This window comes from Carica papaya, chromosome 2 (genome assembly GCF_054855325.1).
Source record: "Carica papaya isolate Zhongbai chromosome 2, ASM5485532v1, whole genome shotgun sequence".
Taxonomy (NCBI): domain Eukaryota; kingdom Viridiplantae; phylum Streptophyta; class Magnoliopsida; order Brassicales; family Caricaceae; genus Carica; species Carica papaya.
Window position 1 is genome coordinate 17,782,393 of NC_142310.1, and position 70,621 is coordinate 17,853,013.

At 36.3% G+C, this 70,621-nt stretch overlaps 7 protein-coding genes and 1 non-coding gene across 14 annotated transcripts in view; 3 read left to right on the forward strand and 5 right to left on the reverse strand.

Moving 5' to 3' along the window:
• Positions 1-19,269: 19,269 nt before the first annotated feature.
• Positions 19,270-21,128, reverse strand: LOC110817265 (C-type mannose receptor (DUF620)). Its single transcript, XM_088213483.1, has 3 exons — positions 20,640-21,128; positions 20,204-20,551; positions 19,270-19,989 (listed from the first exon to the last, which is right to left on the reverse strand). Exons 1-3 carry the CDS (start codon positions 20,964-20,966, stop codon positions 19,477-19,479), a joined length of 1,188 nt encoding a protein of 395 aa, XP_088069609.1. The 5' UTR covers positions 20,967-21,128; the 3' UTR covers positions 19,270-19,476.
• A 6,999-nt stretch (positions 21,129-28,127) lies between these two features.
• Positions 28,128-32,886, forward strand: LOC110817266 (poly ADP-ribose polymerase 3). 3 transcript variants are annotated; one of them, XM_088213484.1, is made up of 18 exons: positions 28,128-28,281; positions 28,463-28,749; positions 28,917-29,112; positions 29,194-29,307; positions 29,394-29,451; positions 29,887-29,956; positions 30,041-30,191; positions 30,282-30,415; positions 30,496-30,739; positions 30,812-30,939; positions 31,017-31,111; positions 31,190-31,350; positions 31,433-31,642; positions 31,717-31,819; positions 31,898-31,980; positions 32,050-32,193; positions 32,272-32,454; positions 32,544-32,886. In XM_088213484.1, exons 1-18 carry the CDS (start codon positions 28,276-28,278, stop codon positions 32,610-32,612), a joined length of 2,436 nt encoding a protein of 811 aa, XP_088069610.1. In that variant the 5' UTR covers positions 28,128-28,275; the 3' UTR covers positions 32,613-32,886. The 3 variants fall into 3 exon arrangements, with proteins under 3 accessions (XP_088069610.1, XP_088069611.1, XP_088069612.1); XM_088213485.1 differs by having other exon boundaries at positions 31,035-31,111; XM_088213486.1 differs by having other exon boundaries at positions 28,232-28,333.
• A 1,802-nt stretch (positions 32,887-34,688) lies between these two features.
• Positions 34,689-36,669, reverse strand: LOC110817237 (Glycosyltransferase family 29 (sialyltransferase) family protein). The gene has a single exon (XM_022045688.2). The coding sequence runs from the start codon at positions 36,214-36,216 to the stop codon at positions 34,918-34,920; it is 1,299 nt and encodes a 432-aa protein (XP_021901380.1). The 5' UTR covers positions 36,217-36,669; the 3' UTR covers positions 34,689-34,917.
• Positions 36,670-44,435: 7,766 nt separating this feature from the next.
• TRNAP-UGG (transfer RNA proline (anticodon UGG)) lies at positions 44,436-44,507 on the reverse strand. Its single transcript has one exon. It is a non-coding gene; the product is annotated as a tRNA-Pro (tRNA).
• Positions 44,508-44,513: 6 nt separating this feature from the next.
• LOC110817238 (large ribosomal subunit protein eL28z-like) lies at positions 44,514-46,808 on the forward strand. Of its 3 annotated transcripts, none has more exons than XM_022045689.2 (4): positions 44,514-44,670; positions 44,945-45,109; positions 45,479-45,642; positions 46,496-46,808. In XM_022045689.2, the coding sequence occupies exons 2-4, from the start codon at positions 44,962-44,964 to the stop codon at positions 46,634-46,636; spliced, it is 453 nt and encodes a 150-aa protein (XP_021901381.1). In that variant the 5' UTR covers positions 44,514-44,670; positions 44,945-44,961; the 3' UTR covers positions 46,637-46,808. The 3 variants fall into 3 exon arrangements, with proteins under 3 accessions (XP_021901381.1, XP_021901382.1, XP_021901383.1); XM_022045690.2 differs by having other exon boundaries at positions 44,545-44,670; positions 44,885-45,109; XM_022045691.2 differs by having other exon boundaries at positions 44,555-44,670; positions 44,855-45,109.
• A 6,428-nt stretch (positions 46,809-53,236) lies between these two features.
• Positions 53,237-57,241, forward strand: HAG2 (histone acetyltransferase of the GNAT family 2). The gene is made up of 11 exons (XM_022045771.2): positions 53,237-53,397; positions 53,535-53,576; positions 54,427-54,536; positions 54,697-54,765; positions 54,867-54,905; positions 54,987-55,063; positions 55,160-55,259; positions 55,808-55,889; positions 56,031-56,173; positions 56,270-56,890; positions 56,984-57,241. Exons 1-11 carry the CDS (start codon positions 53,319-53,321, stop codon positions 57,002-57,004), a joined length of 1,383 nt encoding a protein of 460 aa, XP_021901463.1. The 5' UTR covers positions 53,237-53,318; the 3' UTR covers positions 57,005-57,241.
• Positions 57,242-57,788: 547 nt separating this feature from the next.
• Positions 57,789-59,646, reverse strand: LOC110817310 (A20/AN1-like zinc finger family protein). Of its 3 annotated transcripts, none has more exons than XM_022045782.2 (2): positions 59,271-59,609; positions 57,789-58,618 (listed from the first exon to the last, which is right to left on the reverse strand). In XM_022045782.2, the coding sequence occupies exon 2, from the start codon at positions 58,606-58,608 to the stop codon at positions 58,075-58,077; it is 534 nt and encodes a 177-aa protein (XP_021901474.1). In that variant the 5' UTR covers positions 58,609-58,618; positions 59,271-59,609; the 3' UTR covers positions 57,789-58,074. The 3 variants fall into 3 exon arrangements, 2 of the variants coding, with proteins under 2 accessions (XP_021901474.1, XP_021901475.1); XM_022045783.2 differs by having other exon boundaries at positions 57,789-58,636; XR_002540176.2 differs by having other exon boundaries at positions 58,451-58,591; positions 59,271-59,646.
• Positions 59,647-62,056: 2,410 nt separating this feature from the next.
• The window catches only part of LOC148268829 (uncharacterized), a 9,720-nt gene continuing 1,155 nt past the window's right edge, over positions 62,057-70,621 (reverse strand). Inside the window, exons 2-4 of the mRNA XM_088212193.1 lie at positions 62,667-62,785; positions 62,373-62,567; positions 62,057-62,213 (exon numbers count right to left, since the gene is read on the reverse strand). Of these exons, the coding sequence (XP_088068319.1) occupies positions 62,057-62,213; positions 62,373-62,567; positions 62,667-62,785 (471 nt within the window). The remainder of the gene's footprint in view (positions 62,214-62,372; positions 62,568-62,666; positions 62,786-70,621) is intronic.

Consider the following 70,621-nt stretch of genomic DNA (forward strand, 5'->3'; position numbering starts at 1 on the left):
CGTCCCCATACCTTGTCCGGTATGGGCGCCAAAACTATAAACCTCAATACCCCGTCCGGTATAAGGGTAAAACGGGTCGTCCCCATACCCCGTCCGGTATGGGCGCCAAAACACATAAAGTCTCCATACCCCGTCCGATATGAGAGACCACGTTTCTGGTAGGGTTCCCTATGGACCCGGTTCGTCCACCATCTCCTAGGATATCTAGTTAGGCTGTCGACATCATCCATTTATCAATTCACATACCTTTTTTCATTTTTCTTAATCTCAATTATCCAATCAAACATAAACACGTAAACCAGTAATGGACACCAAACAAGGGACCACAACATCGGGTTCATAATAATTCAAAGCATAATAAATGAAACTGTGATTCATGCATATGAAACCATAGAATAAGCACATCAGGCACCATACTGCATTCAAAACTGTAAAATAAATCAAATAACATCTGACCGAAAAATACATCAGTTTCGGGCTCCATTAGCAATCTTAATTAATTATACATATCTATTAATTCCTAAAATACCGTTTTATCATTTATTAAGCTTTAATGTCGTGATAGGAATAGGGTGAAGGATTCTTACTTGTTTCGGAGTATGAAATCGGGTTCTCATTGCGCCTACAGGCAATCCCTAGATTCCATGAATTTTTTTCTGAAAATTGAAAGACACTTCCGGTACCTGCACATGTCCCCAAAAAACCCCAAATCAGACCCAGGGCCCTTTCCGCCAATTTTAAAATTTTGGCACGGCGGCTCCGCCATACTCGGCCGACGGCGCCGCCGCCCACGGCGGCGATCCACCTCGGGTTGGCCGTTTCCAGCCGTTTTCGGCCGAATTCGGCCAAACTTGCATTGGTTCCTGTGATACAATACTCCTAGAGCCCTCGGTGGGCTAAAAAATTCCAAAAAATCAAGACTTATCGGTGGTGAAGCTCTCGGGTACGGCAGCTCCTCCGGTGCGAGTTGTGATTTGGTATTTTTCTCTGGTCAACCTGTAGAGAAAAGGACGGTGGTTATAGTGGTATAAAAATTACATCGAACGAGAACCGAAAAGGGCCTCATCGGAGGCAAAAATTGAGGAAACCCGCAGCGGCGCCGTTGGACTTCGGCGGTGTTTTTCAGCCAATCGGCTGGTGGTTTGGCTCCGATTTGGCCACAGGGAGGTTCAGCATCGAAAAATGAGCCAAAGGGAGAAATTTTACCTCGTTTGGCGGCCGAAAAATCCTCCAGTCTGGCGGCGGTAGGCGGCGGCCAGATCCTCTAGTGGCTGGGTCGTCTTCTCCGGCGAGGGTTCTGGTGGCTAGGGTTTGGGATTGGGTGTGGATGCGATTATTTATAACTTTCTCATTTTAATCTGAGCCGTCCATCATGATTTAATCTGGACCGTCCGATCGCGATTAAATTAGAAATAAATCTTGACCGTCCATCGCGATGCGATCTGGGCCATCCGTGCGTGATCAAATCTGGACCGTCCGCACGCGTGAGATCTGGGCTGTCCATGTGCGCTTTTTATCTGGGTCGTCCGTGCGCGCGAGAACAGATCTGGACCATCTGAATGCGTGAGATCTGGGCTGTCTATGCGCGCTTTTGATCTAGACCGTTCGTGCGCACTTTTGATCTGGGCAGTCTGTGCGCGCGGGAACGGATCTGGGCCATCTGATCGCACGCACGGGGATCGCCCATGTGTTTCCATTCCGCGTAGCTTCCCGCGTCAGCGTCCCTGCCACGCAGCATGTCCTGGTTGGCCGGGGCTGTTGACGCGGCTGCTGATGTGGCACTATTTTTTTAAATTGTATTTTGACCTCCGGTTTTCGATTTTCTTTTCAAAACACCCCCAGAATCCAAATTTTCACCCCTTTTTTCCAAAATCAATTTCAATTAAATCTCAAAAATAATTTTACCCTATTTTATTATTATTATTATTTTTATTTCTATTAAATTAAATTAAATCCTTATAAATTAATTATTAAAATAAAATAAAATTAACAAAATTCCAAATTAAATTAAAATAAAATAAAAATAAAAATAAACTAATAAAATAAAAATTTTTGGGTGTTACAACTCTCCCCCCCTAAAGAAATTTGGTTCCTCAAATTTGCTTCTTACTCTTGGTCGAACAAATGGGGATACTGGGCTCTAAAGTCTGATTCTAGCTCCCTGGTAGCCTCCCTTGGCGAGTGGTTCTGCCACACTACCTTTACAAATGATATTTTTTGGTTGCGGAGTATTCTGCTCTTTCGGTTCCTGATACTGACTGGTACTTCCTCATAAGATAAGTCCTCTTGGAGTGGAAGCGGTTCATGAGCCAAGACATGGGAGGGGTCTGGGTTGTACTTATGTAGCATGGATACATGGAACACATTGTGGACCTTGGAGAGCTCTGGAGGCAGTGTTAGTCTGTAGGCGGCAGTACCAATCCTGTCTAAGACTTCATATGGTCAAATAAATCGGGGGTTCAGTTTTCTCTTCCTGCCGAACCTACTAATTCTTTTGAAAGGGGTGACCTTAAGGAACACCCGGTCGCCTTGTTCAAACGCTAAATCTCTTCTCTGGGTGTCCGCATAACTCTTCTTCCTGCTCTGAGCCGTTTGAATGTTCTTTCTGATTTTAACTATTTTAGACGTGGTCTCCTCCACCAACTCCGGGCCGAACAATTTTATGTCGCCCACTTCTTCCCAACAAATCGGTGATCTGCATGGGCGCCCATATAACGCATCGTACGAAGCCATACCAATCCTCACTTGGTAGCTGTTGTTGTAGGCAAATTCTATCAGGGGTAGATGGTCGTTCCAATGGCCCCTAGAGTCAAGAACACAAGCTTGGAGCATATCATTAAGTGTACGGATTGTCCATCCGTCTGAGGATGGAAGGCAGTACTGAGAGACAGCTTTGTTCCCATGATCTGCTGAAAGCTACTCCAAAACTGAGAAGTGAACCTGGGGTCCCTGTCGGATACCACTGTCACTGGAACTCCATGCAATCTGACTATTTCCCGAATATAAATTCTTGCCAACTTGTCCAAGGGATCGATCATCCTAATGGCTAGGAAGTGGAAAGACTTGGTAAGCCGGTCAACAATTACCCAGATGACGTCATGTCCTTAACGTGCCTTGGGTAATCCCGTTACGAAGTCCATATTGATATGTTCCCACTTCCACTCCGGGATCGGTAAGGGCTGAAGTAACCCACCTGGGCGTTGATGCTCTACCTTGACCTGCTGACATACCAAACATTTAGATACAAAGTCAGCTATGTCCCTCTTCATCCCATTCCACCAAAATTGGGGTCACATGCTTTGGTACATTTTGTGCTTCCCGGATGCATGGCAAACTTGGAGCTATGGGACTCTGTCATGATGTCTCTCTTTAACTCATTGTCGTTTGGGACACACACTCTGTCTTGGAATCGGAGTAACCCATCGACAGAGACTCGGAATTCTGAGCTCACTCTCTGTTCTGCATCATTCTTGCGAGCTACTAGGGCAGGGTCGACTGACTGGACTTCCCTTATTCTCTGTATTAACTCGGGCTAGACGGTCAGACAGCCCAAACATGCGACTCTCTTCAGGTCTTGAAGCTGAACCTGTTGTGTGGCCCCAATTTTCCTGCATTTTGAAACTATTAAATGGGTTAAGATACCTGCACTTTTCATGCTGAGGGCATCTGCCACCACGTTGCCCTTACCCGGATGATACAAGATATCACAATCATAGTCTTTAAGGAGTTCCATCCACATCTCTGACGCATGTTGAGATCTTTTTGAATGAATATGTGCTTCAGACTCTTATGATCAGTATTGATCTGGAAGGTCTCTCCGTATAAATAATAGCATCAGGTTTTCAAGGCGTGTATGATTGCGGCAAATTCCAAGTCATGGGTGGGGTAATTTTTCTCATGATTCTCTAACTGTCTGGACCCATAGGCTATGACATTCCTATGCTGCATCAGGACACAACCCAGGCCTAGATAGGAGGCATCACTATAAACTGTATATCCATCCGATCCACTCGGTAAAGCTAGTACGGGTGCAGTGGTCAACCGCTCCTTTAATTTTGAAAAACTTCTCTCACAGTCCTCATTCCACTCAAACTTGGCATTCTTCTTTGTGAGCTGGGTTAGGGGAGCCGCTAGACTAGAGAATCCTTCGACGAACCTGCGGTAATAACCTGCTATTCCTAGGAAGCTACGGATCTCCTTAACTGATGTCAACTTTTCCCAGCCAAGTATCGCTTCAACCTTTTCGGGATTCACTGATACTCATTCCTTCAATATGATGTGTCCTAGGAAGGCGGTCTGCTCAAGTCAGAATCCACACTTACTCAACTTTGCATATAACTTCTTCTTTCTGAGGACCTGCAAAACTTGGGTTAGATGGTGAGCATGCTTTTCTCTGCTTTTTGAGTATACCAAGATGTCATCAATGAATACAATAACAAATTGATCCAAGAATTCTCTAAAGACCCTGTTCATCAGATCCATAAAGGTGGCCGGGGTGTTGGTCAGCCCAAATGGCATGACCAGGAACTCATAGTGTCCGTACCTGGTTCGAAAAGTCGTTTTGGGGATATCTTCTGTTCTTATTTTTACCTGATGGTAACCTAATCGCAGGTCTATTTTGGAGAAGATCTGCGCACCCTGCAGCTGATTGAAGAGGTCATCAATTCTGGGAAGGGGATATTTGTTTTTGATTGTGATCTTGTTCAATCCTCTGTAATCAATACACAGTCTCAACGTTCCATCTCCCTTTCTGGCAAACGTGACTCCGGAACCCCAAGGAGACACACTGTGTCTAATAAAACTACTGTCTTGCAATTCAGTGATCTGTTTCCTCAGCTCTTCCATCTCAATGCGGCTCATGCAGTAAGGAGCAACCGAAATGGGCTGGGTGCCGGTTGTAGGTCTATAGTAAACTCAACTTCCCTGTCCACTGGCAGTCCGGGCAGTTCATCCGGAAACACATATGGATAGTCTCAGATTATCGGAATCTCTTAAATACAAATTTTTTTCTTGGGCTTGCCTAGTTAGAGAAAATAGCAAGGTTAAAGTACTTGAAAATTAAGGAAACTTGCCATCAAGGAATAAGTATCAAATGATTTTATTAATTTGTAAATGGTTCCTCATTAGGAGGATTAAATACAACCTTCTTGTTTAAGCAATCTATGGTGGCGTGATATATCGCTAGCCAATCCATCCCTAAAATTACATCAAAATCTCCCGTGTCTAACCTTATTAGGTCTACACTTCCCGAAGCGAATCATCCTGGGCTGCTCGGTTTAGTGGGGGTCTCCCTCTCTCATCTCTCTGCACCTGCATTTCACAAGGAAAGGTTGAGTAATAATTCTCAGTTTGGTATTCTTCTAAGTATTATTATGTAAGGGACAGGTTCGAGGAACGCGACTCTGATACCAACTATAACGGCCTCGGAACGGCCTCCGTTTAATGCAATTTTTATATCACCGTGATCACCATTCTTTTCTTGATCGGAGCCGAATCACCAAAACACGAACTTCACCGGAGAGCCGCCGCACCCGAGAGCACCATCGCCGGCAAGCTTCTGTTTTCCGTAATTTTTTGGCCCCCCGAGGGCCCTAGAGTTGTTTAATCGCAAGGATCGATGCAAGTGTGGCCGAATTCGGCCGGAAACGGCCGAAAACGGCCAAACCGAGGCGAATCGCCGCCGCAAGCGGCGGCGCCGTCGCTTGAGCACGGCGGAGCCGCCGTGCCGAAAATGCGATATTGGCCGAAAGGGGCCCCGGACCTAATTTGGGATTTTTTTGGAACACGTGCAGGTACCAGTAGTGCGTTTCAGTTCCCCGGAAAAAAAAATTCAGGGAAAATTAGGGACAGCCTGTAGGCGCACTGTGAAGCCGTGTTCGGACCCCGAAACAAGTAAGGACCCCTCACCCTATTTCCTATCACGGTATTAAAGTTCAATAAATGATAAAACGGTATTTCATGAATCAACGAATGTGTGAAATTGCTTAAGGTCGCTAATGGAGCCCGAGTTTAGTGTGTTTGTCGGTTAACTGTTATTTGGCCTGTTTTACAGTTTTAAATGCAGCATGAGGTTCGATGTTTTCATTTTATAGTTTCGTGTGCATATTTTACTGTTTTATTGATTATGGATTGAATGACTGGGACATTGATGTTGTATGTTGTCGGTTTGGCATAAATTATCGTTTTGCTTGTTTGTATGTGATTGATAATGCTGTCTGAGGGAAAAGGAGAATGAAAGATTATGTAAATAGAAATTGTATAATGTGGTCAGCCTGACTAGATATCCTGGGAGATGGTGGACGGACCGGGTCCGTAGGGAACCCTACCGGGATTGTGGTCTCCCATACTGGACGGGGTATGGAGATCTTATGTGTTTTGGCGCCCATACCGGACGGGGTATGGGGACGGCCCGTTTCACCCTCATACCGGACGGGGTAATGAGGTCTATGGTTTGGCGCCCATACCGGACGGGATATGGAGACGGCCCTGGAATATGATTTCAAGTGTTAAGGGTTAACGGGTAGCGGGACCCCTATGGATCCCCATGGATACTAGTGGGCTGGTAAATGAGGAAAATATATTGTGTAACGATTGAATTACGAAAGGCTTGATAAGTATTATGTTATACAGTTTATATATGATTTCATGATGATGATGATGTTATTGCTTTTGTACACTGTTTTATGGATTCTATCGATGTAAGTGAATGGTAAAGGTTTTATTATTAATAAAAGGATTTGTTGTAAATTATGCTCCATTGGTCTTTTTGTGTTTTCTACCCACCTTTACCTCCGTGACAGTGAGATATCGTGATGTCTTTACTGGGCTAGTGTATCTCATTCCTTATTTAATCATTTCAGATCAAGAGGACATCGTTCCCGAGTCGGTCCCGCAGGAGGACGACGAAGGGGACGCCTAAAGACTCCATAGTCATATTCGTAGCTTCTACTTTCAAGTTTCTCCTTTAGGTAGTTTGATATTTTATATTTTGTGAGCACGTTTTTAGTTTTAGTGTAAGGGATGTTATTCAAATTTTGACTTCGCTTCCGCGTTTGATATTTTTAATATACATTTCATTTTAAATTTCCGGAGCTGTTACATTACATCTCATGCTAATTCAAAAACTCAAACAGAATGATCAGGGCCAAAATAAATTTATGTTATTCATCAAAATCAATAAACTAATTTATCTTGTTTAACAATAGAAATAAAAATAAATAGTTAAAATATATTGGGCAAATTACTATTTTGGTCTATAAATTATTCTCATATTATGACAAGTAGATGAAGCAAGTCTCAACAAAAAATATATAATTTTTAATTTTAAATAACTTTAGAATCATCAACAATCTTCTTAGAAGCGAGATTTGACTTTAAGCAAAACAACAAGTCCAAAACATGTACTCAGGATGCAAGCTAATTACTTATTAATTTGTACATAGAAATTAATTTAAAATCATAATTATGATGTACAAATGTGTTAATAACATTCATTTAGATTAACTATACTAAATAAAATATTTACAATTTCTAGGAGATGGAAGAAATTTAAAGTACATGAAAAAGAAAATAAGAAACCAAGGTAACGAATGACGAAATCTAAGTTTCTTTGTCTTCACATACCCCTCGTGTAAAAGTCTTCATTGCTCCTTGTATAAACTAAATGCATCCTTTTGTGGCTTACAAATTTTGCCCATTTATAATCTTTTTGTTTTATCTGTTTCTCTTAATCTTTTTAAGTGTTAATAAACTAGAATCATAGATTTTAAAAGAGATATAACTTGTAATCCATGGCTATAATTGTAGTAAGCAGGGACTTATAAATAAAATAATATATTTATAATAAACTAATAAATTTACAAATGGATACCAGAAGTATGAACTAGACATGAAACGAAAAGAGGCAAATGCATTTAACAATGGTGGAAAACAGGCATAGCAATTTGCTAACAACAAAAATATTTCAAAATAAAAAGCCAAAGTGGAACAGATCTCTTTCTCTTTCATGCATAAAAGCTTATGGAAAGAAGCATGAGTAGCCAAATCACATCAAGCCTCAGCTCTATGTTGTCTTCGAATACCAGCAGAGGAATAAAGGCCCCTTCCTTAAACGATGTCGTTTTATGGCATTGTATGAACCAGTGCTAGACTTTGTTGGGGGTTTGGGTGTTGTATGGGTCTTAATTGCTTTCCTTTTGAAAATGGACGAAGCTAAAGGGGTTTGGGTTTAATATAATGATTTTGTGTCTCTTTTTTTCTTTTTTTCCTTTCTCTTTAATTTTATTATTATAATAAAATTTTAAATTTTCAAAAAAATTTAAAATAATGTTAATCTAGACAATGTTTAGAGTATTATACATTTCACAATTTTTAGATCTAAAAATTGTTTATTACAGTTCGGCTATTAAATTTATGAAATTGCTTCAACGCATATATTGTTTAAATAATTGTGGAAGTTTAAAAAAAAATGTAACACCCATTAATTTTATTATTATTATTATTATTAATTTTTAATTTATTTTATTTAGTTTATTTTGTAATTATTGAAATTTTAATTGATTTATTTAATTTAATTTAATAAAAATAAAAATAATAATAATGATAAAATTGGGTAAAAATATTATTTGGATTTAATTGAAATTGATTTTGGGAAAAAGGGGTGAAAATTTGGATTATGTGGGTGTTTTTGAAAAGAAAATCGGAAACCGGGGGTCAAAACGTAATTTAGAAAAGTTGTGTCATGTCAGCACCACGTCAGCAGCCACGTGAGTGGCCCGGTCAGCAGCCCCAGCCAACCAGGACGCGCCGCGTGGCAAGGACACGCTGACCAGGGGACGGGCCACGGGGGCGATCCGCGTGCGCGCGATCGGACGGCCCAGATTAAACGTGCGCACGGACGACCCAGATTCACGCGCACGGACGACCCAGATTGCATCGCGATGAACGGCCCAGATTTAATTCCAATTAAATCGTGATCTAACGGCCCAGATTCAATCTTGATGGACGGTCAAGATTAAAAGGCGAAGGGTATAAATACCCCCACCCACACCTGACCAAAGAAACCCTAGCCGCCAGTGCTCGCTGGAGAAGAAGAACCAGTCGCTGGAGGAGCCGGCCGCCGCACCGGGGAAATTTCTGACCGCCGATCGAGGTAATTTTTCTCCCCCTTGCTCGTTTTTCGACACTGAGTCCGCCTATGGCCAAACCGGGATATAAACCACCGGTCAAACGACCGGAAAACTCAGCCGAAACCCAGCGGCGCTGCCGCGCCCCTCCTTGGTTTTTGCCTCCGATGAGGCCCTTCCCGGCCTCCGTTTGATGCAAATTTTATACCACTGTGATCACCGTTCTTTTCTCTACAGGTTGATTGGAGCCAAACATCAAAACGCGACTCACGCCGGAGGAGTTGCCGCACCTGAGAGCACCACCGTCGGTAAGTTTTGATTTTTCGTGATTTTTCGACTCACTGAGGGCCCTGGGGTTTTTCTATCGCAGGGACCGATGCAAGCGTTGCCGAATTCGGCCGAAAATGGCCAACCCGAGGTGAATCGCCGCTGCAAGCGGCAGCGCCGTCGCTGGAGCACGGCGGAGCCGCCGTGCCGAAATTGCGATATTGGCTGAAAGGGGCCCTAGGTCTAATTTGGGATTTTTTGGGACACGTGCAGGTACTAGTAGTGCGTTTCAGCTCCCCGGAAAAAATTCAGAAAAAATTAAGGACAGCCTGTAGGCGCACTGTAGAGCCGTATTCAGACCCCGAAACAAGTAAAGACCCCTCACCCTATTTTCTATCACGGTATTAAAGTTCAATAAATGATAAAACGGTATTTCATGAATCAATAGATGTGTGAAATTATTTAAGGTCGCCAATGGAGCTCGAGTCTGGTGTATTTGTCGGTCAGTTGTTGTTTGTTCTATTTTACAGTTTTAAATGCAATATGATATCTGATGTTCTCATTTCATAGTTTCGTGTGCATATATCACTTTTTTATTGATTATGGGTTGAATGACTGAGAACCCGATGTTGTGTGTCGTCTTGTTTGGCATAAACTACTGGTTTGCATGTTTGTGTGTGATTTGATGATGGTGACTGAGGAAAAAAAGAATAAAAGGTTACGTGAATTAATAAATAAATAATGTGGACAGTCTGACTAGATATCCTGGGAGATGGTGGACGGATCGGATCCGTAGGGAACCCTACCGGGAACGTGGTCTCTCATACCGGACGGGGTATGGAGACTTTCGGTGTTTAGGCACCCATACCGGACGGGGTATGGGGACGACCCGTTTCACCCTCATACCGGACGGGGTATTGAGGTTCATGGTTTAGGCGCCCATACCGGACGGGGTATGGGGACGGCCCGTTTCACCCTCATACCGGACGGGGTATGGGGACGGCTCTAGAATCAGGTTATAAATGTTAAGGGTTCACGGGTAGCGGGACCCCTATGGATCCCCATGGATACTAGTAGGCTGGTAAATGAGGAAAACATGTTGTGTAATGATTGAAATGCAAAGGCGTGGTAAGTATTATGTTATACAGTTCATATGATTTCATGATGATGATAATGTTATTGCTTTCGTATGTTGTTTTATGGATCTCACCGAGGTAAGTGGACAGTAAATGATTTTATTATTGATAAAAGAATTTGTTATAAATTATGCTCCATTGGTCTTTTTGTGTTTTCTACCCACCTTTACCTCCGTGGCGGTGAGATAGTGTGATGTCTTTACTGGGCTGGTGTAACTCACTCCTTATTTAACCATTTCAGATCAGGAAGACATTGTTCCCGAGCCCGTTCTGCAGGAAGACGGCGAAGAGGACACCTAAAGACTCCGTAGTTATATTTATAGTTTTTATTTTCGAGTTTCTCTTTTAGTTAGTTTGTTCTTTTATACTTTGAGCACGTTTTTAGTTTTAATATAAGGGATGTTAATCAAAATTTTTATTACGATACCGCATTTTAAATTTTTAATACACATATTTCATTCTAAATTCCCGGGGCCGTTACAAAAAATCTGAAATAAATTCTTTCCAATTTACCTATTTGTTATTTTCTATAAAGTTTAAAAGTTATAATAATTAAATATTAACTTTATAAAAGTAATACTAATAGATAATTTATTTATTTACATTGAAGCTATAATAATTAATAAATAAAAAATTATAAAACAAAATATTTACGGATTTTTTGAATTCTTAATCCTACCATGTTTTTAAAATTATTTTTATGTAATACAAGATAAAAACAAATATTTTGTTTGTTTTTGTAAAATATTTTATTAAAACTTACATTTTAAAAATAATTTTAAGAACAAAAATGAATTTTATATTTAACTATAACACTTATCTATTGAGTGATTAACTTAATAATTATGACAAGTATATACTTAAGTAAATAACAAATCAGATGTTAAATAGAGGGGAAAAAAAAAGAAGATTAGAATTTTTCGAGTATTTTCCCTGATTTTACCAAAAATGGATCCCCAATTCTCTTCCATCCCCGACTTTCTCTTTAAAAATTTTCTTCTGTAACTATTATTGAGTAGGAGTTGTGATATTATGAAAAATTTACAATTCTCAAGATTTCATGACACAGTCACCATCAATTACCATCCCCGAAAATATTTCTTAATCTCGTTTTGCTTTCAAATGACACATCTCTCATCAATACTGTTGAATTAAAGGAGAGTAAAAATAAGAATAAACATAAAAGAGAATGAATATATATTAATTTTTATTTTTAAGTCAACTAGCCAACATTTTAATAGGTAAATTACAACACATATATAATTATAAATTCTTATATATTAAGTTAAACATTTTTTAAATAGTAGGTAAAATTCTTATACATTAGGTTAAACAATTATCACTTTTCTAGATAATAAGTAAGACTTTTAAATAATTTAACTAACAAACCTACCAAAAAAATTAAAAACATGCAAATTTATTCAATAAGCCCTCCCCTAAATTAGAAACTTTTAGGTTTTAGTTTACATGTGTAGCTCATTCAATTAAAACTTTTCAAGGTGCAAAGACCTTGTAACTTTCTCATACATTGTAAAGGAAAAGGTATAAGACGTTTTATAAATATATTAAGTAGTTGACCTCCACTCCTATAATACTTCAAATTAATAACTCAATCGTTGATGAGATCTTTAAAAAATAATATTTAACATCAAAATATTTGATTGTTCCATGCAGCACATGATTTTTGGATAATTTAATTGTTGGGCTATCGTCACAAAAAAAAAATCGTAGTAGCTCTTCCTTTTTTTGTTGAGTAAAATATTCATTCTATGAGTATTTTGTCTTTTATGAGTAGTGGTGTATTGTTTGTACAACTATGAGTTTGGTTTTGTTAATATAATATTGTTGATGTGGTTTGAATTTTAGGGATATCTTATTTATATTCTAGAGGAGAGTTTATTTTTATCTTAGTGCATATTTTATGTATATCTTGTAATTATTTTGTATTTATCATAGGGAGTATTTGATGTATATTCTAAAAAAAATTATGGGAGAAAAACCCTCATAATCTCTCTATTTAAGTGCATGTGACCTTATTAGTGATGTAATCTCCTTTGATCATAGTGAAAAAGTTTATTGTTGATCTTTCTAGTGGATGTAGGCACGCTGTCGAAGTACGTTAAATCTTATATTCTTTTCTATCTACTTTACTTTATCATGATTGTATACAGTTTGGAGATTAATTTTTCTAACAAATCGTATCAGAGCTCGAATTTTAAGAGAAAACCATATTATAGAGGGAAGAAGATGATCATCCCTGGCGTGATGGTGGTTAACAAAAGAGGGCAGCGGTTCAACTTATTAGAGAACCAAATGTGTGTGAAAACACATATCCTTATGCAGATTGAAGTAAAGACATGCGATAACAGACAAAACCAGAAGAGCATTGTGGGGAGCTATGTCTAGTCACGACCATAAACAGTCTGAAGGTATGTGCCTCATCGACGTGCAGAAGAGAAAGTGGTGCTATAAGTGGTCGAGGTCTAAATAGACGATCGAAGAAGATGCACGACCTTGTGCAATCTACAAACAGCTAGTACACAAAGGCAATAAAATGAGCCAAATCTATGCGCAAAGGGGCTTCAACAAGACCTTTGACATTTTCTTTTTGTTCTAATGAGTTCATACGGTCCTTTCGGTGATTTTCAGTTGTGACACATGGAGGACCGATGACAGCACATTCGTCGCACATGGAGGTGTGTGGCTGCGATTGCAGTGCTCCAGTGGTTATGTGTGATGGTATTTTACACAGTGGTGTTTCCCTGTAATTGGTTGTTTGTTTTTTATAATGATATTTCTCTCTATTTATTTTTTGTACATAGTCCAAGAATTTGAGATGACATTTATAAGGTAAAAAACTTAATGGTGGAACGAGTTTCAATCTATGAAAAATAAGATTGTTCTTGATTTTATAAGGTTTGTGGGAGGCAATCGAAGAAATATTTTTTGATAGTATGAGAGAGTTGGATAAGACAGATATGGAAGATAGAATCTTTTATGCGATCTTTTTGAGTGTGACTGATAATGTTATACGAGAAATTGTTGGAGAAAGTTCGGCTTTAACTACGTGGAAGAAACTGAAAGAGTTATATTATGTAAAATTCATGCATTTATTTGAAGAAAATATTATACAATCTGAGAATGAGTGAAGGTATACCTATTAAACATCATCTTGATGAGTTTAATTCCATAATTATGGACCTAAAGAATATAGATATCAAGATTAATAATGAGGATCAAGTCTTAATTGTATTGTGTTCACTGTTATCCTTTTATGAGATTGTTGTTGATACTTTGTTATGTAGGAAAAAGAGTATTTTACTAGATGATGTTAGTAACGCAATAAAATAACAAAAACTATTTTTTTAAAAAAATTCTCATAGTGTAGAAAAAATGGAAGAGTTTGGTAAACAGGGAAAGAACACAAATAAGGAAATTTGTAAAAGGCATATCGATATCTAGAGCTAAAAAAATAAATTGTTATGAGTTCGGGAAACATGATCACTTTAGAAAAAAAATGTCCTAAGTTGAAAAAGAAAATGAGAAAGAAGCATAAGAGTTTTGTCTACACAATCACCATAAATAATTTTGGTGATAATAATAGCAGTACTGCTGAGGAAGTCCTATCTGTAAATTTAGATCATATAAAAAATTCCTGAATTCTTGATTTTGGTGCTACATTCACATGTGTACATATAGGTGTTGGTTTGCTATCTATAAGTAAATGAATGGTATTGTGTATATAGGTAACGACTATTTATTATATGTAGTTGGGATTAGTAATATCATATTAAGAATGGTTGATAAAGTTTTTAAAATTATTGAATGTTAGCATGTTCATCAGATAAGGAGAAATATGATTTCTCTTTCTACATTGGATTCTCAAGGTTATAGCTACCATGCAGAGAATGGTGTCCTTAAAGTATATAAAACCTTCAAGGTACTCATGAAAGACAGTTTGGAATCTATAAAGTACAATTTTTAGAGAAGTTATTGTAGCATCAGGGAGCAGTAATCAGTTATGACATCCATATTTGGGTCATAGGAGTGATAAGAAGTTATTTGTTTTGAGCAAACAGAGTTTCTTGAACGGGTATAAAAAAAGAGTCATGGATTTCTGTTAACATTGTAATGTTTTGCAAACAGATCAGGGTGAAGTACAACAAAAAGGTAGTGCATCGAACCAAAAGTAAGTTAATTTATGTTCATTCTTACTTTTGGGGTCCATACAAAATTTTCTCCAAGGTTGGTGGTAAATATTTCATGACTCTGATTGATGATTACTCTCACAAGGTTTGGGTGTATTTTCTGAAGTATAAAGAAAAGGCATTTCTAACATTTGTCATATGGAAGACCATGATTGAGAAGTAAACATAGAGAAATGTCAAGTGACTTAGGAGTGATAGTGGGTTAGAATTTTGCAATCATTCATTTAATGACTTTTATAGTACGATAAGCACAGTGAGATACAACGCTTATGTTGGGACACCACAGTAGAATGATATTGTATAATACATGAATAAGACATTTTGTGATGGAGCATAAAAGATGTTGTCTCATTCAGGTTTGGGACATAAATTTTAGGCTGAGGTTATAAACACTATTTATTACTTGGTTAATAGATCTTCATCCACAATTATTGAGTGCAAAACTCATTTTGACATATGGTCTAATTCACCTATTAATTACTTTCAATTGAGAGTATTTGGTTATCCTGCTTATACTCATATGAAAGATGGTAACCTTGAGTCGTGAGAGAAGAAATACATATTTTTGTGTATACATCTGGAGCAAAATGCTACAGGTTGTGGTGTAGTGATCCTAAGTCTTTAAGGTTAATTATCAACAGAGATGTAACACTTAATAAATCTATTTCACTAGACAGTTAGAAGAAAAACATAGTAGCATAGTCAGATTATAGTGTTAGAGAATAAGTAAAGTTAGAAACTCCAGCAGTTCAACCCGATAAGGTGTAATATTCTAATCCAGAAGGTGATGCACTGGATTAACAACAATCATATAGTATTGCAACAGGTAAAGAGAGAAGACATATTAGATCACTATAGAGATATGACAATCTTGTTGCATATGCCTTCTAAGTTGTAGAGATAGTTGATTTGCAGGAACTTAATGTTTACAAAGAAGTCATTTCTAGTTCAGATACAAATTAGTGGATTGGTTCTATGGGTCGAGAGATTGAATCATTTCACAAGAATCGGACATAAAAGCTTGTGTCATTGGCAAAGGGACAAAAGGTAGTAGGTTATAAATGAGCATTCAAAAAGAATGAAGGCACTCCTGGGGTAGAAGCACCTCGATACAAGGCTTACTTAGTAACTAAAGACTTCACTCAAAGAGAAGGAATCAATTTCAATGAAATATTCTCTAAACTTGTGAAGCATAACTCTATCAAATATTATTTGTTATGGTAGCTCTTCATGACTTAGAGCTTGAACTAGATGGAAAAACTGCATTTTTACATGGTGAGTTGGAGGAGCATATCTATATGAGTTAATTCGAGGGATTTGTCATTCCGGATATGGAAAATCATGTTTGTCTGCTTAAGAAATCTGTGTATGGTTTAAAACTGTCACTTAAATAGGGGTATAAGAGGTTTGATGCATTCATGATATATAATGGTTTTACTCGTAGTACTTATGATAATTATGTATATCATAAGAGGGTCTTAGATGATTTTGTTATTTATTTGCTATTATATGTGGATGACATACTTATTACTACTAAATGCATGTCACAAATTGATATTCTAAAAAAGCTTTTGGGTGATCATTTTGAGATGAAAGATTTGGGTGCTACAAGAAAGATATTGGGAATGGAGATTATTCGGGATAAAAGTGTTGGAAAACTTTCCTCCCTTAGCGATTCTATATTGAAAAAGTATTGCAACATTTCAACATGAGTAATGCTAAGTTTGTGACCATTCCATTTGCTACCCATTTTAAGTTATCTGTAGACATATCACTAAAGATAGATGATGACATGAAGCACATGGCTAATGTTCCATATTCGAGTGTCGTAGGTAGCATCATTATGTCATGGTTTGCAATCATCTTGATATTTCACATACAATCAGTGTAGTGAGTAGATACATGGCGTATCCCAAAAAATAACACTAACAAATAGGTGAAATGGATTCTGAGGTTCTTAAAGGGTACTTCAAATGTGGGTCCAATATTTGGCAGAGTCAATATGGGTGACTCAATTATACGCTATGTGGATTTAGACTATGCAAGGGATTTACATAGGGGAAGATCTTTGATAAGTTATTTGTTTACTCTTTTTAGGAGTGCTATTAATTGGAAGGCAATGTTGTAAGTTGCAATTGCCTTGTCTACCATAGAGGTTAAATACATGAATATAGCAACAGCAATAAAGGAGGCTATTTGGCTATAGAGTTTAGTGAGTGATCTAGGGATGACAAGAAATAAGCCTTTAATATTTTGTGACTATCAAAGTGTTATATATCTCACTAAGAACTAGATGTACCATAAGCAGACCAAATGAATTCATGTCATATATCACTTTATTCAAGACACTGTATCATAGGGTACTGTAGTTGTACAGAAGGTGTTTACACATGATAATCCTACATATATGATTACCAAGACAATCTCAGTTACCAAGTTTAGGCATTGCCTAGACTTTGTTAGAGTATGTGATATTCAGTAGTGCCCTTGTGAGGATATGGTTGTAAGATAGTGTGACGAGACGGTCAATTATTTTGATGATAAGATAATTCAAGCCAAAAAGAAGATTTGTTGATGTGACTTTAATTTTGATGATATGTTATCTATATTCTGGGATATAGTTTATATTTATCCTAACGGATATTTTATATATATCTTAGAAATATTATATATTAGTTCTGAAAATATTTAATGTATATCCTAAATAGTTTTGTGGGAGGTTTATCCTATTGGTAATGTACTCTCTTTTGATTATAAGGAAAAAGTTTCTTGTCGGTCTTACCTATAGATATAGTCACACTATCGAAGTATGTTAAATCTTATATTTTTTTCTATATGCTTTACTTTGTTGTGATTGTGCGTTGTTTAAAGATTAGTTTTTCCAACAAATATAAATTTTACTTGTATATTCTTCGATGTATTTCTTTTATATTGAGTGTTGATAAAATTTTAAGTGTTGACTATGGGTCACATAGATTTGTGTTACCTAGATTTCTTACCTCCAATTGTGAGTTGGCTACATGTTATATGGTCAAGGACTACCACATTTTAATTTGGATGGGTCTTATGTACAATATGATGTTTATATATGTTATTTCACTTTTATTTTATTTTATTTATTTTTATTTTACATGTATGTTGAATTTTTTCCTCTTCATTCTAATGTAGAACTTCACAATTGTTGCTTGATTTTTTTCTATCATTAGAAATGTTTAATGATTTCTATACAGTAGATTTTTAAAATTTAGTGGCATTTTATATAAAGGACTACTTGGTTCAAGTAATGAAGTAATGTCAGTGAACAATTGTCAAACTAATTACAAATTTTTTTCTATTTGTTAGGATATTACCTATGCACTTTTTACTTCTAATAGGCCATAAACTAAATCAGAATTATTCTTAACAAATTCATAACCATTCTATCAAAACAAACAACTCAAAAGATAAGAGGTATGGTTAATTATGAATAACCTTGAAATAAACTAATAAAATTTATTTTCAGGGAGTAGCTTTTATATGTTTGATAAAGGGTTAATATATTTCTCATTTTGGATCATCATCTTCATTGAGTGATTTTACACTCAAGTATTTAATATCTATTACCACATGTTGTTTTCAATTGTACTCAAGACATCTACTAGTGTACAATAAACTAAAGTGGTAAAATATTCTTTAAATGAATTATACTAGAGAGCACTTTATGTCTTTTTAATATCTATGAAAGATTTATGAGGAAGATTGCATTTCTTCAGCAAGTAAAAGTTGATTTTAGTTTTGCTCCATTTCCAATTCATGATGCATAAAATTGAAAAAGGCTACTTTTGATTATGATGATCATAAATCCCTAAATGCCTAAGTTTAATGTAAACAGAATTTAGGAGTTCATGTATTCAGGTACATATGATTAAAACAGGATTTAGTGAGTTGACAGAAAATTATGACATGGGCATGAAGCTCTAACCACTTTTCTTTCTAATTTCTAAATTTTTATTTTTATTTTGGATATATTTGAATTCCTCTCCTATCTACTTAGTTATAACTCCCAACTCTTGTCCTAATAAGGTTATGCTAAAATTTTGTTTGATTAAGCTTTTCGGTGTTGTTTTATTTTCCTTAAATGCATATTTTTTTATAAAAAAAAATACGTGATTGGTAATGTATTTCTAGATTAATTTTCAATTAAAAAATAAAATAAAATTTACGACTTTGAAGCATTTTAAAAAAAGTAACACATGGTTACTTTCTCAAAAACAACAAAATTTACTTTTAAGAGAAATATATAAAAATTATTAATTAATATACTAGGTAATTTTTCCAATAAAATAAATATATTTCAAACTTCTAAAACATAACTTTTTTCCTTAAAAATACAATATATTTCAAAAATTGAATTTCTACAAATATATATATATATATATATATATATATACACACACATTGTTAAATTGCTTTTTATGAAAATAAATTTTTGAAATACAATTTATTTTCATGAATTAATAAACATACAAAGTAGTTTATCATAACATATTGGAATTGTTCCTTTTGTCATGCGATAAACTTGTTATTATCAACGAATAACAAAAGTTAATTTTGCTGCTTTTTGGTAAATAATTACCCCTAATGACAACAAACAGGTTTACTAACGAACTCAATTAACATATTTAATTCTACCGCAAACGCAGCAGCGTAAGAGTTATTAGATGAAAATGAAAAAAAAAAAATTAAGGGTAATGCAGAAGATCAGCAGCAGGCGGGAGGAATGAAATAATCCATGGAAAGTCCAGGAACGTCGAAAACAACATCATCAATTCTCCAAATCTCTTCCATTTTAGTCCGACTGTGTTGCATCGAGTCTTGTTCGAATCGAAACACTGTGGCAATTGCCCTTCCTTGGTGACCAATCATAACTCCATCAACGTCTCTATAGTCTCCAATGGTACTGCCTATGGTAGTTTCCCAATAGACAAAAGTGTCGCCGTTTTGTACTCTTATTAGATGAGAGTCCTCTACATACACCAACAATCCACTCTTCTGGCCAAAATAGCCGTACAACACGTGTCGGATCACCTCAGCCGGACCCTCGCTTCTCTCGACCACCGCTTCACGGTCGGCAATTACTTTCACCACGAAGCATTCTTCATCGCCGATTTGTTTCTCCCCTAACCATTCTCCTTTCACAAATAAACTTGCTGTTGTCTTTGGATCTAGTCCCTTGTTGGGGGGGGGGGAGTAAGTCAATATGAGTTTTTGAGACTATTTGGAAAAGAAGAACCAAAATAAAAATATAAAAATATAAAAATAAAAATAAAAAACAAAATTAGAAAAAAGTATGTGACGTAAGGTGACGTCACCCCCACCCACTTTACATATAAACAGTAAAATATCATTTTGGGGGGGTTAGAAAATAATTAACAATCAAAATTATAACCCTCCATAATTACACTCCCCGACAGTAGATGCGTAGTACCTGAATAATGCGACGAAGCGGGCGTTTAGGACCTTTAGCTACATGAGTACCAAGCCAGGCAGCATGTCGCCAAACAATCTTCCCGTCACTGCCCGCGATCACTTTATTCCCGCCCACCACTAACTCCAACGACCACATCTCCGGCGCCATTTGCCACAGCAAGAAGCAGCCGTTTTCTCCGCTTCTCGTCCCCAAACTCTTCACCGTCTTCCCCGAAGATATCTCTGTTTCACAGCAAATCATCTTCACACCTCCTGTAACATACATATTCTTTCTACTCTTCTCTTGTTTCAAACACCCTGTCGCCGCCAAGTACTGCTGTATTATGTAATGTGCCATTGAAGTTTCCTGAAAAAACCATCAACGTAAAACATTAGTTAAACTATAATCAAAAGCATTTTGCAGAAAGGTTTAACAAAAGTTCAAGTTTGGTTACAATGGGGAAGTCTTTAATGGGGAGAGGATGATGAAGAAGATGATGGGGTAAAGGAATGGGGGCTAGCGGGCAGCCTAATACACCGAGTAAAAGCCTCAAATCATGGGTCTTGGCAGGAACAATATTTGCAGAGTATGAAGAAGAGATCGAAATACTATTATTGTTCCCAGAAAATCCTCTCTGCAAACGAAACCATTCGCGAATAACTTCCCATGAACTCTCCTTCTTGTTTCCTTCGTCTTGCATGTCTGGGTCTGGTCCTTCCAGTAAGGGTGTTAGCGTTTGATGACTGCACCATCTTTGCTTCCTTTGCCTTCTTGAACCCATATGTGTATATATTTAGGACAGGATGTTATATATGATTAAGAGGGGAGGAAGGAAATTCTTCAAAATGCAGACATGGGTGTGAGAGTTAATATATACAAAAGGGAAAGAGAGATTTTACAGTGGTGTGGGAGATAGAGAAAGAGAAAGAGAAAGAGAAAGAGACAAAAGGGACATGTTATCTGCCCAACAGCAGAGGATGTGTAATATAATAATATGTGTATATCTATCAGTAGCCTCGTCTGTTGGGCTGTCTTGGCTTTATTCTTACTTTTGCTTTTAGACTCGTTCTTGTCGTTTCATTTTATAAACCAAAACAAAAAGCATACTATTTCCCCTTACAAGGACTGTCTCTTTCATGTTTTTGTGAACCCTAACACCGGTGCTTCATACATGTGCATATGACACTCATCCCTAAACATCCACCGCTTTATGTCCAAACATATGTTTAAAAAAATATTTAGATATACATATACCAGTGGTGACTTGAACAATGGAAGCTCCTTAGACATTCAGCTACTATCTCCATTGCATGTAATTTTTGTTATAACAAACTTTAGTTTAGACAAAATAAAAATTTTATAAATAACTTAAAAGTCATTGTAAAGATAAATACTTTTTTTTCTTTTTCTTTGGGATCAAATATGGTATTTACACTGCATCTTTGAGAGGAAAGTTGTTTTGCCTTACTTCATAACTCGAGTTTTCACTTGGAGGTATCCATCCAATAGGTGTTGTGAATGAAGGCTCTATATAGTTTGTGACTAATCACAAACTCTTGATTAAATTAAGGTAATAACAAACTCTTGATTTGCATGATGTTTTCATAGTTCACCTTGAGACAACAAAATTAAGGATACTTGGAAGATGTCATTTTAGATCTTATCAATTTAAGTGACTCTATCAAATTGAATCAATACATTTGTAAATGTCATAATCACTGTAAGATGATAAATATTAACATTTTAAGATAAAAATTTAAAAAATAATTTACTTTACTTTTTAATGAAATTTTTGCATTTTTTCTTTTCTTTCATCAAAAAAGAAATAAGAAGAATATTTAATTTTTCATCTTACAACCTTTTTCATAAGAGTAAAAAAAAGCTAGGAAAATAATTCAAAGTTTTATTAGTAACGTAAATCTAAAATGATGTTAATCTTAACTGATAGCTAGTGGACATTTTCATGCTTTTATGACAAAATTCTACAAGAAAGTCTACAATGAAAGTTACCATGAGAAGAGTTTGAAAACCAACTTTTTGCTAACTTCCGCAACAAACATGGAATTGATCTTAATTTTGAGAAGTCATCATGCTTAGATGGAGCTTTTTTACCTTCACCTAAAGGAGGCCCGTCGAAAAATCTATAGTGTCTAGGATAATTTGATGAGATAAGGATTATAAGATAAGAGGTTTATCTCGAATAAACCATAAGCCTCTATTAAGGATAATGTTAATACATGATGAGAAAAACTAAATAAAAATATATTATGACGTAAGCCACTATTTTGACGAGACAAAACTAAATAAAAACATATCAGGATGTAAGCCTCTAATTTCTACCACCTGATGGTCTTTTTTAGATATTATTGAAATTTTGGGGTATGATTGGGATAGAGATTATTGTGGGAGAAAAGATTTTTCCAGTAAAAAAACTTGACCATTTAGTGTGGGTAGGATCAGAGTCCATTAAAAGCTCTCGATCGATATGTGTTAATTTGTAAAGCTGACCGAGAATGAGATCCAAGGGTTCGAGGGAAGACATGAAAATCTAATTAACTAAAACTTTTACCATGTTAGAATTATTAAATAATTATTTATATTCAAATAGCTTTTAAATGCCTTTTATTAGTATTTAAATAATCAAATATCATATGGATGACAATTTAAACTTATTGCATAGAATATCCTAGCATTTAATCAAGTGATTAACTCAAGAACACATTAATTACTGGCAACAATAAGTTTTTTTTGAAAAAAAAAAAATTATGTGTTAAAAATAATATAGAATTAGTCACATACTTTGCTTTATTTAGTCTTATGGTCTTTTCTATTTTCAATTATCTGAATTGATTGTCTTTATCACATGGTTAGTGGGTAAGTTGTAGATATTTTAGGAATTCATTTATCACGAATATCGAGTTGCTCAATTAGTGGAATTGATTATAGCTCTTGTGTATAAATTTGTTGGCTGGAAATAATAAAATAGAATCAGATCTTCAGCATTTTTTATTTTTGCCCATAACCTATTTGATTAAAGTCATGAGTGAATTTTTTTATTTGTTGTTTTTCTTTTCTTTATTTTGCAGTCAAATAGAGAAATTCCTTTTTAATTTATAACCATTTTAAAGTTAACATAGGTATCATAGCAAAGTTATAAAGGAGATGACAAATAACTCTACTGGTGTAAGTTCAACTCTTCCCTCACTACCATTATTCAAAGGAAATTACTATAAAGCATAGAGCATAAAAATGAAGACTCTCTTCATTTCTCATGATTGGTTGGAGCTGGTTGAGAATGGCTATAATAAAATAGATGTTTCAACTAAAGTTCTTAAAGAATTTAAGAAGAAAGATGTTAAAGCTCTCTTTTTTATTCAGATTAATGATAACATCTTTTTATGAATTACAATTGCAGTGAAGTCACAAGACACATAGACAAAGATGCATTTCACACAAAGATGCATTTTTCTAAAATAAATCATAATGACAAATAAGGGCGAAAAAACTATGTTGGCCATGGACGAAGAGGAGGTAAAGGCGGTCCAGGTGGTGGATATGGCAGCTATAATCACAACAAAGATATTGGGAACAATGGTAAAGCTCAAAATCAAAATCACAATTTTTTATTACAAAAAATTTGGTCACATTGCAGAGTTTTGTCAACTCAAAACTGAATATGCAAAATTTACCGAAGAGAATGGTAAAAGAATATAAGACTGAAAGCTTGTTTTTGACTTTTGTTACTAGAAATGAATGCTTATCAAATATATGGTACGTGGACAATGGCTGCAATAATCATATGACATCAAATTTGAATGTTTTCATCAATTTAGATAAGACAATCAATAAGCGGGTGAAAATGGAAGATGGTATGGTTCATGATACATATGGAAAAAGGGATTGTCAGGGTAATTTTAATTGTTTCAACTGTATTAAAGATGTTTTTTATGTACCTGATCTGGATTCAATCTTATTGAGTGTGGGGTAATTACTAAGAGAATGGTATACACTTATTTTTGAGGATATATCGTGCTTTTTTTTTTAATAAAACTAATAAGCACATGATGTTCAAGATACCTATAACTGATAACAACATGTTTCCTCTCTCTTTAGAATGCAAAAATCAAGCATTGCAGTCTCCTTGAATGACAATGGCTCGTAATAACACCACATGTGTGGGCATTTAAACTTTAATAACTTAAAATATTTGTTTAATCAAGCTTTGCTCGATTGTTTACCTGTGATTCAACATGTGAATGACATATGTGAAAGTTGTATGTTTGAAAACTGTAGTATTTTTACGTAGGAAATTACTGCATGCAAAAGCTATTTACGTAGCTTTTATAGAGAGAGAAAGTAAGAGAGAGAGGGGACACCGAAACAGAGTGCAACCCTGCAAATGCCTCTGTTTCGTGCTTAAATGATTTTTGAAGAAGGCAATGGAGGAAAGGGTCTACAATTTTAATTTATATTTGCATGGTTTAAATAAGCCAGTTTACAACCATAAATCTCATTTTCCCGTGCAAGTGATAGGTTTGCAATTGAATTCAAATTCTACCCTATTCAATTACAATTAAATTCAAAAATTGAAATTTAAAATTCAAATACAATCTGATAAGAATAAATTTTAACTGATTCTTAATAATCTAACAAAAACAACATTGAGATGTATTTCTAAAAAGATTGGCAAGGAGAGCATCAAATCCCATTGAGCTAGTTCATGCTGATTTATTCGGGCATATGAGAATTCTTTCACTAAATAACAGTTTATATATAGAAAAGCCTGTCACCTTGTTTATTTTTAAAAAGTTTAAAAATTATGTTAATAAACAAAATATACTTTGAAGATTCTCATAATTGATCGCAAAGGTGAATTTATTTCAGCTAAGTTTAATGACTTTTGTGAAGATTGTGGCATTAAAAGACAATTGACAGCTAGTTACATACCAACAAAATAGTGTGGCGGAGCGAAAGAATAGAAATCTAATGGAAATAGCAAAGTGCATACTAAGTGCAAAAGCTCTTCCAAGATGTTTTTGGACTGAAGTTGTTCATATAGTTGCTTATCTTCTCAATCGGAGTCCTACATCGAGCTTGCAAAATCAAACACCTTTTGAAGCTTGGAATGGGTGGAACCAAAGATAACTCACTTCTAAATCTTTGGTTATATTTCTTGTGTTCACATTCCTTCTCAAAAATGACACAAACTTGATGAAAATAATGTCAAATACATATTTGTGGGCTACAATGGTAAAATAAAATGGTATTATTTTTATGATCCTATTATTAAAAAACTAATTATTAGTTGTGATGCTATGTTTGATGAGAAAAATAAGTGAAATTGGGATGAGAAACAGGGCTATCCAGAATTACTTGAAGTTGGTAATGATGTTTGTAATACTTCAGCAACTTCAACGAATGGTAATGGGGATGCTTCAAACTCTTCTAATCCATCTACGCTAACTAGCCCGTTAACAACTACATCTTCAAGTTTAAGCTCAAGTGATACACCTCCAAAGAAGTAGGGATCTTTAAAAGAGATTTATCAAATAACTGAATGTTGCCAAATTGCACAGATTTAAGAACCTAATTGCTTCAAAGATGCTGCAAGCTCGAAAGAACGATGTGATGCTATAGATGAAGAAATGAAGGCCTAGGAACGAAACAAAACATGGCAACTTGTTGAATTACCTAAAGGTAAAGAATTAGTTGGATTAAAATATATTTATAAATTAAAGTACAAACCTGATGGCTCAATTCAAAAGTATAAAACATAGTTGGTTGCTCGTGGTTACATGCAACGTGAAGGTATTAACTTTGAAGAGATGTTTGCACTGACGGAAAGATTTGACACCATAAGAGTTGTTCTATCTATAGTTGCACATTACAAGTGGAGTGTTTATCAATTTGATGTCAAATCAATCTTCTTAAATGGTTTCTTGGATGGGGATGTCTATGTAGAGCAATAGCCAGGTTATGAAGTGAAAGGGTAAGAGACAAAGGCGTGCAAATTGAAAAAGGCTTTGTATGGCCTTAAATAAGCTCCAAGGGCCTGATATGCGAGGATTAATGGACATTTCAATAGTAATGATTTTCAAAGAAGTACTAGTGAACCTGCCTTATATGTGAAAATAAGAGGAGTTGATGAGATACTTATTGTTTGCTTTTTTATCAATGATTTAATCTATACTACTAATAGTCCTGCATTGTTGGCTTATTTTGAAAAGTTTATGATTGAAGAATTTGATATGAATGATTTGGTTTGATGAACTACTTTTTGGGACTACAAATACATCAAAGTGAGTTAGGAATTTTTTATTTGTCAATAAAATTATGCAAATGATCTTCTTAGCAAGTTTAAGTTGCAAGATTTCAATCCGGTGAAAACTCTAATAGCAACTAATTAAAAGTTTAGCTCTAAGGATGGAGAAGAACAAGTTAATGCACATGTTTATCGAAGCTTAGTAGACAGCCTACTCTATCTCACTAACGCTCTGTCGAACATCTTGCGAGCTACTAGCCTTTTGTCCAGGTTTATGCAAAAACCAAGCAGGATATATTATGGGGCAGCAAAAAGAATATTAAGATACCTTAAAAAAACAACTTCATATGATTTATTTTATAACATCGATAATTTGAACTTACATGGATATTCAAATAGTGATTGGACATATTGTGTTGATGATCACAAAAGTACCATAGGATATATTTTTAATTTGTGATCAAGTGTCATATTTTGGAATTCAAAGAAGTAAACATCTACAACTTTATCATCATTGGAGGCTGAATACATAGTTGTAACTTCAGTAGCTTGTTAAACAGTATGGTTGCAAAGAAATTTAGAAGACATAAAGTAAAAGAAATAGGCAACTATGATTTATTGTGACAATTAGTCTACCATTGCCATGACAAAGAATCTTATTTATCATAGTGGTACAAGACATATTGAGATTGAACATCATTTTATTAGAAAATTTATGGTAAAAGGAAGCATTCAGATTGCATACTGCAGTAAAAATGACCAGTTAGTTGATATGTTTACAAATTTTTTTTTTTTTGTAAAATTTAAATATTTTAAACAAATGATTGATTTTGTAAATTTCTGCATTATATGAGAGTATTAAAAATAATGCAGAATTAGTCACATACTCTTTTTTATTTTTAATTATCTGAATTAATTGTCCGACTCTTATGGTTTGAGAATAAGTTGTAGATATTTTACAGATTGTTTATCATGGCTATCTAGTTACTCAATTAGTGGGATTATGGTTATAACTCATATATATATAATTGTTAGCTGAGAATAATAAAGTAGAATTTCTTCAGCATTTCTTTTTTCTGTCTATAACTTATTTGATAAAAGTTCTAACTAAATTTTCCGATTTGTTGATCTGCCTATTTTGATTTTGCAATCAAGTAAAAGAAGTTCTTTTTTAATTTATAACCAGTTTAAAGTTAACAATGTGTTAATGTATGCAATGTACTGTAACAAAACAAGTAAAAATAGGTTGGTTCGTTTTCAATTATTTCCAACATTATGTGCATGAAAATTAGTTATAAACAACGCATTTTCTCCTGAAGCATGCAGATAAATATTGCAGGTGCAAAATAAAAAACAAAAACCAAGTTTACCAAATAAATAAATAAATAAAAACAAGGAAGTAAAGCAAGCAAAGATTCATACATAAAAAAACAACTAACAATTTGTAAATGGGAGCAACCTCTTTGAGCAAGTAATGGTTTTACACGTAGAAAAACATTTCGTGTGTGTGTTAGCAGAGCGGAAATGGAGGAAGAAAGAGTAGTTACAGAGATATTGTCTGACAGTTGTCAAGGATATGGGGTTTGAAAAATGTACAGCTGGGTACGTGGCATTCATGTCCTAGGGTTCAAACACACGGTGGTTTATGGAGACGACACAGGAGCTTATCTTAATATTCCTGCAACAAAAAGAATTCACGTGTCATATCTGCATGCGGTCGGTGATGGTTATAGTAAAAGGAATTACACCGCATTTTCACCTAAATCTCCCTGAATAGTTTCTTTTTCTCTCACTACGAATTGCTCACTTTTCTTTTCTTTCAACCAAAATGAAGGTTGCTTCTTCTTCTTCTGTTATGATTTTCTTTGAAAACATTGTTTCACGAGGTTGCTTTTGTTGTGATATAATTACTTCTTTCTCTGTTATGGATTAATTTTGAGCGCAATTACGCGCACGCACACACACACACACAAAGAAGTTGTTTAATTCACTTTTATATTATATGTACTTTGAAGGTGCATGAAACAAGGTCTCATGCTCATGCATCTGGTGATGAGGAGAAAGCTGGCGTGACAAGAAAGCACAAGGCAGACACCAGAGGACATGAGGCAGAGCAATCGCCGAAGAAGACGAAGCCGGAACAACGCGAGAAAAGCCACGCAGATAGCAAGTTTGCAAATGCAGAGTTTAGTGAATTCGGTAAAGCTATAAAAGATCACTTATCTGTACAGCAAATGAAAGAAATTCTTGAAGCCAATGCTCAAGAAACTCCTGCTTCTGCTGATGAGGTTGTTGAGAGATGGTTAGTGATTTTTCATTTCGCCTTCTCTGTAAATTTGGGTTTTCTAAGTAGACCCATTTTGTCTACAGATGAAAACTCAATTGGGTTTAGACCAAATACTACTGGGTAAATTTCTATATAAAGTTTCATATATCTTAACAAATGGTAATATAACTCTGTGCGTATAGCCAAGACTTGCTGTTGTACGGACCCTTGGATAATTGTCCAGTTTGCAACCACAATTTGCATTTTGATGGGAACCGCTTTTTCTGCAAAGGAGCATATAGTGAATGGTCTACTTGCACTTTCAGCACAAAAGATCCTCCAAGAAAACAAGAACCAACCAAGCTACCACCTTCTGTTCTTGACTCACCTGTTTCAGATGTAAATTTTTTTTTCTTGTTTATTTTTCTTCATGTCAGTCATGTCTGGAGTAATCCAACTATAGTGTTGGTTTTTTATTAGATGATAAAGAAGTACGGGGACCCAAGTCGGCGACCTAAGAAAGAAGTAGGTTCTCCAGATAAACCTTTCACAGGGATGATGATTTCGCTCATGGGTCGTCTTACTCGGACACATGTATGTAGTCATTTCATTGATCTAGATCCTTCATTTGTGTTCTTGAGAATTGATGTTGTGTATTTATTTGATTTTATTAATGCCAGCAATATTGGAGATCCAAGATTGAAAGACATGGAGGGAAGGTTGCTAACTCCATTCTTGGTAATTTCTTTTCTTTTCAAAATGAAAAAAAATTATATACTGCCTTTTCGGTTTACTGCTTAATCATAACACCCTTGTATAATTGAATCAACGATCATGCCAAGTTATAGAAATGATCTAATCAATCAAGTGTTTATATTCTAATCCTAAACCATAATTCTAATAGGGATCACCAGCAAACCCAAAAGTCAAGTTAGCAGGCAGAAAGCTGGATTAACCAGCGAAACCTTGCTGCAAAAAGTCAGCAATTTGAATACTAGCTCTTTTTTCTCTAGTACCATTTTAAGTTAAATACTATTCGAAGTAGTTAATTGAACCGATTATAAAGATCAAGCAGAAAATAATTGAATGAATTGATTATAAAAGCTGATTGAGCTGACATAAAATGGTAGAATGAATTGGTAGACTCTTTTTCAAAATTCCTTTTATGTGCAGGAGCTACATGCTTGGTTGCATCAGCTATGGAGAGAGAGCGCGGTGGCTCTTCAAAATTAATAGAAGCAATGTGAGTTGAAATATATTTTTTCTTTGTGAAATATCTACATGCTTAATGTATTTAGAGTTTTTCTTTTTCTTTTTCTTTTTCCAGGGAAAGAGGCATACCTGTTGTGTCTGAGGCTTGGTTGGCTGATAGCATTGACAAACATGAAGCACAACCTATGGATGCTTATGATATTGTATCTGATCTCACAGTCTATGGAAAAGAAGCCCCACCGGATACAGAAGAGATCATAGAGGAGGCAATTATGCTCTTTTTCATCATAGTTTTGTTAAGAAATGACACAAATGTCAAAAGAAATAAGGGTCATTTTCTTGATTTCTGGTTTCAGCTCAAGCTGTATGGTAAGAGAGGAGTCCATAAAGATTCTAGACTTCAGGAACGAGGTGGAAAGATATTCGAAAAAGATGGAATTCTGTACAATTGTGCCTTTACACTTTGTGATCTTGGACAAGGACTCAAGGAGTAATATAGAGCTATTCCAGTGTTAATTTTTTCAGTTGAATGATCTGTGATGCTTAAAACATTCAATTTCAATCATGCAGCTATTGCATTTCGCAACTCATCTCAGTACCAGAGAGTAACTTGCATCTGTATTACAAGAAAGGGAGGATAGGGGATGATGAAAATACCGAAGAGAGGGTGGAAGAATGGGAAAATGAGGAAAATGCCATTAAGGAGTTTGTGAGAATTTTTGAGGAAACGACTGGGAATGAGAATGAGTTTGAGCCATGGGAAAGGGAGAAGAAAATTCAAAAGATACCTTTGAAATTTTTTCCAGTAGATATGGTATGAGCTCCCTGCATTCTTTAAATGAGACCATTGAATTATATAATGTTAATTAGTGAAGATACTTAATAGGATGATGGAGTTGAAGTTAGACAAGGAGGCCTTGCTCTTAGGCAACTCTCGATTGCGGTTACTCACTGCAAACTTGAACCACGTGTGGCAAGGTTTATGCAACTCTTGTGCAGTAAAGATATCTACGAGTACGCCCCACGGAATACTTTGCTTTTCTTTTGTTCCTTCTATCTCGATTGTTATGTTCTGGGTTGTGTTTTTTTAGGCCTTGTGTTTTGAACAGATCAGCTCTGCTGGAGATGGCATTAGACTCTCCTGATATACCAATAGGAATGGTTACCAGTCTCCATCTAAAGAGATGTAAGAGATGTTATATAAAATGAAATAGGATTAATGTTGCCCCCCTCAGATTTTCTACTAACAGTATGGTATATTCAGGTGAGGATGTCCTCCTCGAGTTCATAGAAAAAATGAAATCGATGAAAGAGACAGGGTTAAAGGCTGAAGCTATTTGGTCAGATTTTAGCCAAAGATGGTTCACACTTATGTACTCTAGCAGACCATTCATCTTCAGAGACTATCAAGAACTTGCTGATCACGTAAAAAAAGCTGAAGCCATCTGTCTCTTATGCATGGAGTAAATTCGTCTTAGTTTTGATCATTCTTAGCATCAATCTGCAGGCTGCAGCTGTGTTTGAAGCTGTTCGAGATGTAACTGTGGCGTCACACCTGATAGGGGACATGAGCGGTGCTACCCTGGACGATCCACTGTCTGATCGATACAAGAAGCTTGGATGTTCAGTTTCTCCATTGGAAGAAGACACAGATGACTACAAAATGATTGTCAATTACTTGCAGAAAACATATGAACCTGTTAAACTTGCAGACATTGTAAGGCCTAAATCATTTTATAATATATCCGGCTGAATTTTGGTTCTACTTACATTTCAACTGTTGTTTCTCAGGAGTACGATGTGTTGGTCGATAACATTTTTTCGGTTGAATCAAATGCCAGTCCTTCACTGGATGAGATGAAGAAATTGCCAAACAAAGTTCTGTTATGGTGTGGTAAGGTCTAATATCCCACTGTCCTCCATGGAATATATTTCATCAGTGCTCTTACTCTACCTGCCAATCTCCTTCAAGGTACTCGGAGCTCGAACCTCTTAAGGCACCTTCATAAGGGATTCTTACCCGCAGTCTGCTCCCTTCCGGTTCCTGGCTATATGGTAATGTAACAAATTTTTGTTTATAAAATTTCTCACTGCATCAAAGGCTACAACCTTGTTATTTTGCAGTTTGGAAAGGCAATTATATGCTCGGATGCTGCTGCAGAGGCTGCTAGATATGGCTTTACCGCGGTAGATAGGGTAGATGGATTCCTGGTCTTGGCTGTGGTTTCTCTTGGTGATCAAGTCACCGAGTTTAATAGTCCACCCAAGGTATGACATTTGGTTAATTACTTAGTGATACTCCTGTCAATTTTTCTTTTAACTTTATGTTTGCTGCTTATAAATTAGGATACAAAATCACTTGAGGAGAAGAAGCTTGGTGTGAAGGGATTGGGAAGGAAAAAAACGGATGAATCGGAACATTGTGCATGGAAAGACGACATCAAGGTTCCGTGTGGCCGATTGATTCCCTCCGACCACAAAAACAGTCCTCTCGAGTACAATGAGTATGCCGTTTATGATCCGAAGCAGGTATTAACAATTTTGCAAACGCCTTTTTGTTACCATTAAGTTGTTGGTTCGAATCGATGTTACAATGTTTTTTTCCTTGGGAATTACAGGTGAGCATAAGGTTTTTGGTTGGAGTGAGATTTGAAGAAAAGGAAGGGAGAATGGGAGAAGCTAAATGAAATGTTTGGTGGAGGAGTAGTGAGTGTAATGCATTGCCTTCACAGTTGGTGGCAATTTGATGAATGGGGCTTCTTGCTTTTTTTTTTCTTTGGTTGTATAGGGAAATCATCTCAGAAATTTCCATAGACAGGAAGTCTTTGTATATATGTATATAAATGTGTGACCTTCCAGCTTTTTGGTTTCCTATTTTGAGCATTTTCGTTTGCTGGAGCAGTTGATGTGTTACTAGTTTTAAACTATACCTTAAGATTTATGTATATATGGATGTAGATATATGTGGAGGCTCTCATGGGTAAATTCTCAACAAGGGAGAGAGGAAAGGGAAAAGCTGGTACAAATATGGTTTCCCTTACAAGTCCCTGCGAGAAGGAAATTTCTTTCCTGTTTTTGAATCGTTTCAAATCTTAGCTACTAACTGGTTCTAAGTTAACTTGCAATAATCAGACATTCAATTACATCTTATTTTTAGATTCTTTTATTAATTTGAATAGTTCAAAGTTGATTTGATCTGTAATTTTATTAATATAGTTTATGTAAAACTCTATTCGAAGAATTAAATACAATATAGTTATTTGAATTGTATTGCATTGATATAAATATGATTTTAAACCATCTAAGAAATTAAAACATAATACAGGCAGGTTATGTGAATTTTATTGTGTTTGAAATCTATTATAATAAGATGGTGAACTTTTTTTAAACTGACTGAAATTACAACTTATTTGTATCATTATATAAATTACGTAAGATTGTACTTTTTAACTTATTTTGCATGTTCCATGAGCATTCTATATTTTAAATTTATGTGCCAAACAAATCTCTTATCATCCTCACGATGTCTGCAGGAAAACAAGGAATCTAAATATTTATACACAGGAAGATTACAAACATAGTTTATGTAAACCTTATTTATATGTACTCGTTAAATTGATTATGTCCAGCAATGAAGAAGAAATCTAATGGGGAACAATAATGACATAGCAAATTTAACAGAACAAGAACTTGATAATTTCAATACATTTGCATAGGTGGAAAGAAAATCTATATACATTTACTGCATAGCTCGTGATTCGTTAACTCCACCTGTTGAATTAAAAAACTGTTTTAGTATTCATACGGGGGGGGGGGGGGGGATCTATTGTGTCTGTTTATGTTTAAAAGATTTGGCTGGATATGGAAACTACAGAACACGATGAACAAGTAGAAGTAGATGAAGATGAAGACGAAGACGAAGACTCCAATACAAAGATAAGAACCAGATGACTGAAGAAGTAAAGAAGACGAACTTCTGAAGAAGCCGAATTAAGAGAATATACAGAAAATAGAGAAGAGAATGAAAGAACAAAATGAAGAGTCCAATACCAGAACACCTCAAACCTGCCTGCACAATTAGTAGAAGATTTTTGATTGACCTTTCTTTTTTCTTTTGCTAATCGAAACTTCTCTTGCCCATGGTTGATGACTCTTGTTAAAATATTATGTTTTAGTTTAATAAACATCAACACTATTTAGATTATTTTTCTACAGGGTTTTTAGAATCTTCAAAATGCCTCGACATTAGAGGGTAAGAAAGGAAATAACTTTCTTAAAATTGCTACGCTCATTATTTCCTTTTCTTATTAGGTGGATAAACAATGGCCTAGAACTAGATGATAATGATGTGACAAAGGATCAGTAGCACACAAAAAATATGTATACTAAATATATAACATGAATTTAAAAAGAAGAAATGTTATTTTCAAACTCAACTCCAAATTTTTTGCTTTCATTTTCAACAACTACAATGTCTTGGTGTTAGAAAACAAATATGAATTACAAAATAAAAACTTTTAACAGTTTTCTACAACTAAACAGGGCTAAAGAAATTTAAAGCACTAAACAATAATATGATTAAGTAAAACTAAATCATTCTAATGTATAATGCATTCTGCATCAATGGACTTAAGTGAATTTTCAATCTAATAGTCAAATCAGATGCTCAACCAGACGCCCAGGATCGAGTTCAAGCAACATAAAGGTGTACTCAGTATTTTACATGTAAATCTTATAATACCATAACATACACCACACAGAACTTTTTCAAAGAAAATGAAAAAGAAGTTCAGTTCAATTCAAGTAAAGGCCCAAAGAATACTTTTAGTTCCAGCTTTACATTCTGTATTGCTTCAAACCATCTTTGATAGTACAAGGCTAGACAAGAAACAAATGCATCTAACAACTGGTGTTCCTTAAACTTTCTAGAGGAAGACTACAGGTACAACAAGCATACAGCAAGTTCAAGCAAAAATGTATAAGAAAAGATCTTCACGAATAAATTACCAGAGGAGGAATGTTGAACTTGTCAGAAATGAATGGCACAGCATGTCGGTTGCTCACCAAATCCCAGTAGAAGGCATATTCGGCCTCATAATCATGTAAAGTGAGCTCAGCCTTTTGATTGGTATGATAATGATGCTTAGCTGAAGCCAACTTCCCAAATCCAAACATGCTAACTTTGTCACAAATTCCCAAAGCTAGCATAACAGCTTGCATCCCAGAAGAGTAATGGAACATGGCGCCTTCATGACTAGATTCCCATTCGTCCAAGGACTTTCCTGTCTCCTCTGCAAACCGTTTCAAAGAGTAATACTTCACAATCCTAGCACATAACAAATCGAACCTTGGATCTGTGATAAGCAAAGGCGCATCATGGGACAAATTGCAAACCGTATAATCCAAGAAATGCACTGGCTGGCAAATGTACATGATCATAGGCACATTCTTCCCATACGGGTGGCAAAAGCAACCTTCTCTCCTACCACACATATGCAATATATTGCTATTTACAAAAGAAAGACTAGTTTTTGAGCCCACATTTCGTTCAAATCTATCAGTTCTAGCATTGTTCAATCGAATTACCATTTCATGACTATCAATTAACCCTCCATATTCACTATTCAACAAAATCCCACTATTCCCCACCACGGCACATGACGAGTATCGCTGGTCCAGACCCTTTACCAGCCCATTGTGCCTATCAATGGGATGCTTTACTTGCCTAACTAAGTTCATCATTATATCAGGTTGAAATATTTTCTTTCGAGCCCAATCATGCAAATTCCTCCTAAAATCTAACCAGTACCGATAGAACTTCGGGGACCGAAGCATTACCTGTAAACCAGAAGAGGACTTAGCTCTTGGGTCATGGTGATTGAATCTTCTCCATGATGAGAAAGTCCGGTGCCGTCCCTGACTCGCTAAGCTCCCTTCCAGTAACTGTTCTATCTCTTGCTTCAACTTGGCTTCTCCTATGTCGACTGCCGCGTATTTCAGCAAAGTAGCATTGAAGACTGGTGCCGATAGCGGGACCAATACGTCCCCTTCCAGCTCAGACACGAAGCTGAAGCTCCGGAGAATGGCAATCCTGAAAACAAGCGTGGCGACGAAGACAACGAGCAGCAAAATGCTGAAGAAGGGTCGGAGCGATCGTTTCATTGGGGCGACGAAATGACCCGACCGGTTAATGAGTATTGCGAAATGTTGTTGGCAGAAATGAACTATACGGATCTTGAATGCATCAGGGTCGGTCTCAGATCCATCTTCAGCTTCCACGAGCTTTGGCATTCAAAAGAAAATGAGGAAACCGAGCACGACCCAGATCAATAATCTGTCAGTAAGTGGATTAACAACCGAAAAAAATCTACAATCTGATTTATGTTTGATTGAAAGAAAAAATCCGATACACAAAAGTCGAAAACGAAAACAAAGTGTTAAGAAAGTGTGTTGACAAGCTGCAAATCTAATTAAAAAAAGAGAGAGAGAGAGATGAAACAGAGGAGCAATTTAGCTGGGACTGAGTGGAAAAAGGCGAAGAGATGAAGTAGTGATGAGAAAAAAGAACAGAGCAGCGGTCAATGGGAAACCATAGAAGATGATGGAAAAGGGATTGTCTGCAGCGGAGCGGTAAACATCCTCAGTCCTGGTAGGAATGGTGGGATTATGGATGAAGAGCATGTGATCCGCTGGTCTTCGAGTGGAGCAGTGATCCGGGGAAGGAGACAAGTGGGCATTGTATATTCTGTGATCACGGATTTGAAGTGGTGATAAAAGCCGGCAGGATTTAAATTAATAATTAAAATTAAAATATATCATAATTTTGTTATTATTGATAAGTAAAATCGATAATAATAAATTTCGAAAATTCAAATGATTATTTTTTCACATTGACGTTTTGATAAATATAACGAACAGCAATTATGAGCGTGTAGTGATTAACATAAATTTCATTCCAACAATTAAAAGTATAATATTTTCTTTAGTTTTTAATTTTTTTTATTATTCTGTCACTCTACCATATTTTCTTTTCTTTTTTTTTTTTTTAATAAAAAATTGTTGTTACTCCATGCTTGTAACTTTCTAAACAAATGTATATCTTGTTATCATTTGAATTTTGTACAATGCTCAAAAATCAATTATCTATATGTGACATTATATCATATTTGTAATACATTCGGTACTAAAATGAATGGACATGTAGCAAATTACAGAGAAAACATAAAAACGACTCATTTTCGTTTCTATTATTTTTCACAATCAATAGTGAGACAAAATTAAATAAAACAAAAAGAAAAAAAAAAGTTTTCCTCCTTTGTTAATCATTTCATAAAAGGTAAATTTAACATTTACTCTTTTATGCTTTGTTGTTTGTCTCTCATTTTGTGTTATTTCCTAAAGAAATAATAGTTATTTCAGTAGTGTCCGATGATGTAGGTTAAGTTGGCCGAATCTCATTAAAATTTTAGTGTTCTCCTTTTTTTTTTTTTGCTTTATTTTATTATTTATCTAATGGTTATTATTAGGAATAGTTGTATTGACATATTGTATTAGTGAATCACAGTTCAATGTTGAATTTTGTGTAAGAAAATTAGGTTTTAAAGTGGGATTGTTTGTGACTCCTTTAATCTTTATTAGAATTTTTTTTTTTTTTGTGGTTTTCTAATTTCATCATTCACTTGCTATTTAGTATCAAATATTTAACAAGTGACATTAAAGTCAAAAATTTTAGTATGCTTTATAATTATAACATAGTTCAATCTTTGACATTTAAAAAAAAAAAAATTGGCATTCCATATTGATAACTACAAAAAAAAAAATTAGAATTGAAATGATAGAGAGTAGGAAAATTATAAGATCGTTATGACAAATGTAAGGTTTGTGGTGGCGATTTTTTATGGCATTCGTCATTTGGTATATGGCAAAACGAGATTCTAGATGTTCTATTTCAACAAGGTGTAGATGTTGCTATTAAAAAAGAGCAACCAAAAATGATATATGAGATAATGTGAAAGACCATCAATTAGTTGGCATGTGATACAATTCGATCATGTTTGTCCAAAAAGCAAAAATATTTGTTCTATAAAGAAGCTTTGGAAAATTATTGTGCCTTAACTTCTTACTTTGTTGCGTGACAGAATTTTTGGGTTCAAGTTCTAATCTAAGAACCAACACCTTTTTGACAAGATCAAATGTAGTTAAAGCTTTGTCCCCAGTAACTTTGTTGGCATTATCGTTGCATACTGCATAGCTTTCTATGATCCCCATTCATATCTTTGTTGTTTCAATGGTGTTGGTATAATACTCGGGTTCAGAATTTGGCCTGAGATTAATTTTAACATTAAAAAAATATATAAAAATCTATTTTTGAAATTAATAAGTTTTAATTTAATGTGGAATTATGAAAAAAAAATAGGTTGATGATGAAATTGAAAATAATTTTGAAAAAAAAAAGTGAAAATTTGGATTTGAATGGTATTTTTGAAAGAAAATCGAAAACTATAGGTCATAACGCAATTAAAAAAAAATTTATCACGTAGGATCACCCAGTCAATAGTCTCGACGAACTGGAGCACGCTGCGTGACAAGGCACATTGACTTGATGTCACGCGGGAGGCCACACTGACAATCCGCGTGCTCCGCGATCAGACGACCCAGAAGTGTTCCCGTGCGCGTAGACGGTCCAGATCCGTTCTCTCCTCAGGCACGATCGGACGATCGCGATCAAACGTGATGAAGGTTCAGATTCTTTCCATCTTTAAACGCGATCAGACAATCGAGATTAAATTGCGATGAACGATGCAAATTTATTTCTTCTTTAAACGCGATTAGATGGTCGAGATCAAACGCGATAAATGACCCAGATTAATGCGAGATGGGTATAAATATTTCACATCACACTGAACCCAAACCTTCGTCGTCAACCTTCCACTGGAGAAGAAGAACCAGTCCTCGGAGAAGGGAGCCAACCACCGACCCCCGTCGCACCAGAGTCACCTCTGACCGCCAAAAAAGGTAAAAATTCTCTTATCCGCTCAGAATTTGATTCCTTTGCACCCCTATGGCCAAATCAGACCCAAAAAAATAGTGGGTGAGTTGAAAACTGTGGGCGAAACCCGTAAGCACCTTCGATGAGCCCCTTTTTGTTTCCTGTTTCGTGCGATTTTTTCACTGTTGTGCTCACCATTCTAATTTCTATCGGTTGACTGAAGAAAACGTCTTGCTGCGAATGTGAGTCGGCAAAGTCGCTGCACTGAAAAATCACACCACTGGTAGGTTTCTATTTTTTTTTATTTTTTTGGGTCAACTGAGGCCCCCTAACATGTTTTCTCATAGGGATGAGTATAAAACTAGCCAAAAATGGCTAGGTTGAGGCAAACCGCCGCTGTGTGTGGCGATGCACAATGCTAAAACCCCAAAATTGGCCAAAAAAAGATTGTTAACACCGATTTTGAGTTTTTTGGGTATTTTTAGGTACGTGAAGCATGTTTTAATCTCTACAGAAAAATTCAGAAAACCTAAGAACCTCCAGCTAAAGAAGAAGAACCAGTCCTCGGAGAAGGGAGTCGACCGCCAACCACCGACTACCGTCGCACCAGAGCCACCTCCGACCGCCAAAAAAGGTAAAAATTCTCTTATCCGCTTTAAATTTGATTCTTTTGCACCTCTATGGTCAAATCGAAGCAAAAAAAATAGCAAGTGAGTCGAAAACTGCGGGCAAAACCTGCAATCACCTCCGATGAGGCCTTTCTCCCTTTTCATTTCATGCAATTTTTTCACCATTGTATTCACCGTTCTATTTTCTATGGGTTGATCGAAGAAAAATGTCCTGCCGCGAAGGTGACCCAACAGAGCCGTTGCACAAAAAAATCCCACCACTGGTAGGTTTTTGTTTTTTATTTTTTTTGGGCCAACCGAGACCCCCTAACATGTTTTCTCGCAGGGATTTGTATAAAATTGGCCAAAAACGGCTAGGCCGAGGTAAACCGCCGTTCCGGGTGGCGATGCCACCGTGTCAGAACCCCAAAATTGGTCGAAAAAGGATTGTTAACATCGATTTTGAGTTTTTGGAGTATTTTTAGGTACGTGAAGCGTATTTTAATCTCTGCAGAAAAATTCAAGAAACTTGGAACCGCCAGTAGGCGTAGTAGAAAGTTTAGTGTTTCGAACACCGATTCTAGTAAAAATATCTCACATTATTCTCCATTATGGAATTGAAACTTAATAATCGATAATATGGTATTTGTATAATTTACAAAACTTTAAGAATAATTACAGATTAATAATGGAGCCGAAACCTATTAGTTATTTATTTATTTGTCATGTGTAACTGATTATTTCCTTTTACAGCTTCAAATACATGAGAATATACTGGAATGGTTAAATGATTCAGTTGTGCTTCCTTGATATATATTTATTGATTGTCTTGCATGATTTACGGTTAGTCTATGAAATTGAAAATTAATATGTAAATGGAAAATTAATTAGTTATGTGAATTAATGAGTTGTAGTCTTACTAGATATCTTTAGAGATAGTGGATGGATCGAATACATAGAGAACCCTACCGTGAACGTTGTCTTATACCAGACGGGGTATCGAGGAATGGTATTTTTGACGTTCATACCGGACGGGATATGGAGACGGCCCAATTCACCCTCATACCAAACGGGGTGTTGAGAGATGATATTTTTGGCGCTCATACTGAACTATGGGGACGGCCAGTTAGTTGACAATGTTGGATATTGGTTCGCGCGTAGTGAGATATCCCTATGGACGCCCAGGAGTAGGCAAATAAAAAGGAAAAGTTGTTGTTATTGCTCACTTGAATATGATATTAGAATGTTATTGAGTTATTGTCACTATTGGTCGATTTTGAAAATTTCACAACAGTAAATATATTCAATAAATGGCTTTCTTTATGATAAATGAGTTTACTTAAATCAAGAGCTCCATCGGTTATTTTTATAATGTTTACCATCCTTCAATTTCTGTATTGGTAAGTAGTGTGATATTCTTACTAGGTTAGTACAGCTTACCCTTTCATTAATTATTTTATATCAAGAGGATCAAAACCTAGATTCTGATCAATAAGAGAGTTATGAATAATTCACCACCCGGACTCCTTTCAAAAGTTAGTGAAGGTCATCCTAAAATACTCAGTATATTATTTTTTGTTTATTTCTTTGATTATCGTCTATTCTTTTAGAATGGACATTCTCGTAACCCTATTAGACATTCTAAATTATTGTGTAAAGAATGTAAACCCTACACTCTATTATTTCGATTCCGTATTTAATTTATGACTTTATTTTCTCTTAGGTTTCGGGCCTGTATATTTGGTATCAGAGTTACGTTTCTCGAAATCATTCCTTACACAAAGACTTAAAAACACCAAATACGAACTATCGTCAAACAATTTCTTGTGAAAAATAAGTACAAAGACACGAGGAGATGAGGTCCCTTATTGAATAGAGCAGCCTGAGACGGGTCACTTCGAGAGGATATTGATCGACTATTTGAAATTTTAGAGAGACTCACATCTGCCCAGTAGGCTAGGGAAGACATGAGGGAACTATCTGACCCTCTACCACTTTCATAATACGAGTCAGCCCTACAACGAGAGGATCTAACACTATCTCGATGCAACCTTGCTCCTCCATCATATCATCTGATACTGTCACAATACAATTCGGAGCCCCTACTGTATCATCCAGCACCATTACAGGGCCACTTGGTCCCTCATCATCAACATCTAGCCCCTCTTCTACAGGACTCGGTTTCACCCATGGCGGACCTGATAGAGATTGACACGGGCGACCCTGATATATCTCTAAAAATGAACTAGTTAGCAACGTATCACGCCACCGTGGATTATTTTCACGAGAAAAATTGTATTTAAACCTCCTAATGAAGAGTCATTTACAAGCTAATAAAAGTTATGAATATTATTCCCTCATAGCAATTTTCTTATTATATAGTGCTTTAACTCGATTGTTTTCTTTACACTTGGCAAACTTAATAAAGAAATTATTATTCAAGAGATCTTGGTAGCCCGATACTTTCCCAATGTATTTCTTGATGAACGTTTCAGACTACTAGTGGATAAAAAAGTTGAGTTCCCCATAGACTTTCAGCCTGACATGTAGTCTATCTTACTTTTTCCTTATTGCATGAGTCATGTAGAGATGGAAGAGTTAAGGAAATAGATTAAAAAATTATAGGACAGTGGGTTCATCCGACACAGTGTTTCTCTTTGGGGTGCTGAAATCACATTTGTAAGGAAATGAGATGAGATGTTAAGATTATGTATTGACTACAAGGGATTTAACAAGGTTGCGATCTAGAACAAGTACCTCATTCCTAGGATCGATTACCTTTTTGATAAAACTTTGAGAATAATTATAGGTTACTAATGGAGGCGGAACCTATTAGTTATTTATTTATTTGCCATGTGTCACTGATTGTTTGCTTTTACAGCTTTAAATATATGAGAATATACTAAAATAGTTAAATAATTCAGTTGTGCTTCCTTGATGTATATTTATTGATTGTCTTGCATGATTTACAGTTAATTTATAAAATTGAAAATTAATAGGCAAACGAAAAATTGTTTGGTTATGTGAATTAATGAATGGTAGTCTTACTGAATATTCTAAAAGATGGTGGACGGACCAGGTACATAGGGAATCCTACCGTAAACGTTGTCTCATACCGGACGGGATATTGAGAAATAGTATTTTTGGCGCTCATACCGGACAGGGTATAAGGACGACCTGACTACCCTTATGTCGGACGAAATACTGAAGAATGATATTTTTGGCACTCATACTGATTGGGATATGGGAACGGCCGGTTAGTTGACAATGTTGGATATTGGGTCGCGCATAGTGGAACATTTCTATGGACCCCCAAGGATACCAGTAGGCAAATAAAAAAAAAATTGTTATTTTTACTCGCTTGAATATGAGATTAGAATGTTATTAAGTTATTGTCTCTATAGGTCAATTTTGAAAATTTTGCAACGGTAAATATAAGTAATAAATGGTTTTCCTTATAATAAATGAATTTACTTAAATCAAGAGCTTCATTGGTTGTTTTTATGATTTTTTACCAACCTTCAGTTTCTGTATCGGTGAGTAGCGTGATATTCTTACTGGGGTAGTGTAGCTCACCCTTTCATTAACTATTTCAAATAAAGAGGACCAAGACCCATATTCGGATCGACAAGAGGGTTATGAATAGTTCATCACTCGGACTCCCTTCAAAAGCTAGTGAATGTCGTCCTAGAATGCTCAGTATATTGTCTTTTGTTTATTTCTATAATTTTCGTTTATTCTTTTAGAAGAGACATTCTCGTAGCCCTATTAGATATTTTAAATCATTGTGTAAGGAATGTAAATTCTAAACTCTATTATTTCGGTTCCGCATTTATTTTATGATTTTATTTCTTTTTAAATTCCGGACCTTTACAGTTGGGGTACTCAGATAACGTGAAGCAAGGTTCAAGGATAAAGAAGATGATATCTATCATGATAAAAGAAAGAAAGGTTTAAAAAATTACTAAAAGTTATTTAAGTAAAGGAAACAATGTTTAGGAAAAAAAATATGCTGATGTATTAATTAATGTGTTATTGACGTGGCATCCATATCATCAAATTGAAACGATGCGATATATTACTTGTCATGTTGTCTCCTATGTTAGTATTTTCTAAAAGTATGGAGAAAATTTTGAAAAAAATAAAATAATACATAAATTTTTTTAAATATTTTATAAAGTAAAAAGATTTTTTTTTTTTTAACAATTACAATATATTTAGAGAATTTATAGTATATGCCCTTTGTTAAAAGGAACAAAGGCATAATGTAATATTTAGGGGTACACTTTGTGTATACAATTATCATTATTACACTGTTAATTTTGAGCCCTTGCTTTATGGAATATAATACATTAACATTAACATTTACATTTGATGTCATACAATATAACAAAATAGAATAAGATACAATCGAACTAAAATATTCTTTTATATTATTGGATTTTAATTTTAAATTAAAATAATTGAAAGATTTTAATCAATAACTTATATTTTATTAGTATCAAACTTATAACAAAAAGTTTAAAATATATAAGAAAATATTCCTTTGAGAAACTTAATTTAAAAATAAAAGAAATAGTAATGATATTTTATGAAAACATAATTAAAGTGAGAAATTATTGAACCAGACAGAAATGTAAGCTGTAACACACCACCTCATACTAATTAAAAATTATGCTATAAATTAACACAACATAAAAATAATGTATTTTCATCATATCTCCACCCAAGACACACAAATTGGATAACACAGCATTAAACTAACCCCCACAAAAAGAACAAAAAAAAAAAAAAGAAGCTAAAATTACAAAAACTGCCACTACAAACCCCCCTTTTTCCCGTTCAGTTAAATCTAACGCCCATGTATTGGAAGACACGGTAAATTTGTAAAAGTGATAAAAATTCTAAGTTACGGGGCGTTCCGAGAATCGAACTCGGGACCTCTCGCACCCAAAGCGAGAATCATACCACTAGACCAAACGCCCGGATGTCTTCTCCGCCCAAGAGCTGAAAACTAACCACAAACTGAAATTTCATTCCCCTTAACAATTAGGGTTTTGAACCCAACATAAAAAGTTCGGCACTTTGCTTTTCTCAACTAGCAGGCAACCAAAACCCCGGCATCTCTTCTTCTCCCTCTTTGCGATTGTAAGTCTTCTAGTCTCTGAACCGCGGCTTTTGCATTCATTTCATAGATTCTTTCTCACTCACTCTCTCTCTCTCTCTCTTTATACACACACACACACACACGAACACGCTCATACTTATGCATGTCGTATCTAGTTGTTTCGTGATGTCTCGAAAGTGATGTCATTTAGGTGGTTCTGACTAGGTTTTTGTTCCAATCTCATACCGTGTATAGAGCAAAACTACCTCTCTCGCATCACTGTGTCGGCGTGTTGATAGTTTATTTGTTCGTTAGGTGTGAAGGTTGGTGAAATGGCGTCAGTTCCTGGACAATTGATTTGGGAGATCGTGAAGAAGAACAATTGTTTCTTGGTGAAGCAGTTCGGGAGGGGCAACGCAAGCGTCCAGTTCAGCAAGGAGACCAACAATCTATACAATCTCAATTCGTACAAGCACTCTGGTACTTACGCTTTCTATATAAATATACCCACTGAAGAAAGAAAAATGACTACTTGTCATTTCGTTCGTTAAGTTTTATTTGTCGCAAATCAACTTTCCACATCAGATTGCAAATCAAATTTAATTGGGAAATGTACCGCAGACGCCCAAGGAAAAATATGATGTGTCGGTTGCGTTTCATTGTTTTATTAGGTGGATTTTTTTTTTTTCTCTATTTGAAATGTGAGTTCAAATTCAAACCTGGTTGAGATTCAAAACATGTGATTAGGTTTTTGCCGTCGGTTGGGCTTTATATGGTTGAATAGTATTGGATTTGGCTTACTAAAGTTCATCAGCTGGGTGGTTATTCTCTTTTGTTTCTTGAACTTAGGTTTGGCCAATCGTAAGACAGTAAGCATTCAGCCAGGAGACAAGGATCTCTCTGTGGTGCTTGCAACTACAAAAACCAAGAAGCAAAACAAGCCTGTCAATGCAGTTAACAAGTCGGTCATGAGGAAGGAGTTCCCTAGGATGGCCAAGGCCGTTGTCAACCAGGTATTAATAAATGTTTAATGTAGATTGCAGTGTGCATCTTGTGGTCGGCGGGTGAACTTTACTTCCACATTCCCAAATAAACGTCAGAAGAATTTGTTTTTGTTAGAATGTTAGCATTTTCACCGTGGTAGTAACCGCTTATTTCCAGTGAAGTGTAGTTTTCCATTCTTGTTGGGTATTTGCTCTGGCTTATTTTTATTGTGTTGTTGGGTTTGACTTCAGTTATCAGAGACTCATAACTCTGATTTTTAGAACCTGAATTGTGAATACAGTTACCACTTTGGCCTATTTAGGTTAGATGGAAAGCCGGGTAAGGAATTGACTGATAAACTGCATGGTTGTGAGAATTGTTTGTGGACAACCATTAGTTTTATCTTTTTGTTATATTCTCTTATATTATAAGCCAAATTTGTAGATTGCAATATTGGTTCTGAAGGATAAGTGGCATTTATCACCAGGCAATTGCTTTGTCTTCTGAAAAGTGGTCAATGCATTACATGTAGGGCCAACTTGGACTGGGGTTTCAAATGATATCTACTTGTTATTCCTTGTGTGATTACGGGCTAACTTGGGCTGGGGCTTCAAATGATATGTACTTGTTATTCCTGGCTTTTGTGGTCCATTCTTAACTAAGGAGTATTCTTCGCTTTGAAAAATATTTTTAGGATTTTCTGGTTCTCATGCCAACCATGTTTATTGAGCATTTTGTTCTTGTCTATGTTTTAAGAATTTAGCTAAAGCAGTTAAAGAAGCTTGAACATTGATAGTATATCTTATCCATAGGTAGAGGAGTTTGGAGTTTGGTTATATAACTATAAGTCTTGGTTAATTTCTCTTTGTAAAATAATTTCAGGTTGCAGATAACTACTACAGGCCAGATTTAAAGAAGGCAGCCTTGGCAAGACTTAGTGTTGTTCACAGGAGCCTTAAGGTTGCTAAATCTGGTTCCAAGAAGAGAAACAGACAGGCTACCAGGATCTGTGGTAGGAAGTGAAATGGTTTTTCACAGTGTTCTTAAAGTTTGTGAGACAGTGAATCTTAGTTATTTTAAATCTTTTTGTGTTGGAAACTAGCTCTATTCACAGGAGAAGGGTGCTAAACCTAAATTTTGGTTATTTGTTTTACATCCCTGATTTGCTATTGCATGCAGAAGTTTAATTGTCCCATGAGAATGTGTGTTTTTCTTTCTGGTATAATTTAAATAATATAGTTGCATATTGATGCTTCCTTTCACATCCTGGAATCTGATATTTTTAAAGCTAATGGGTACTCTAAAATGGATGGCATCCAGTTAGATACTTAATCCAATCCTTGCATTAACACCAGTGGCTAATAAGGTAATTTGGAGCTCGGGGAGTGGCATGGGAAATGTGCGCGGTTGTTGTGTGTGGTAGACTGCCAAGATTTGTATGAGATAATTTAGTTATATACTTAAAAGTGAATAATTTTAGTTCCATGATGCTTGACATCTTAAATATGTTAAGAGAAAAATGAGTTACAATCATGAGCCCATATTGAGTTAATGAGGCAAGATATGGAAGACTTACTTGCCCATTGTTGGTTGCTAGCCTAAGACCGTGTTCAGTTAAGAATGCAGGAGTTAATCAGCGAGTAATGATGGTACTCTGCCCATTACAACTAGGTGAAACAAAACAAAATTTTGCAAAAATATAATAAATTTGAAATATTTGAGAGTCATTATTAATTTTATTAAAAGCGATTTCAAATACTATAAAAAGTCACATGATTTCATTTTAACAATCCAAAGTTCTAGGAAAAAAAAGAGAGAAAAGTGTTAACTTGCAATGTATCTTGATTAATAATGTAGTTTACATGCACCGGCTTTCTATTTTAGTGCTAAGCGTGTGACGTTGATTTTGTGAGTAATCACCATTTAAATCTAAGTTTCAACTAAAAAATTAATAGATTTGAAGAGAAGAAAAGAAAATGCAGAACTGTGAAAAGATGAGAGCTTGACACTGTGTTTGAAAAATGAGAAGATGATCCTTACTGATATTCAGCAATTAGATATTTATACAAGAATGGTGAATGACAAATTTAACTCTAACTTTGTACATAATTACAATGATATCTCTTATTGTATATTCTTATAAGCCCCGCTCAAATTGGAATACATAGATTCTGTATACCAAGCTTGACAATGAAGTTTTGAAACTGAGAAGAGAGAAGTGCCTTCGTGAAACAATTTGCATATTGATATGAAGAAATCGATAACAAACGGATGAGATATTTTGAAATCTTTTGTCGAACGATATGATAATCAATTTTAATATACTTGGTACGCTCATGAAATACATGATTTTTTGCAATCTTAATACCTGACAAATTGTTACAATACAAAAACAATAGTTGGAGAAGTGATATGCAAGTCAGCAAGTAGAAAAGATAACCATTGTAACTCATAAGTAACTATGGCTAAAACTTAATATTTAGCCTCATAAGAAGATTGAGAAATAATGGATTGCTTTTTAGTTTTTCAAAAAATAAGAAAATTACCAAGAAACACACGAAAACCCGTAAGAGATTTACGAGAATCTGCACAAGAGGCCCAATCAAAATCTTTGAAGGCCTTAAGATGCAATGAAGTACGAGCTGAATAAAAGATTTCCTATCCTAGTGTCCCCTTTAAATATCTCAAGATGTGTAGCTTGCAAATGAATCTTAGTAAGAGCATTAAAAAATTGTGAAAGTTGTTGAATTGAATAGCTAATATCAGGTCGAGTGTTGGTGAGATACAAAAGTTTAACAAGAAATTTTTTGTATGAAGTAACATTAACAAACTGGGAACCATCATGTTTAACTAATTTTGTTGATGAAGTCATAGGCATTGAGGCTAGTTTACAACCTAAGAAGCGAGTATCTCAAAGTAAATCCAAAATATATTTTTTTTATTCACATTAATACATTCAAAAGAACAAATGATCTTAAGTCTCAATAAATATTTGCATTCACCAAGATCTTTAATCTTGAACTCATTATGAAGAAAATTCTTCATCATCTGAATTTGAACCATACAATTACTTACCAATATCACATCATCAATATATACAAAAAGAGCAATAAAAGAAGATTTTGAACATCAAAGAAATAATAAAAAATTTGAATTGGATTGCATAAAACCAAAATTTCTCAAAGCTTCAGTCAACTTGAAATGCCATTGCTTACTTGTTTGTTTAAGACTATAAAGACTTTTGGTAAGTCTGCATACTTAATTACCCGAACCATGAAAGCCAATAGGGAGAGTCATGTACACTTCTTCATGTAAATCACCATGAAGAAAAACATTATTAATATTAAGTTAATGTAAATGCCATCGTTTAACTGCAACCACAACTAACATAGTACAAATGGTCATTAATTTTGCAACTAGAGAAAAAGTATCTAAAAAATTAATACTAGATCGTTGAGTTATAGCCTTTAACAACCAACCTGGCCTTATATCTATCAATCGAGCCATCAACCTTTCTTTTTATCTTATATACCCATTTACAACTAATGAGTTTCTTACCAAGAGGTAAATCAATTAATTTTTAAGTCTTATTCTCTTTCAGGACCTTAATTTAAGCTAACATAATATCTTCCTAATATATAAATTGAACTGCTTAGTTGTAGGAGTTAGGTTCTACATCTTGGGATATAGCAAATACAAAGGGCTTCTATACTAGATCAAAGTTGTTATAAAAAAGTACATGAGAAATACAATGTGGGGTAAAAATAAAATTGATGCAAGATCTAAGACCATATAGATAGTAATCATGCAAATGAAATGGTTGCTTTGTGTGTCTAGTGGACCGCCTGGTTTGTAAAGGAATAGGTTCATCATATATGGGTTCTGTGGAGTTGGAATTTTATGAACAAATAAGTTCTATTTTAAGAATATTTAATGGTAAAGAGGCAAAAAGAATAAAAGTATTAATTGAGGAATGTAAGGAAATGTTACCAGAAGAAGTTGGCTCGCTGGATTGGCTTGAGACTGCATTACCTTGATCTTGTACAATCTGACTTAAGTCACTGTTTTCTGCTATCAAATTAGCAACACAAGGAAGCGTAAAATTATTTAAACTGTTATTAACAAAAGGGAGAAAAGAAAAAATATGCTCAACAAAACGCGTAACATAAACATCTAGATACTTTCAAGTGGTGATATTTGGGGATAGAGTGAAATAAAAGTTCAAAAGGAGACTTATTGTTGATGAGTGGAGAGGACAATAGGTTGATCAAATAGATTGCGTGCAACACATAATTAACCCAAAATTATTTGGGTAGATGAGCTTGAAACATCAAAAATCTTGCCACATTTAAAATATGTTAATGTTTTCTTTCAACTACACCATTCTACTGTGGTATGTATGGACAAGAACATCGGTGCACCATACCTTTAATGGCAAAGAAATCATTCATATTAATCTCTTGACCATTATTGGTACAAACACTTTTGATCTTTGCTTTGTGTTGGGGTTTAACATATGCAAAAAATTGAATAATAATTGTTCTGACTTCTTTTATTTTCAGAGGATATAACCATGTGTAATGACTCTTATCATCAACATTGATGAGAAAATAACGATGACCATATAAAGAAGAGACAGATAAAAGACCCCAAATATCAATATGCACAATATCAAAAGAAAATTTAGCAAGATGACAAATGTCACAAATAAATGAAGTACAAAAAGAAATTGATTTGTCTAATTGATGAATTCTATGAAGTCTTGGTGTGGAAGGGTGACCAAGACGATAATGCCAAAGATTATGAGTATTAACAATATTATTATAATGAGAAGAACCAGAATTTACAAAGGAACAATCAAAGGAACATGATTTTATAGCATTGACAGTGTTTGCTATTTTTGTATTTGTTGCCTCATGGTAATACAATCCTTGTCTCTCTTTAGCTAAACCAATCCTCTCCTTGGTTTGTGTATCCTAGATTTCACAAAAACAATCATGAAAGGTTAAGCAATATAAGGAATTGGATAACAATATGTTACAAAAATTAAATTGAGGGCAAAGTTCGGTGTGTATAGGGCATTGTAAAGGGTTAACATAAGCGAAATATATATATCACCTATGTAGGTAATAAGAACTGTTTGAGAGTTAGGTAATTTTACAAACATATTAGTCACTAGTCTACATAAAGCAAACATTTCTATTGAACTAACTACATGGTCTGTAGCTCTTGAATTAATTATCCATTCATTTAGTGAAGTATGGAAGGGTAAGGTAGAGGCAATACCTGGTAAAGTCTAAAAATTGGCAGAAAGTGTATTAACTTGTGATGCTTGATTTCCGTTTGGTTTAGGTGCTTAAGGTTGAAGCAAAGCTAACAAGTGCTGACATTATTCTTTAGTAAAAGGGAAAGATATATTCACTGAAATTTGGCCTTAAGAATTGAACTTCACTTGTGAATTTCTAAACTCTGAATTTGTATCTAGTGCATGAGAACTGCCTTGATTTATATTGGACACACTTTTTTGTCTCGGTTTGTAGCTTGGAGGATATCTATGTTTTTTGTAACATTTTTCAACTGTATGACCAAAAAACCTATAGTGAGTACAAGTAGGCCGCTTGTTGTTAGTTCCATTAGTCTTCTTCAATTTTCCTATATTGTAAGTATTCACTGCATTTTGTTGAGATTCATAAACTTTATTGGTATAAAAATGTTTGACTCATACTGTTGTGAATAGACTCCAACATCAAGGCTGTTTTCATGCTGAATTACCAAGACAAACACCTTGTTCAAAGATGGCAACGATTCCATAAGCAGTATATGTGATCTAACAACATTAAAGGACTCATTCAGTCCTTCGAGAAATTTTATGATTATGTCTTCTAGTACTTTTTACTTACACATTGCAACATTCACAAGCCGACAGCATGTTATACAATTTGTCCCACAAAATTTTTAACTGAGTGAAGTACTCAGTGACTAAATTGTTTCATTATTTTAGAGAATTAATTTTATCAGATAAATTTAAAATTCTAATCAAATTACTTTGTGCATACCGATCAAATAAATCATTCCAAAGATCCTTAACAGAATCAATCTACATAATATTTTGAGCTATTGGGGGAGATACAAACTTAATGATCCATGACAGAACAAGAGTATTACATCTCTTCCATACTCTGCACAGAGGATCATCCTTGTTTGGAACATGAATTGATTCATCTATGAAGCCCTCCATATTCTTATAAATCAATGCTAGTTTTACTAAACGAGACCATGAGTGATAATTCTTACCTATAAGGACATTAGTGGTGAGTTGACTTGCTGGATTCTCATTCGGATGAAGATAATATGGACTCGACATAGATTCTTTGTGCTTTGACAACTCAGAAGTCGGAATTGCGCCCATAATAATTGGTGATTGATGAACAGATGCTAGGGCTTTAAAATCAATTTTACAATAAGTAATTTTGAAGAAAAACTTTGCATGCTCTGATACTATGTTGATTTTATGAATAATCACAATTTAAATATCAGTTTGAACTGAAAAATTAATGGATTTGAAGAGAAAAAAAGAAAATGTAGAATTGAGAGAAGAGGAGAGCTCGACACTGTGTTTGGACAATGAGAAGATGATCTTTATTGTTAAACAACAAATGTGTATTTATATAAAAAAAGGATGAATGACAAATTTAACTCTAACTTTGTAGATAATTACAATTATATCTCTGACTATATATTCTAATATGTGATGTGATGTTTTAATCTAAAATTGACTGATTATATAATTTATAAAGCCAATGAAATATGATAAAGTTTGACAAGACTTGGTAATGAAAATTACCCTATTTAATCTAGAACAAATCCAAATAATATAAGCAAAAAAAAAAAAAAAAAAAGATGTGCAAATCCAAACATCTCCCATTCCACCTTCCCTTGTTTTTCTTGAGCTTAATCTTTGGATAAGTCCTCCTCTAGGCCTAAAAAGAAAAGAATAAATGGAATGGGAAGGCCTGGACTTGGTCCATGCCCAAAGTGGCTTTCTGCACTGAGTCTTCCAATGGATTTTTGTACTTTTAAATTTGAAACTTTAAACAAAATTCAAGTATAGCCCTTTCTTCTTTTTCTCTTTTCTTGGCTTCTTTTGTTTTGGACCTTGACCTACTCGTGATTGCTACATATATGGCCTTAGGCCATTTGTGAGAGAGAGAGAAATTGGGGGTAAGGTGGGTAAAAAAATTAAGAGATATGTTTGTAAAGGGGGAAACAAAAACAGAGAGAAAATGTGAAAGGAAGAAAAAAGGAATTATTGAGAGTGAAATTTATTTGTTAGTTTCTTCAACACATAACCAATTTGAGATTTGAAATTTTATTTTGTAAGTTTTATAAAATTTTGAATACTTACTTGATTATTAAATTCAATTAGAACAAATTTAAATTGTCAAACCAGCTTTTGCTATTACATAAAGACTAAAAATCCTTTACCTTGAGAGGTGTCTTTCAAGAAGTAACAACACTTTGATGTTTAAATTACTATAAAAAGTGAAGATTAAAATAGTTTTTAACGGGAGGCCCACATAATACACTATTCACGTGCACTACTCCCTTGCTATAAGTCCCCTAATTTTATCCCATTCGGTCAATTATTTCCCGCCTCTGCTCCGTATCCTTTCCCGCTTCCCCAAACCCTAACCAATCACCCTACATGGTCCAGAAGAACCGATCTAATGGCGATCCGCCCACTGGCCCCAAGAAGCGTAGGCGAGTCGGATTCTCCGCAATTGGTATGGCATACTCTCTTTCCTTTTCGCTATCTACCTTCGTGAATTTGACATCACTTTTTTTTTTTTTTTTTTTTGTGTTTTCTTGGAAATTTGGTTTTCTGTTTTTTCTTACGCTTTTCCATTTTTCTTTTGGGCAGATGCTGGAGTGGACGCCAGCGAGTGCATTAAGATTTACTTGGGTATAATTTAACTAATGTTAATATATTATTCATCAGTTTTTTTTTTTTTCGTGGTGGTTTTGTTAATGTGCTACTCGTGATTACCGTAATTTGTATATATTAGGAGCCTACTGTCAGTATTTCTCACTGACGAGCAATAAGACACTGTTAGGTTGCTGAGAAATGCGAACGATTCGCGTTCTGTAGTATCGGTATTCTCCTAAATTCTAACTTAAGAAGCTTGAATATCCGGGTTGGTCGGTTATGAATAACTTTTTTCCTTGTCAATTTTGCATATTTTCCTGTGTAAAAAGAGTACCTCTCACGGTCTAAATTATCTAGTAGGAGCTTTTAAAATTAAGGAGAGATAGTGGATGAGCTGAGTTATTTTTATTAGTTTCTTTATTCAAACTTGTGTTTTGGAGTACTCTTCTTTGGTTGAATTCCTTTCCGGCATACCTGACCCAGCAGCTACACTCCAGTTGATTCAATAGAAAGATAATTAAATCTACACCCTTTTGGTATTTGCTTTATGGTGTATGCAATATTCTTCAGCAACTGCCATGTGATGGTTCAATTCTCTGGTTTAAGCGCACCTGTATTTTAACTCGTGACGTGCTAAAAATTGTTGTTACTTGTTTGGTAAAATGTTTGTGAGTATGCATTTATATTTGTTTCTACTAATTGAAAGAATGTGAACTAGCCGGGTTGCTATGAATAAGTGACATGGTGTAAGAGCTGTTTTAGTTTTGAATTCAATCAATCAGTCCTCTTGTTTAGATGATTGTCATTCCTGTTTACTGTTTGATTGCCATCTTTAGAATCTCGGACTCATTTTACTCTCTTGTTTACTTAAATGGTGATCTCATAGTTTCTAGCAAAGAGGAGTTGGGGGCCTTAGATGGTTGCTGCATCAATCCAGTGGACTTGAATAGCTTTTTTGATAAAGATGGGAAGATATATGGTTACAAAGGGTTAAAGGTAATATACATTCTTTCAGACTGTAACTTCCCTGCTATAATGCATGTGACATGGTGAATGCAGAGTTCAGTTGGCTATCCATAATGCTCCCACTTATGTGGTCAATTCTCTAGAGTAATTTTTTTTCTTTCTTATCTAATGCTTAATCCCTTACCTGCAGATAAATGTCTGGGTTAGTTGCATCTCATTTCATGCATATGCTGACATCATTTATGAAAGTTCATCAGATGTAAGTATTGGTTTTGAGTGACAAGTTTTTTCCTTTTTTGATAAGTTTCTTGTTTTCTGATGGCATTATTTGATTGCTTCTATTTTTCTTTTTTTTTTAAGGGGGGCAAAGGTATTACAGACTTGAAATCTGCTCTGCAGGTATGCATGGACTAAGACTATCATTTGAACATTTCTTATGATTCTTGATGCCTCTTCTGACTATTTACTTATTTTCCACAGAGAATTTTTGCTGAGACTCTTGTTGAGAATAAAGATGATTTTCTTCAAACTTTTTCAACACAAAGTGATTTTGTTAGGTATCATGCTAATTATGTTTCATTTAATTTCCTATTAACATATGGTTTTGGCTTTCTGCTTATAAATATTTCAATTCCTGAGTTTTACTGTTTCAGAAATATTGTCTCAAATGGGGAAGTACTTCAACCGAAAGCTCCAAATAGACTAATTACTAAATCAAATAGTGATTCTGAAGCATCTACAGCAGATGTCGAGGTAAATGTTGATAATCTTTATTCATCTGCATGCTGCAAAAGTTGTGCTTTTTCCGGGGAATATTGACTTGGGGCTTTGTGGTAGACTTGCCATTTTAATGGTCTCCATTCTGTGGTGATAGTGGAACACATTTTAGATTAGGCCAATGAAGGTGATCCCACCCAAGTCCGACAATGATGGTCACAATACATGATTTTAACTGGTTGTAGCCTGGATTTTTGTTAGGAGAGAAAATTGACCAGGCCTCAAAATGGTGCCACCCAAATAGATACTAAATCTATGAGGTCCACAAGCTCTCCATGAACGTTTTACAGATCCTAAAATCTCTAGCCCTTTGAACTCCAAGATTCTGCCTTTTTTTCTTAAACTGAACCCTTTTCGGTGATAGATATACTTGTATCAAGAATCATTATGAAATTAACAAGTTTCTATTTTCTTTTTCTTCACTTAATCTTTTTTTTAAAATAATTTTTCTTCACTTAATCTACTACTATGCATGTAATTTTTCTAAAATGAGTTTATGTTTGTTTTTTCTGTCTTCTGCAAAGGTTGTGCGCTTGGGGATCGGCAATTCTATTGCCGGCCACCTATACAGTCGTTTGGTACCCCTTGTTCTTCTTCTTATTGATGGTAATTTTTTCATCTCACAAGTTACAAGCCAATTCCTGCAGTTTTTTGTTCTACTTAAAGTACAAGGTTTTTCTTCAAAAGAAAAAGGAGGAAAGAAGTCCAACTTTAAAGTAATGATGCATTCTGCTTCTCTTCGATCAGGTAGCAATCCGATTGATGTCACTGATCCAGGATGGGAGTTGTATCTCTTGATTCAGCAGGGGCCTCCTTGTAGACTTCTTGGTTTTTCAGCAGTCTATCGGTTTTACCGCTATCCTGACAGCTCACGGTTGCGACTCAGCCAGGTTTAAGTTTTGAAGTTCTTTCTGCCAATAAATGTTGACAACCTGGTGTTGTTCTTATGATGTTTGTTTTAACCACTAAATGTCCCTTCATGGCAGATTTTGGTACTCCCGCCCTATCAGCACATGGGTTATGGCAGTTACCTCGTAGAGGTGCTCAACAATGTTGCAATATCTGAAAATGTTTATGATTTGACAGTTGAAGAGCCACTGGAGTACTTCCAACATATCCGAACTTGTGTTGACATACACCGCCTGCTTACTTTTGAACCAATCCAGCAAGCAATTATTTCAGCTGTTCTAAGTCTGAAGCATGGGAAATTATCGAAGAAAAGTAATACACCTCGATTCATGCCACCATCAAATGCAGTGGAGGACGTAAGGAAGATTTTGAAAATCAACAAGAAACAATTTCTCAAGTGTTGGGAGGTTTTGATTTATCTTGGCCTTGATCCGGTCGACAAGTATTTGGAGGATTATATCATTATTATTTCAAATCATGTTAAGGCAGATATATTAGGGAAAGATTCTGTGGCTGCTGGGAAGCGATTGGTTGACATCCCAAGTGATCATGACCCGGAAATGTCATTTGTCATGTTTAACTCGCATGATGGTGAAGCTAGTAGCATTCAGATGGATGAGAATCAGGCAAATCAGAGAGAGCAGTTGCAGCAGTTGGTGGACGAAAGGGTGCGTGAGATCAAATCAGTTGCACAAAAGGTATCCCTTCAATGTCATTGAATTACCGGAAAATTGGAACCATGAAAGGCAAAGTGTTGTCTGTAAGTGATTGAGCTGTATTTGCATTTGCAGGCTGACAGCAATCCCAAGTGATCGTGACCCGGAAAAGTTCCTGTTCATTTTGTTTTTTTTTTGTTTGGTCCTAGCCAAACGCAATTGTTACTTTGGTATGTTTACATGCTGATAATACTTGGTGTTCTCAACTTTTAACTCTTGTCCATTTGGTAAGGCCGTAAATCTGAGGGTATGCGGAACTTTTTGTTGTTTGGAGAATCAATCAGCAACAGTAAAGACAGTTGGTATTCTATAAAAATAATGGTTAGTTCGTGAGTGGGGTATGCTGCAACCTACATTCGCCAATGTCATGTCCTCATGAATGGACCCGCACAAAATTGATTACTGTTAAATGAGTAAGATCCAGCAAGAATCATGACAATTGAAACAAGGGATTGTAAGAATTTGAAAGACAACCATTTTCCCCCATCTCAATCTCTGTTGAAGTGTTTGGCCAGTTGGATGCAAAGCTTAGAGGAAGAGAAAGAGACATGATTTAAAGTAGTTTGTTGTGTTAAATGATGCATGAGAAAACAGATTGAATTTTACAAAATATTTTAATTATCAAAAGAATGTTTTATTTGCATAACGCATGTTAGTTTCATTCATATATATATATATATATAAATTAAAAAAATTCATTTGAGCAGTCTGGAGCAGGAGTTGGATGGAATGGACCATGTCTTTGATTTGTAATCTTATGGACTGAGGGCCCTGGACCATACATGAAGTAGCTGGTTAAAGAGGATGGGGGCTAGACAAAAAGTAGGAGGGCGAGGGAAGAGAAGATGGTAGTAGTGAGGGGTTTGAAGGAAATCACAGAGAAATAACTTCATCAAATTACATATAAATTTAAGAAATGAAAATTGGTATTTGACAAGTTGTTAAATTTCTTATTTGACATTTGCAGCCTAAAATTTCTTTATATCCAAAATGGTAATAAATTTTAATTTACTGCGCCCATGATTGATTTCATTATTATAAAGAAAATTCCCTTCAATTTACTGACACCACCTGTTCCCTTTTCACCAAAATCCCCCATCATCACTTTCCCTATAAAACAAAGAACCAACCTTCGTTTTTATTAACTGATTAATTAAATTAATTAATCATATCTTCTCCAGCTTCTCTGCGTTCACAATTGGGTTGGCTACGGCGATCTGCTGCTTCCCCATCCCCTTGAAATCGAAGCTACATCCATGCTGTTCGGGGTGCCGATGCGTCCCGCATAACACCAACCCACACCTGCATTTGAACCCCGTCAACCCCACGCGCTTCCCGCACGCCGTGCACCTGCCCGGCCTCTGCCGTTGCTCTTGCTCCTCCACACGCGCCGCCGCCTCCGACCTCTCCTCCCGTTCCCCAACCGCCGCGTGCTTCTTCGCCGTTTCTAATACCTGAATGGACGGCGATGAGACGTCGATTGGCGATGGTGGGGAGAAGGTGGAGGAGGAGGAGGAGGAGGAAGATGGGGCAGAAATTAGGGCTTTGCTGAGCGATTGTTTGGCTGATGACGATTGTTGTTCCTTGAGCTGTAGATCACCGAAGCATTTTGAGCAGAGGTTCTGGGTGGCTGGACTGCCAAAGAAACCACAGTTGTTCGCGCACAATTTTGGTGCCTGAAATCTGTGCTCTTCCGCCATGAATGTCTTTCTAAAAACTCGATTAAAACTTGAAATTTTCACATACACAAGTTAAGCACAACAAAAACTCACAAAACCTTAACGAAATTCCTGCACTATTTGATTACGATAAAAACCACCTAGACGGTAGAGGTGATTTTCAACAAAGCCTAGAAACCAGAAATCTTATTCTTATTATTTGTGAATAAACTAAACAAAATAAGTCAGAGATTTATAGACCTTCCAATAATCAGAAAAAAGGAAATTATTCTTGACGCCATTTCGATCAAACTTTACACGCAGCAGAAAGGGAAATTATAATAATTGTCTGTTTGGTTATCGGGATTTTCATCCCTTTGAAAGAGAGGGAGATTAAGTTTCAGTTCGCTAAATATAAAATTAATGAATAGAAGATAAAGAGAGCTTTATATTCCCTGGGGAAAAATCTTTATACCATGGAAAAAAAAAAAAAGACAAAACTTTATTCATCGGCAATTCAAAAGTATTCTCCATTAGATCTAGGAATTAAGTGTTCATATCTTTTTCACCAAAAAAAAGAAAAAGAAGCAGCACGAATCAACGATAAACAAAGGAGAATAATATAATAAAAAATTACGTCTAAGAAAAATAAGAAGAATACAAGCACAAAAAGCTAACAATCAATTGCAAAGATCAACATGTACCTGAACGGAGGATGTAGAATTGAAGACTGTTTGGAGTCAGAGGAAGTTTTGAACGGGGATCGTCGGATTTAAATCCCTTTTTTGGCCAGAAGGTTGTGTTGGGGCTTTAAATTGGGTTACAAGGAAAATCAGGAAACAGAATCTTAGCTTTCTTGGTAATATAAAGGAAAGCAAAATAGTTGCTTAGGATTCCTGGTCCTCGGGTGAAGATTCCTATACATTCATTCCTTTTTCTCTCTGTTTCTCGGTAATTTTCTTTTGTCGCCAAACATGGAGTACTCTCTCTCTCTCTCTCTCTCTCTCTCTCTCTCTGTTTGTTTTGGCATGTTCTCCAAACTTGTAATTTTCTTTTTATTATTATTTCTTTCAGGAGTGTTTCAGAAGTTATTTATTTATTTTCTTTTCTCAAAAAATAAAAATTTTAATAATAAAAAAAAGTACCATTCTATGTGCATACTTTTTATGTTTTTTTCACCCTCAAATATTTTTTATACATTTTCCAATTCAAATAGTTTCTTTTTTTTTTCATTTATTTTGGACGAAAGTAATTTTTCTGAATTTCTCACTAAACTTGTGTTATTTAAGTTATGTGCTTTTTATTGTATTATAAAACATAAATTAATATTATAATTCTAATTATTTAATTTGTAAAAATTTTATTTATATTTTAAATATTGAATGTTTCATCAAAAATAAATTTTCTGACTGTAATTTGAACTTTTTAAATAAAAACAAATGATTTTTTTTTTAATGGTATAATAAGAAATGCCATTATTCTAATAGCATTAAAGCTCATTCTTATGACTCCTTAATTTCATGATATCTACCTTCATCTTGACATTTCCCTCCATCCCATCCTAGGAACCCAAAAGCTATACTTGGGTGGCTTAGAGAGATAAAATATTAGATAACTCTTCATTTTATTTTGTTGAGAAAAAATAACTTTTATTTATAGAGATATAAAGACATGTTACGATAGAGAAAATAAATGATGATAAAGTTTATTATAACAAATTTGTAAAATGACAATAATGACTCGTGAGTAAGGAATGATGAGTTGTTGTTGTCAGATTCTCTGCAGCAGCTGGTGTATAAGTATCTACTGCTGTATGCATCCTAACATAGAGAGTATCTATGATAAATTATACAAGCTAAATATAGATAGTTTTGGAACTGACCAACTAATCAAAGTAAGTGCATGTGGTTTAATCCACAACCATCAAGATGAGTAGATTAAAGTTTGATGAGGATGTCAACAAGTTGATTATTAAGTTTGATTCCTTTTTTGCAAAGAATCTCTTATCTAGCTTGGCTAATAGAATTTATCCATGCAACTCAATTGAAAGACCGATTAAGTGTCTTCATTACATGAATAGGCAGATTCATATTTTACCTTATTTTTTTTGTAAATAAAATAAAAATATTATTATGCACAAGGTACCAAAAGGGTACTACCCAAATACAAAGTAGTTACATGTCAATCAAGTGGCTTATGATAATATTAAAATCCCACATATCTTTGATGTCATGACCCAACAAAATAAAATCAAAAGTATGAATTCATCTATCTCTCATCTTTGTAAAGTTAATCTTTATACCCTCAAAACCACTACAATTCCTTTCCTTCCACACTACCTAAAATATTGTAAGTGGAATAAGGAACAAATGATATTTTTTTTTACAAATATTCACCCACGCCCACAACTCATTGCTCACACTCCCAGCCATAACCCAATTTAACGATAACAATTCAAAAAATAGAGGTCCATAAGTTGTATGTCAATGGGCAAACTAATAATAAGTTGTTGCATGATTCCTCAACAGCATGACATAACAAACACATTCCCCTTCCTTTTTGGCATATCCAAGGTCAAAATACATTTATTGGCCGCCTCCCACGCAAAAAAAGAAAAAAAAAACATTTTAGGAGGGACTTTAGATTTTCAAATTTGTTTATAAGAAGCGAACGTGCTGCAGCTGTTATCTTTCTTAGTTAGACAGCTGTATAAAAATTTCACCGAGAAACCTTTCTTCTCATTAAGCTCCCAAATTTTTTTTTATCATTTTTTGTATTCAATTTTGTTTTTGTCAAGGACAAAAGCAGGCTGCTGTACTCATCAATTTTTCAGTCTTTCAGTTTTCTCTTCACCTTCACATCCCATACCCTATCTGCCCCCACAAACTCACACATCTACTCCATTTTAGCATCTTTATTATAAGTGTCAAAAATTCTTTTGAATTTGTTTTTTAAACTGAAATTCCCCATCCATTCATCATGCCAAAACCTAGCCCCATCACCTCTACCAACCTTTCATCCCACATAACCCTTGATGCGCTGGCTGTCATCCCGAATCTTCTTCTATAAGCTCAGACCATGATGCTTAAATTTACCCATTCTCCCATTCTCCCTCTCCCAATCTAGCATGTACCACCTTCCACCACATTTCCCTCTTCTTCCCAAGAGATCTCCATAGCCATTTCCCATAGAAAAGCTGATTTAACTCCACAATAAACTTCAAGTCTAGACCTCCCTCCCAAACCGATTTTTTAACCTCCTCTCACCTAATCAAATGATACTTTATGTTACCATCCTCATCACCCCAAAAAAATCTACATTGAATATTTTCAAGTCTTTTTGCAATGCTGACCGGAATTGTTAAGATAGAGAGATAGTAAATTGGTAAGTTAACAAGTGTACTCTTAATCAAAGTGACTCTCCTCACTTTAGAAAGGAAATTCCTCTTTCAACCCACCAACCTCCTACCAAACATGTCAATAATGGAGTCTCACGTACTGACATCTTTATATTTCGTCCCAAGTGGAAGATCAAGATACTTAATAGGCAAATTCGCGACTTTGCCGTCCAAAACCATAGCGAAACTAGCTTCATCACTTACATCACCAATCCGAACTATTTTCGTCTTATTTAAGTTGATTTTTAAGCTGGATACCATTTAGAAACAAAGTAATAAGCACCTCAAGTGAAGAATGGTATTAACATTAGGTTCACAAAAAATTAAAGCATTATCCACAAAAAATAGGTGAAAAACACTCATTTTTTCCCTTCCCCTCCCAATCTCCACGCCCTTCAATAAATTTAACTCATCAGCTCTCTCCATCAATCTACTAAACACCTCCATCACAGTAAGGAAGATAAGAGGAGACAAAAGATCCCCTTGGTGAAGGCCTCTAGAAGCCTTGAAAAAAGTTGATGGTCCCTCATTTATAATGACCGCAAAGGATGTAGATGAGATGCATTTTTTAATCCACTTTCTCCATTTACTTCCAAAGCCCATCCTACCAAGCATACAGTCCACAAAGTTCCAACCCACATGATCATAGGCCTTCTCCATATCAATTTTACAAATAAGCCCTCATTTTTTCTACCCTACTAACTCATCAACCACTTCATTTGCAATCATCACCGCAATGAGGATTTGTCTCCCTTTAACAAAAGCATTTTGATTTTCACCAATCACTTTCCTAAGAACTCTAGATAATCTTTTTGCAAGCACCTTCAAAATTAATTTATAGATACTTCCCACTAAACTAATAGGTTTAAAGTCTTTTAACTCCTTAGCACCCGCTAGTTTAGGAATAAGCACTAAGAAAGTTGAGTTGATGGAGTTCACAAAAGTTTTCGTCCTATGAAAATCGTGAAAAATAGCCAGCACATGTAACACCCAAAATTTTTCATTTATTTTATTTTTATTTTTTTTTATTTTAATTTTTATTAGAATTTTGTTTAATTTTATTCTATTTTAATAATTAATTTATAAGGTTTTAATTTAATTTAATAGAAATAAAAAAAATAATAATATAGAGTAAAATTATTTTTGGGATTTAATTGAAATTGGTTTTGAGAAAAAGGGGTGAAAATTTGGATTGTAGGGGTGTTTTTGAAAAGAAAATCGAAAATCAGAGGTCAAAACACAATTTAAAAAAATAGTGCCACGTCAACAGCCCCAGCCAACCAGGACACGCCGCATGGCAGGGACGCTGACGCTGGAAGCCACGCGGGACGAAGACACATGGACGATCCGTGTGCGCGCGATCGGACGACCCAAATCCGTTTCCGCAGGCACGGACGGCCTAGATCAAAAGCACGCATGGACGACCCAGATCTCACGCTTGCGGACGACCCAGATTTGATCACGCACGAACGGCCCAGATCGCATCGCGATGGACGGCCCAAATTTATTTCCAATTTAATCGCGATTGGACGACCCAGATTAAATCATGATGGACGGCTCAGATTAAAAGGGGAAGGTTATAAATAATCACATCCACACCCAACCCCAAACCCTAACCGCCAGAACCCTCGCCGGAGAAAACGACCCAGCCACTGGAGGAACCGGCCACTGCCACCCGCTGCCGCATCGGAGGATTTTTCGGTCTCCAAACGAGGTAAAATTTCTCCCCTTGACTCATTTTTCGATGCTGAACCTCCCTGTGGCCAAATCGGAGCCAAACCACAGGCCAATTGGCCGAAAAATACTGCCGAAGTCCGCCAGCACCGTCGCGGGTTCCACGGTTTTTGCCTCTGATGAGGCCCTTCCCGGTTCCCGCTCGATGTTATTTTTATACCAATGTGACCATCGTCCCTTTCTCTATAGGTTGACTCGAGCAAAACACCAAATCGCAACTCGTGCCGGAGGAGCCGCCGTACCGGAGAGCTTCGCCGCCGGTAAGTCTCGATTTTTTGGCCCATCGAGGGCCATAGGGGTGTTTTATCACAGGAACAAATGCAAGTTTGGCCGAATACGGCTGAAAACGGTTGGAAACGACCAACCCGAGGTGGATCGCCGCCGTGGGCGGCGGCGCCGTGGGCGGCGGCGCCGTCGCCGGAATTCCAAAATTGGCCGAAAAGACCCTGGGTCTGATTTGGGATTTTTTTGGGGACATGTGCAGGTGCCAAAAGTGTGTTTCAGTTTCCAGAGAAAAATTCAGGAAATCTAGAGACTGCCCGTAGGCGCAGTGAGAACCCGATTTCAGACTCCGAAATAAGTAAAGATCCCTCACCCTATTTTCTATCACGGCATTAAAGCTTAATAAATGATAATACGGTAATTTATGAATTAATAGATATGTATAATTAATTAAGACTGCTAATGGAGCCCGAATCTGATGTATTTTTCGGTCAGGTGTTGTTTGATTTATTTTACAGTTTTGAATGCAGTATGGTGCCTGATGTGTTTATTCTATGATTTCGTATGCATCAATCGCGGTTTCATTTATTATGATTTGAACTCGATGTTGTGTTACCTTGTTTGGTGTCCATTATTGGTTTACGTATTTATGTTTGATTGGATTATTGAGATTAAGAAAAAAATAAAAAAAGGTATGTGAATTGATAAATGGATAATGTCGATAGCCTGACTAGATATCCTGGGAGATGATGGACGGACCGGGTCTATAGGGAACCCTACCGGGAATGTGGTCTCTCATATCGGACGGGGTATGAAGACTTTATGTATTTTTGCGCCCATACCGGACGAGGTATTTAGGTTTATGGTTTTGGCGCCCATACTGGACGGGGTATGAGGACGGCCCTAGAATTAAGTTATTAATGTGAATGGTTCACATGTAGCGGGGACCCCCTATGGATCCCCATGGATACTAATAGGCTGATAAAAGAGGAAATTTGTTGCCTGATAATTGAAATACAAAAGTATGATATGTGTTATATTACAGAGTGTGCATGATCTTATGATGTTTATGATGTTATGGTTTCTCATAAGTTGTTTTCATGAATCTCACCGAGGTAAGTGAACAGTAAAGGTTTTTATTATTGATAAATGAGTTTGTTATAAATTATGCTCCATTGGTCGTTTTTGTTTTCTACCAACCTTTACTTCTGTGACAGTGAGATAGTGTGATGTCTTTATTAGGCTAGTGTAGCTCATTCCTTACTTAACCATTTCAGATCAGGAGGATTTGGTTCCCGAGCCCGTTTTACAAGAAGACGGCGAGTAGAGGCCTAAGAATTTATTAGTTTTTCTTATAGTATTCATTCATAGTATTTTCCTTACTTAGTTTATTTTTTCATGCGTTTAATTCGTTTTGGTTATTGTGTAAGGGATGTTAATCATAATCTATTTTATTTGGCTTCTGCACTTAGAATAAATTTATACATTTCCTTTTAATTTCCGGGGCTGTTACAGTTGGCATCACAGCCAGGTTTCTCGGACCCGTCCCTTACACAATAATACTTAGAGGAATACTAAAGTGAGAATTATTACTCAACCCTTCCTTGTGAAGTGCAGGTGCAGAGAGATGAGGAGAGGGAGACCCCCACTAAACCGAGCAGCCCGGGATGATTCACTTCGAGAAGATGTTGACAGAATATTTGAGATACTCGAAAGTATCATTGCTGCTTAGCAAGGTCGAGAGGAGAGAAGGGAATTACCTGACCCTCCCCCACTACCACAGTTTGAGCCACCGCTGCAGCGAGCAGATCCCGAGCCACCCCGGCAAGAGCCTGCTCCTTTACAGTACCACCCGGTACCATCGTCGCAGTATAATCTGGTGCCTTAGCCACAGTATTGCCCGGCACCGCCACAGTATGATCTGGTGCCCCCACTATATCAGCAGGTGCCACCACAGGGCCCCCCAGTCTATCCTCAGCCCGGCCCAGTCCCTTTTCCACGGGACCCAACTCCTTCCCTAATTGACCCGGGCTACGTAGAGAGGTACAAGAGACTAAACCCTTCCACTTTTGTAGGAGAGTCCTCTTTCGAAGATGCCCAGTACTGGTTGGTAGAGACAGAGAAGGCTTTTAAGACCTTAGGAGTGATTCCTGAGCAGAGAGTTACTCTTGCTTCCTACATGCTGGTGGGGGAAGCAGATCATTGGTGGGAGCTCAAGCAGACCACCCTGCCTACGCCAGTCACTTGGGAGCAGTTCTTAACAGCCTTTCATACGGAGTACCTCCTCGAGCACATCCGACATTTAAAGGAGATGAAGTTTGTTCAGCTGGTCCAGGGAAACATGATGGTGTCGGAATATGCTCGTAAGTTCCTAGAGCTGGGCCGATACTCCCTTGAGACATTGATGGATGATGGCAGAAAGGCCAGGAGGTTCCAATGGGGCCTCCACCCAGAGATCAAACGGCACTTATTGGTGCTAGAGCTCAAGACATATTCAGCCGTTCTGGCAAAGGCGCAGATCGTGGAGAAGAGTTTCAACACCCTTTCTCAGTTAGCAGGGAGTCACACACCCTGTCCTGGTCATGCTATTTGGGCTAACCAATGTCCTGGCCATCTTTATGGATATGATGAACAGGGTCCTCAGAGAATTCTTGGATCAATTTGTTATTGTATTCATCGATGACATCTTAGTATACTCAAAAAGCAGAGAAGAGCATGCTCACCATCTAGTCCAAGTTTTGCAGATCTTCAGAAAGAAGAAGCTATATGCAAAGTTGAGTAAGTGTAGATTCTAACTTGAGCAGACCGCCTTCCTAGAACACATCATATCGAAGGAAGGAGTATCAGTGAATCTTGAAAAGGCTGAAGCGGTACTTGGCTGGAAAAAGTTGACATCAATTAAGGAGATTCGTAGCTTCCTGGGAATGACAGGTTATTATCGCAGGTTCGTCGAATGATTCTCTAGTCTAGCGGCTCCCCTAACCCAGCTCACAAAGAAGAATGCTAAGTTTGAGTGGAATGAGGACTGTGAGAGAAATTTTTCAGAATTAAAGGAGCGGCTGACTACTGCACCCGTACTGGCTTTACCGAGTGGATCGGGGGGATATACAGTTTATAGTGATACCTCATATCTAGGCCTGAGTTGTGTTCTGATGCAGCATGAGAAAGTCATAGTGTATGGGTCCAGAAAATTAAAGAATCATGAGAAGAATTACCCCACCCATGACTTGGAACTTGCTGCAATCATACACGCCTTGAAAACCTGGCACCATTATTTATACAGAGAGACCTTCCAGATCTATACCAATCATAAGAGTCTGAAGTACATATTCACCCAAAATAATCTCAACATGCGTCAGAGAAGGTGGATGGAACTCCTTAAAGACTATGATTATGATATCTTGTATCATCCGGGTAAGGGCAACGTGGTGGCAGATGCCCTCAGCAGGAAAAGTGCAGATATCTTAGCCCATTTAATAGTTTCAGAATGCAGGCAAATTGGGGCCACACAACAAGTTCGGCTTCAGGACCTGAAGAGAGTCGCATATTTGGGTCGTCTGACCATCTAGCCCGAGTTAATACAAAGAATAAGGGAAGCCCAGTCAGTTGACCCCGCCCTAGTAGCCCGTAAGAATGATACAGAACAGGGATCGAGCTCAAAATTCTGAGTCTCTACCGATGGGTTACTCCGGTTTTAGGACAGGGTATGTGTCCCAGACTACAGTGAGTTAAAGAGAGACATCGTGACAGAGTTCCATGGCTCCAAGTTTGCCATGCATTCCAGAAGTACCAAAATATACTAAAGCATGCGACCCCGGTTTTGGTAGAATGGGATGAAGAGGGACATAGTTGACTTTGTATCTAAATGCTTGGTATGTCAGCAGGTCAAGACAGAGCATCAACGCCCAGGCGGGTTACTTCAGCCTTTACCGATCCCAGAGTGGAAGTGGGAACATATCGCCATGGACTTCGTAACGGGATTACCCAAGACACGTTCAGGACATGACGCCATCTGAGTAATTGTTGACTGGCTTATCAAGTCTTTCCACTTCCTAGCCATTAGGATGATCGATCCCTTGGACAAGTTGGCAAGAATGTATATCCGGGAAATAGTCAGATTGCATGGAGTTCCAGTGACAGTTGTATCCGACAGGGACCCCAAGTTCACTTCTCAGTTTTGGAGTAGCTTTCAGCAGGCCATGGGAACAAAGCTGTCTCTCAGTACTGCTTTCCATCATCAGACTGATGGACAGTCAGAAAGGACAATCCGTACACTTGAGGATATGCTTCGAGCTTGTGTCTTTGACTCTAGGGGCCATTAGGACGACCATCTACCCCTGATAGAATTTGTCTATAACAACAGCTACCAAGTGAGCATTGACATGGCTCTGTATGAGGCGTTATATGGGCGCCTATGCAGATCATCGATTTGTTGGGAAGAAGTGGGCGATAGAAAATTGTTCGGCCCAGAGTTGGTAGAGGAGATCACGTCTAAAATAGTTAAAATCAGAAAGAACATTCAAACAGCTCAGAGTAGGCAGAAGAGTTATGCGGACATCTGGAGGAGAGATTTAGCGTTTGAACAAGGTGACCGGGTGTTCTTTAAGGTCACTCATTTCAAAGGAATTAGTAGGTTCGACAGGAGGAGAAAACTGAACCCCCGATTTATTGGACCATATAAAGTCTTAGACAGGATTGGTACTACCGCCTACAGACTAGCACTGCCTCCAGAGCTCTCCAAGGTCCACAATGTGTTCCATGTATCCATACTACGTAAGTACAACCCGGACCCCTCTCATGTCTTGGCTCATGAACCGCTTCCACTCCAAGAGGACTTATCTTATAAGGAAGTACCAGTCGGTATCACGGACTAAAAGAGCAGAATACTCCGCAACCGAAAAATATCATTTGTAAAGGTAGTGTGGCAGAACCACTCACCAAGGGAGGCTACCTGGGAGCTAGAATAAGACTTTAGAGCCCAGTATCTCCATTTGTTCGACCAAGAGTAAGAGGTAAATTTGGGGGACCAAATTTCTTTAAAGGGAGAGAGTTGTAATACCCAAAATTTTTCATTTATTTTATTGTGTTTTTATTTTTATTTTATTTTAATTTTTATTAGAATTTTGTTTAATTTTATTCTATTTTAATAATTAATTTATAAGGTTTTAATTTAATTTAATAAAAATAAAAAAAAAAATAATAATATAGGGTAAAATTATTTTTGAGATTTAATTGAAATTGATTTTGGAAAAAAAGGGTGAAAATTTGGATTCTGGGGGTATTTTTGAAAAGAAAATAAAAAACCAGGGGTCAAAACGTAATTTAGAAAAATAGTGCAACGTCAGCAGTCCTGGCCAACCAGGACACGCCGCGTGGCAGGGACGCTGACGCAGGAAGCCACGCAGGACGGAGACACGTGGGCGATCCGTGTGCGTGCGATCGGACGGCCCAGATCTGTTCCCGTGCGCACGGACGACCCAGATCAAAAGCGCGCATGGACAGCCCAGATCTCACCCGTGCAGACAGCCCAGATTTGATCACGCACAGACGGTCCAGATCGCATCGCGATGGACGGTCCAGATTTATTTCCAATTTAATCGCGATCGGACGACCCAGATTAAATCATGATGGACAGCTCATATTAAAAGGGGAAGGTTATAAATAATCGCATCCACACCCAACTCCAAACCCTAGCTGCTAGAACCCTCGCTGGAGAAGACGACCCAGCCACCGAAGGAACGGGCCGCCGCCACCTGCCGCCGCACCGGAGGATTTTTCAGCTGCCAAACGAGGTACAATTTCTTCTCTTGGCTCGTTTTTTGATGCTGAACCTCCCTGTGGTCAAATCGGAGCCAAACTACCGGCCGATTGACCGAAAAATACCTCCAAAATCCAGCAGCGTCGTCGCAAGTTTTCTCAATTTTTGTCTCCGATGAGTCCCTTCCCGGTTCCCATTCGATGTAATTTTTATACCACTGTGACCATCGTCCTTTTCTTTACAGGTAAACTGGAGCAAAACACCAAATCGCAACTCGCGCCGAAGGAGCCACCTTACCCGAGAGCTTCGTCGCCGGTAAGTCTCGATTTTCTGGAATTTTTTGGCTCACCGAAGGCCCTAGGGGTGTTTTATCACAAGAACAAATGCAAGTTTGGCCGAATACGGCCAGAAACGGCCAACCCAAGACGGATTGCCGCCGTGGACGGTGGCACCGTCGCCAGAGCACGACAGAGCCGCCGTGCTGGAATTCCAAAATTGGCCGAAAAGGCCCTGGGTCTAATTTGGGGTTTTTTTGGGGACATGTGCAGGTGTCGGAAGTGTATTTCAGTTTCTAGGAAAAAATTCAGGAAATCTAGGGACTGCCCTTAGGCGCAGTGAGAACCCGATTTCAGACTCCGAAATAAGTAAAGATCCCTCACCCTATTTTTTATCACAGCATTAAAGCTTAATAAATGATAAAACGGTAATTTATGAATTAATAGATATGTATAATTAATTAAGACTGCTAATGGAGCCCGAATATGATGTATTTTTCGGTCAGGTGTTGTTTGATTTATTTTACAGTTTTGAATGCAGTATGGTGCCTGATGTGTTTATTCTATGATTTTGTATGCATGAATCATGATTTCATTTATTATGGTTTGAATTATTATGAACCCGATGTTGTGTTACCTTGTTTGGTGTTCATTACTGGTTTACGTGTT

Excerpts from the sequence above, each read along its gene's own strand:
- LOC110817265 (XM_088213483.1), bottom strand. The coding sequence starts at position 20,966 with ATGGGTTCAAGAAGGCAAAGGAAGCAAAGATGGTGCAGTCATCAAACG. Across the intron at positions 20,552-20,639 it reads CCATTAAAGACTTCCCCATT|GAAACTTCAATGGCACATTA; the intron begins GTAACCAAACTT and ends TGGTTTTTTCAG. Across the intron at positions 19,990-20,203 it reads CGCTTCGTCGCATTATTCAG|TCTCAAAAACTCATATTGAC; the intron begins GTACTACGCATC and ends TTTTCCAAATAG.
- LOC110817266 (XM_088213484.1), top strand. Across the intron at positions 29,113-29,193 it reads TTGACTCACCTGTTTCAGAT|ATGATAAAGAAGTACGGGGA; the intron begins GTAAATTTTTTT and ends GTTTTTTATTAG. Across the intron at positions 31,112-31,189 it reads CAGTCTCCATCTAAAGAGAT|GTGAGGATGTCCTCCTCGAG; the intron begins GTAAGAGATGTT and ends TGGTATATTCAG.
- LOC110817237 (XM_022045688.2), bottom strand. The coding sequence starts at position 36,216 with ATGCCAAAGCTCGTGGAAGCTGAAGATGGATCTGAGACCGACCCTGAT.
- LOC110817238 (XM_022045689.2), top strand. The coding sequence starts at position 44,962 with ATGGCGTCAGTTCCTGGACAATTGATTTGGGAGATCGTGAAGAAGAAC. Across the intron at positions 45,110-45,478 it reads CAATTCGTACAAGCACTCTG|GTTTGGCCAATCGTAAGACA; the intron begins GTACTTACGCTT and ends TCTTGAACTTAG. Across the intron at positions 45,643-46,495 it reads CCAAGGCCGTTGTCAACCAG|GTTGCAGATAACTACTACAG; the intron begins GTATTAATAAAT and ends AAATAATTTCAG.
- HAG2 (XM_022045771.2), top strand. The coding sequence starts at position 53,319 with ATGGTCCAGAAGAACCGATCTAATGGCGATCCGCCCACTGGCCCCAAG. Across the intron at positions 53,398-53,534 it reads AGTCGGATTCTCCGCAATTG|ATGCTGGAGTGGACGCCAGC; the intron begins GTATGGCATACT and ends TCTTTTGGGCAG. Across the intron at positions 55,064-55,159 it reads ACACAAAGTGATTTTGTTAG|AAATATTGTCTCAAATGGGG; the intron begins GTATCATGCTAA and ends TTACTGTTTCAG.
- LOC110817310 (XM_022045782.2), bottom strand. The coding sequence starts at position 58,608 with ATGGCGGAAGAGCACAGATTTCAGGCACCAAAATTGTGCGCGAACAAC.